Consider the following 72,089-nt stretch of genomic DNA (forward strand, 5'->3'; position numbering starts at 1 on the left):
AGTAACACTTGTTTTTATTATTTTTTTTCGAAAACAATAATAATATTAATATTATTATGTTTTCTCGTGTGAACATTAACAATTAAAATATGTTTATTAATTAAATCTAAATAGCAAGTAAAAAAGAGTTTCTACAAGACAAAAAGCTGAATTATCTTTAAGGCTCAAAACATTCACTTTATTATTAATTACCTTAGTTTGATTTTATATTCATGCCTCTTTTTCTCTCTCTCTTCTTCTAATTTTTGAAATAAATTATAATATACAAAAATAAGAAAGAGAAAAGTAAAAAAAAAAAGCAAATCCAAAGAATAATTAAGGTAAAGCCAAAGAAAGATCTTGTTTGTTGTGTAAAAAAGTGGAAATTGTGATTGACCAAATCTAATAGGCAAGCGAAGCACTAAGTACAACAATGGAAGATTTTCTTTATATCATACTCAGAATCAAATGAAACAAACCACATATAATATGATCACTTGTAGTGTATATATGTATATTATATGGATTACAAGCTTTCAATACTTTCAGGATTAAATATACAATAAATTATCATATTGTAAAAAGAAAAAAAAAGAACTATATATGCAATTTTCTTTGGTGAAACTACTCAGTATATAGTAGACAATGAATTCATGTTGAAAATTTTGAGCTATATAATACAATATAGCATACATTATATATATGCAAGGAATAATACATGATTAATAATCTATATATACAGATGAATGCATTTATTCCTTCCCTTAATTATTATGAAATTAGCTATAAATATTCTTCTCTACAAGCTAAGAAAATGATGATCAAGGAACTTTTTTTTGTTCCAAAAAAAAAAAAAAAAAAAAAGAAAGAAGAAAATTTGCTCTATATGCATGCTTATTTATTCCTATATATATATATATCACATAAACAAAAATCAACTAAAAATAAAATAAAATACAATTTATATATATATATATAATAGTTTACCAACCATTAGTATAACATCTTCTGTTCTGTGGTGAGATCTATCATCAATAAAAGAAGAAGAAGAAAGTAGTGAATATATATAACTAATGTGATGATATATATCATGGGGAGTTGGTGGAGCTTTGTAATCCAATGTCATAGTGTTGCTTGGAAGGAGAAGAAGGTGGTATTGACACTCCTTTAGGCTTTGAAACAAGGAAATAATCTTCATGATGATGATGATGATGATCATGAGCTGTTGATGATGATGAAGACTTTGGAATCATTCCTTTGAAAAATTCAGATGATTGTCTTCCACAATTGACTTGCCCAATAAGAATAATAATCAATGTTAGTACTACTATTACTACTACACCTATTTGATCTCTTTTCACCATTTCAATATGGACACAATTAGAAAAAAAGAAGAAGATGAAGATCAATATATAATATTGTGATAAAACTTATAGTAGAAGTAATTTGGTAATGTAAGGATTTATATATAAAAGAAAGAAAGAGAGATATTGTAATTAATGAGAGGGGTGATGTGATTTTGTTTTTGGATTTGAGTAGTTTGGGTGTTGAGGACTATATGTAGTGTAACATTAAATAATGTCATATGTCATACATATATATAGATAAAAATTAATTAATAGTTACCATATTTAAGAGAGAATGTACGTAGTGGAGGAGGGGCCTTTGTTTGAATGGGTCATGGCTTGGGTAAGAAGATAAAAAAAAAAAAAACATCAGGAAAAAATTTTGGAGAGTGAAAAGAGGTAATTAAAGAAGAGAAGAGAGTGGTGTTAGTTTCAATTTGGTTAGGTGAAGTTGTGGGGCTAAGTGAAAATAAATGGCCGACTAATAAACCCAACTGAAAAGTCTGAAACTGTTTTCTTTCTATTCTGATGATTCTAACTCTAATATCTCTCTTCAATGTTTGATCATAACACAAAATACAATTTTATACGTCATGTACAACTCTCTCTCTCTCTCTCTCTCTCCTAGGGTTTTCGACACTAGCTTTCTTTTTGTATGGTCTTTGTCTTACCATTGTTTGTATGATGTCATCACATGTGATCCATTTTGTGTCCTAAATTAAAGGAGAGATATAGATCTCTCTCTTTCACAATTCATTGAAACATATGGTCATGACCCAAAATATGCTTTATTTTATTATTCAAACATTAAATGATATATATATATGTATATCTTAGTGAAAATTATGCCAAGCTTAGTGGTGGAGGGGTGAGAAAAAAGAAGAGGACATGGATTAGAATCCAATATTCTTAAGTTATATGTAATATTATTATGCTATACTACAAAAAATAGTAAAATTACATATTTTATAAATTTATATATATTTGAACAAAAAATATTTGTAAATAGAAAGCGCTTAGACCTCAAGATCATACTAGGAATATTATAATATGGAAATCTTCACAATACTATATCTAATATCTATATTATGAGCAAGAATTTAGTTAGCCACATTACGAATTTTTATATAATTTGTGTAAAAATATGACAGTTTTTACGGAGTAAAATGTTAAAAATTATGATGAAAAGAATATAAGGTAACTAATTACTTTAAGTAACTGGTTATCCTTATTTAGTTACTATAACAATAACTAATTATCCTAAATTATTTTTCCTATATTTTTTAATTTTTTAATTATTTTTTCTATAAAATAATTATTTTAAAAAACAACCACAATTTTGTAAACTTTGCTCGAAAAACACCCCTATAACTTAATTAGTAAGGAATGTTTTTGTTAAGGTATAATAAAACTCTATGCACTATAAATTTTTTATTATTTAATTGAAATATTATTTTATCTATAAATAAATTATCCTATGTAATTTAAGTAGTGATCATCCTAATATTATTGTTTTTTGTCAGTTTCACCATAGTGATTTGAAAAAAATTAAAGGGTACCAAAACATGAAGAAGGATAGCTCTCTTTCAAACAATAAAACTTTTTTGTTTATGATATGGGCTCAAAAATGTGCTCTAGTTAAATTAGATAATAAAACTTTAAAGTTTATAATTATAAAAACATTCATTTTCTTTTTGTCATCGCACCAAAAAAATATTTATAAATTAAAATAAATTAGTAACAAAATTTTAAGAAAGACATGAAAAATTACATACCTAATAAAGTAATTTTTAGAAAATAAATTATAATTAAAACTTTGTTAGAAAATAGATCTAAAATACATATGATCTTAAATTATATTCTATGAATTAATAGGATGGAAAACATACATGATTTTATGATATTGTATATGAGATAAGATGACTGGTATATGGTCTTCTACAAACTAATCTTCTCTCTATGGGTTCTCACTCAATTGATGGGAATAGAGGAAAAGAGTGGTTGAGATTAGTCCTGGAGACCAAACCCTTATGTTCTTTATATAGCAAACTAATTAGAGCCCCATAAACTCTAATTAGGTTTACTATTGGGTATTATGCATTACAAAACTCATACCAAATAAGATGTCTATTGGGCTCATTAAATTAGATTACTATTATTTAGCCCAATTTAAAATGTTAGCTCAAATAAATTGTCTTAATTTGTAAGACCCCATGCATATTAAATTATTAAAAATAACCCAACAAACTTATATCTTATGGAAATTTAGATCTTTGAATAACTAAGTAAATGAAGTGAAGACATATGTATAAGATAAATATATAAAATTTAATAAACACACTAAATGATAATATTAAATTAAAATATGAATTTTTATTTCAAATGTTAAAATAAAATTTCAAATTATAAAATTAATGAAAAAATAAAACTTATCTTTAATATCATTTCTCTCGAGGTGAAGATGTCACAATTACCTCACACCACTTTTATAGGAAGAATCTAAAAAATAGCTTAAACCACGTACAAACCACCATATATGGTACCAAACAAGCCACCCAGCACCAAAAATATTAATTAATTCTAAAATTAATTAATGAATATTTTAAAATATACTAAAATTATTAAAAAATTTAAAAACTAATGAATATAAGGTACATATATTTTAAAAATTAATAAATGCACCAGAATTATTAAGATTTTTAGCATATTAGACCCATAATATATGCACGACTTAACAAATTAGTTCACTAAGTTAATGTATGTGATTTTTTGTCAAATTTTTTATAGAATTTTTTTTCGGGTAAATATCATTTTATACCATGTATTTTGTAAAAGTTATCGATTAGACTATTTGTTTTGTTAAATAACAATCAGACCCTATATTTTTCAAAATGGTAAATAATATTATAATCTAAGTTTTTGTCAAAATAAAACTTAATAATAACCTGACTGGAATGTGTCTTGATCACCATAGTTGTTACAATTTTTTCATCTGTTCATGCTTAAGAAATTGGCTTCAGGTTGATTATCTCAAAATTAAAAATGACAAAAGTTGAGCTCAGAATTTTATTTTGTACCATTCTGAAAAATACACGGTCCAATTTATCGTTTAACAAAATATAAAAAGTGTGATTAGTACTTTTCACAAAACACGTAGTTTAAAATAGTATTAACTTCTTTTAGCATAACAAAAATAGTAGCAATATCAGAACACAAATATGTTAAATACGTTGCTTCAATTAATTAACATCAAAACCACTCTATTGTGATACGACTAGTTGATTCTACTTTCTTTCCTATACTACTCTATTGTGATAAGAATACTGTTGTTTTCTTTTTAAAAAATAATGAGCTAGTAGTGCTTCCAAACATATAGAAATAAAGTATCTCACAGTTAGAGACTTGGTCAAGAAAGGAGACATTATGATAGAATATTGTAAGACCAAGTCGATATTTGTAGATCCTCTAACCAAATGATTAAGTGTTATGTTATTTAATAAAATATTATTGATACATGCATTTTGTAAATTTTTGTTCCTTCGGGTTAATGGGAGTTCTTGTTCTATCATTTGAGATTATATTTATATGTAATTTTCTTATTGATGTTATGAACTACTTGGTTTGTTTTGTGGGCCAATAATTTTTTTAATTATTGGATGTTTATGCTTTCAATTATATTTTCTTATATTCTCAAGAATGATGAAATTAAAAGCATGTAGTTCATATCTTGTTGTGATTATTTTCTTTTAAGTTTATTTACTTAATGACAATGATGTTTTGTTGGCTTAATTTTCTAAGCATATTTAATGACACTATTTTTTTTTTTTTTTGATAAACCAACTGAATTTCATTACTCCAAAAAAAACCTTTTACAAACTTTACAAACTAGAGAGACTTCATAAATAGTCTCAAACTATACTCTATACAATGATCAACTAATGGAAATTCTCTCTTTTTACAAAGCCTCAAACCATTCTATCTTTGACTATTCCTCTTACTCTATATACAAGTTGATCCACTAAATGCTCCTTTGCCAACCACACCTTTTCATTCCTTGCTGTCCAAATGGAGTATACAAGGCAAGCTAAGGTTGCCGATAGTACCTTCTTCTTGAATCTACCTGCTTTTGCTTTTTCAATCCATCGCAAGAGATTTTGCAATGAGTTTGTACAAACATTCCATTGCAGCCACTTCTTTACCTGGTTCAAGCAATCTCGAGTAAAGTCACACTCAAAAAATAGATGCTGAACTGATTCTTCCTGTAAGCCACACAGAACACAAGTGGGGCTATCTACAATGTGAAACCGTTATAATCTCTCTCTGGTTTTTAACATGTCAAGAGCAGCAATCCACATAATAAATGAGTGCTTAGGCACATTATATCGGCACCATACTACTTTGCACCATCTCACCTTTTCCTGAGGAGTCTGTAGCAGCTTATACCCTTTAGCAATTTGGTATTTCTTTGCCATGAACTGTGCTGGATCGATGACTTGCATCACTTTGTTTTTTACCCCAGCTGCTTTGAGAGTTTGTGTTGTATTGCCACCAATCATCTTCTTGTATATATACATGATTTACCCATTTTAGCCATAGACTATCTTTCTTGGTAGCTATAGCCCAAACATCACGATATCAGTAAAATTGAGGATACTGGTAAGGATATTATGTCATTTTAAATTGATCACATGTTGAACTTAATTCCTTATAACCACACTACTAGACTTATTAACCATGTCGATTTAATACTCTAGTATTTGTAATTATGAACGACTTTTGTTGATTTAAAAACAATATGATTGTCACAGTTCAGCATCAAATGTTAAATTCGATTGGTATGTTGAGATACTATCAAAAAACTATTATTTTTTAAAGTGACCACAAATATTTTCCTATTGTTCAACTCTTAATTCGTTTTTAAATAAAATTATTTTAATATAATATATATAATTAAATTAATGTAGTCCAAGTGAGAGAATGTTAGATTTTAACTTTTTATTTGGGCTTACATTAACTTTTATTAATTTTATTAAAATTTGGGTTGATTGGATAGTTATTTGTTGTGTTAGCCCATATTGCTAGTGATCAATAGTTGGTGGGCTTAGCATTTGTGTGTGTAAAGTCTAGTTGAAACAAGAGTGTGAGCTTTTCTAGTTAACTAAAGCCTTTGATGAGCAAGCTAGGGTTTGTAGGTAAGTCTCCTCCTTAACTCTATAAACATATACTGTCTCATCACAATTTTATACTTTTGATTATTAGATAAATAAAACTGATCTGATTTAGAGACCTAAGAAAGAAGACTTAGGTTATAGTATTGCACTATCAAATTGAGATAATTGTTATAGATCAACTAGGTACGCATACTGAATTATTATATATTATTATTGTGTTATAAATTATATAAAATTTGTATTTAGGGATTATTATTAATTTTTCTAACAATTTAATTAAACTCAAATCTTTTAGAGATTCTTAGATAACAGTCTAGTTAGGTATTCCATACTAATAAGAAAGGGTAATGGGGACAATCGGTTGATTGCTTATGCTTTATTAGCCTTAAATTAAAGTTTCTATAAGAATTTTTCTCTGATTATTGCAAACGACTTGATATACTTATGTACTATAATTAATTGTGCTATATTAAAATTATCTTCCTATGATTAATCTATTCATGCATATTTTCTTTACCTTGTAAAAAAAGTTTATTGTTAATTATCTTCATCATATACAAAAAAAAATGTCATTGTCATCTAATTTCCATCCCTAGCTAGGAAAGGCTAACTAGAGGAGTTAGTAGTTGAAGTAAATGCAAATAGGACCACACACATAGACACTTATAAATCTATAGTGGGTCTCACAACTTATATCCTTAAGATTGTTTTATTACTATTATTGTTATTATTTTGAAGAGAATTAAAGGTAGAAGATCAGACAAATTAATTATAAAAGGTGATATATTAATATATGGACAGATTAATGATATTTATACTATTTATATAATTTGAAACATTAATAATTGAGTTTCTTTCTTCATTCAAGTAAGATGATTTAATTCTTGTGTTGTGGGATGGAATAGGGACAAAATGAAGCAACAATAAAATTTATTGTAGCCCGAAAGAATAGAAACTAGTACTATTTTGTTGTTGTTGTTGACCTCTGCGTATATATGAGAAATTATATTGTGCACTACACCCCTTACAAATTGTTTGATGTATAGATGCACATTTTAGTATTTTTATCGTATGTTCGACTCTGTAAATTATAATTATTTAAAATATTTTGTAAATTTTTGAGACATTTTAATAATTCAACGTGTTTAAAATAAGATTTAAACTGTTTGTTACACATGTAATTATTATTTTATACGCGTGTAAAGTAATTAGTTTGAATCTTACTTTTTATCCTGTAAGTTATTTTAAATTTTTTAAAAATTTTAAAAATATCTTAAATAATTACAATATATACTTACTTTTAAAAAATATTAAGACTACAACTATTCAAATATTAAAAATAGTAGAATTTCCAGAACAAGAAATTAAAGAGTATTAGAGCAGCTAGCTCCAAAAAGACTGCATATATGTTAAATGTCGACATCTACAACAGTGAGTTTTTCCAACAGTTTATAACTGTCTTTTATACTATTTCCTAACGGTTCCTAAAATCGTTAGCTATGTGGGTGTCATAAAAATGTGGAACTTTAAAAGACGGTTTTATAGACGACGTCGTGCATGTGCTGTTCAAGGAAGCTGCATTTCTTGCAACATTTTGTAGTTCTATTTACAGTGCACGACATAGGTATTTTTATAATTTAATTGATATTTATATATATATTATTGTATTTGTAAAATCAAGAATTATTTTTTGGAAAATTTTACAATGTACATTTTTAAAAGTGATGTACGAATTTACTCATATTTGTTTCGGCACCCGACAGACTTTTTTAGTTTATTTTTTTTATATATATATATATAGTATTGTATATTATAGTTATTTAAGACCTCTTGTAAAATTTTGAAAAATTTAATACGCTGAAAATAATGCACTTCTTTAAAAGTAGTGCACTGATGTACTTCTACATGTTTCGGTATCCGGGAGACTTGTTTACTCTTTTTTTTATAGTCGTGTACATTATAGTTATTTAATACATTCTGCAAAATTTTGAAAAATTTAATACGCTGAAAATAAAATTCAAACTTTATACTGCGTGACTCTTATATTTAGATGGATATATTGTTAATTAATATGATATTATTTTTTTTTATTTTATTAAAAAATTAATATAATAATAAAGAATATTTCTTTTAGTATAATTTTTAGTATTGTGGTTGGAGTAGAAATACTTTTTGACGTTAAATTTGATGATAGTGTAACACTAAATTTAGTGTTTCCTTGAAGATGCTATTGCTTACACACATACTAGTTAGATCAACACTTTTGATTTTCAATATATAATCTCCCACTTTTGCAATGGAGTTCGAAATGATTTAAATGTTGGTAGTTTTTATATAAAACCCATAATATTCATATATAATATATATGTTAGATGTTTCACCAAATATAATTAAGATTAACATGTCAATTAAATTATATTTATATATAGTTAATTAATGCAAAAGAAACAAGGATGTGATGTGAACATTTAGACATGTGGATAGCCTATTTTTTTTGGAGACAACTTTATAGCATAGTACGTCATATACCTTACATGCATTTATGATATTGATTATATATGTCCTCTTTACTTTATTGACTATTTTTCCACCAAAAACAACAAAGGTGCTTCAATTCTTTGACTATTTAAATTAATTATCTCAATATTATAATTAATATGCCATTTTTCGAATGTGTTTCCTACCAAATTCTACATCCACTTATTATATATCTTTATATTTTATTTTATACTACAATATATATAACAATTAATATGTAGTTATATATAATCGACCCAGCCAGACTGCTATATAAGATGAAATAGTTATTAATGTTAATTAATATAAATACTTTTCCTTTATAAATTTCAGTGAGTTGTCTACTTCTTTTTCAGAATTATTCTTTCTTCCTTTTTCTTTTTGATAATTATCTGTATTTATATGTACATATTAATTATATATACAGTACCATCACGCACCTAAAAAGAAGATATAAAATCAAGTATGGCTACTGCTCAAGATCTGCACATTTTATTATATTACCTTAACTATAATAATAATTATATATATAAGTCCTATAGCTAGAGGACCTTATAATTGTTTTTGCATGCATGAAACGGGAAAGAAGATTTTCAGTAGTACTTTAACTAATAAATGACAACCATAAATATATATATATATATGAGATAATATTAATAATATTATTATTATTATTATAATTTGTTCATCAACAATTAAAATTCATGATATATATGCTACCCCATACCTCTTTAATGTTTGAAAACGACCCTTGTATTGTGTTATAGCTCTTAAATCTTTTCTTTCTAAGGTAGTGAATTAATGTACATGTTACTTTGCCATGTTGTGGTAGACATGTATTAATTGCCAAAAACATATGTTGGTGAGAATGAATAGTGTTAGTATTGTCTTACTTATAACCACTTGAGGCTAGTTCAAGTGGCCATAGGAGAGTGTGTGTGTTGAAAAGTTTTGGGTTCGAATCTTAAATTATGCATTGTAATATATAAACGTTTATTTCAAAAAAAAAAAAGTATTGTCTTACTTATTTGTCGGACCATTCCTATTTCTTTTTCTTTGAGAAGAAATTCTAAAACACCTCCCTAAATAGCACAAGAGCTCTAAGGAAAGAGAAATAAGGGGCAACATCAAATTATTAATTAATAAATAACCTTAGACATAATAATGTTTTAAATATGTACAACGAAAAAAAATGTGAGACTTAATATTAAATTATAACAGTAACAATATATATAACATATTATATTAGTATTGTGCACCACCGATACCCTTTTTAACATTTTTTTATTTGTCTAGCTAGAATAATATATACAAAAGAATAGTATTAGTGGTGCTATTAATGATATATTATATCTCTATTCTCTACTAGTTAGTAAATAGGTCGCGCTTCGTGTACAATTATTTAAAGAAAATTTAAATTATATATATAAATATTAATTGAAAAATGAAATTATATCAAATAATTATAAATATGCATAATTTTTTAATAAATATTTCTTAAAAAATAATAAATCTATATAGAGAACTTTAAAGATTTTTAAAAAAATTATCATCTTATATAAAAACGAAAGCACGCAAAGAAATATCTTCAAAATAATTGTCATCATTGTAACTCGCTTGTAGTCACTACTACATTTAAAGTTGATGTCATCACCGTATCTTATTTGTAGTCATTATTATATCAATTTCGATAGATTTTCTCTGTACATAAAATAAATCAAACAATGATCAGTAAGTACTTACTTTTATACCTATGTGTATTATTCTGTTGTAAATTAATTAAGCGAACTATTAGTTAGAATAAAATTAATTAATTAATTAATTAATTAATGATTTTTAATTAAATAAAGTAGAATAAAAGATGAAAATAAGAAGAGAATTTAGAGTAGAATAAAAAAATTAAAAATGTGAGAAAATTAAAGGGAGAATAAATAATATATAATATATAGATAGATGGATAGATAGATTGGTGCAATTAAATATTGAGTGTTATGTATTTTCATTTAATAATAATAATAGAATATTTCTGACCATCATAAAGTGTTATTTTATAATAATATTAAATATTACTAATACCTAATAATAATGATCTAACTCAAAGTATAATGACAATCCTCATATTTCAGAAATTCATTAAAAAAAAAAGAAGAAGAAATTAGGTTGTGAATTTGAGGCAATCGGCTATATATAGGGTAAATACCATTTTGAACCATGCGTTGCAAAAGTTACTAATTGGACTCTCTGTTTTGTTAAATGAAAAAATAGACCCTACATTTTTCAAGATGGTACAAATAGGATCCTGAATTGATTTTTTGTCAAAATAAAATTTAATAATAATACGATCTAAAAGTGTTATGACAAAAATATTTATATTTTCTATATATGTTCATGTTAGGAATTGTCTTCAAGTTGATTATATTAAAAAAAAAAATTGTGTAAAATTAAGCTCATGGTCCTATTTTTACTATTTTGAAAAATATAGGGTCCATTATGTCATTTAACAAACCGGAGAATCTAATCGGTAACTTTTGAAAAAACACAGAGTCTAAAATAGTATTTACCCATATATATGTAGCCTAAATCAACTGTTACATTAAAAATGTATGTGGGTCAACCGGCTAGGGTTCTACTTATATTTTAGAAGGTTCATTCTAAATATAAAGTCCACTTTGATTTATGTAAAAATATAGCTCGTGCCAAATTAATTTATATTTAAGGGTAAAGTTTAAATATTCGTGCCGAATTTTTACAGACTGAAATATAAGTACCAAAATATAAGTATGATTAATATAGACCCAAATTTGATATTTTTAGTCTACTATCTAATATTTTTGAAGCATCCTTGATTCATGTTCGTCGGTAAGTTTCTCATGAATTAGTTGTGCACGCAATTAAAGTGGATGATGAGCTAGTTTGGAGGAAGGATTTTCCTTCTTTTCTTTTTGATGTACTCAACGCTGATTTTTTTCAATAAAATTTTATTCATTGTTCAAAAAAAATATATGATATTTTATACATCTAATTTTTTTGTATAATACATCTAATTTTTCATATTTAATTAATAAAAAAATTGTATTTAAATAAAAAAAAACCCCTTAAATAAGAAATAAATGATATAATCTTTTAAGGTGAACTCACAATTGTCAAATATTCAACTCATCACGTAAATTGAAAAATACTTTTTTTATTTACCAAATAATTAAATTTATTTTTAATTTATTTTCAATTGAAACGTACCTCTTTTTATCTTTACTGTACCTAAAATACCCTGACATAAGGGAGTTACATGGAGAGTATTTTAAAGTGACAAGGACGAAATTGGTACAACTTTAATAAAAAAGGTAAAAATAATAAATTTTAAAAAAGAAATTATAAAAAGAGTATAGAGTCTAATTTCCTTCATCACAATAGTCACTCTTATTATCCTCTCTTTCCGTCAAAATATTTCAATGGGCTAGGCTAGAATTATGGAGGTAGTGGGCCAAGATAAAATTCTGTTTGCAGGCCTTGGTTAAATTGAGTGAACCTGACCTTGAATGACCAAGTATCATATCTTGCTATGAAAGAAATTGAAAAATAATAATATAGTTGTTTATTATTATTATTGTTGTTATTATTATTATTATTCTTTTAGTGACAACGATGTAATGGCTTAACAAAAAATTTAGGGTTGGTAGTAATTTGTATGACTAGTACTTTTAGCTACAGACTTTTTAGTCACAATAAAAGAATGATAATTTATAATTAGTCACAACTTTTTCACTTTTAGTTACAAATTTTGTTGTGACTAAAACTAAGATTTTTTAGAATGATTTCTTTTAATTAGATAGCATTATTATAGATATGCAAATTTTCCTAATAATACTCATTCATAGGTAGTACCCATTAAGAACACTCATAAACTGCAGTAATGAGGAAGTGGAATAAATCACGAAAAACCTCCATAGCCACCACAGTTCATGAAAACTCGATAGCCACCATCAATATGTTTCCCCTGCCTGAAATCCCTCAATCTAAATGCAGATCTACTCATATCTGTTCACCCCAACATCTTACACCTCCCCTTTTTCATTGCCTAAATCACAAAAACATCCATAGCCACCACAGTTCGAGTTCTGCAGTAGGTGCTCAATCTCTAGTTCGCCGTTAGCTCCATCCGAGACCTCACAAGATCTGGTCTCCAAAACTCAGTCCACCAATCTCTATTATTTTTTTATTTTGTTATTTGTTTGGCTTTTGTAATATAGATATGGAGAGAATAATAAGGTGGATATTATCTTTTAGATTTGAGAATCAGCAGAGAGAGAATCAGGTGGATCTAATAAGTGCGACAGTAGTGGTGTGATAGCAATGGTAGTGGGTGGTGGTGGCGACAGTGGTGGCTGGAGTTGGGGATTTAGGGCTTGGCTGGGCTAGACTATCGAAGAAGAAGAAGAAAATGATAAAATAAATTTTTTTTTAAAACTTTTGGGAAAGTAAATATGGCAAAACAAATGATATTTGGGAATTAATTTTTGATTTTTATAAAAAAAAAAATTGATTTTTTTTTAATTTTTTTCTAATGATTTCATATTTTTAAAAAATAATTTCTCATTCTTAAAAAATAAAAAATAATTTATTTATTTATTTTAAATTATTTTTTAATTTTTATATAGAGTTTTTTAAATAATTATACTACATGTACCAATATAAACATGTCACGTGTACATAAATGTATACATAAGAGTAATATGGCATTTTAAATTTACTATCATATGAATAATTTGAAGTATTTTACCACTAAAATTTAAGCTTCAAGAATTAAGTGCAAGTAAAATAACAATTGAAAGAGTTTAGTCGTAAAAAAACTCTTAGAAACATTAATTAATTATTAAACTGTAAGGTGTCATGTTAGTTAAGTTTGTTACAAAGTTAGTTAGTTGTTAGAGTTAGTTGGTTAGGTTCATCTTCTCCCTCGATGTGGTATATAAGCTCATCTCTGTATTCTGTTTTCTTCAATAATGAAAGATTCAATTCATTTCTTCATTCGTTTTTCTCTCTCTCAAAACTAAAATGGTATCAGAGCCAACCGATTGTTGAGCTCGTGCTTCTGCTCCTTCTCTTTCGTTTTGATCCTCTGTTCTTCTATGGCTCGAGGAACAGGAACTCATACTTGAAATAGTAGCAACAATAGCTGCTGATCAATCTAATCGATTTGTAGCTCTCGATGAAAATAATAGGTTTCCTACCATTGATCCACGAAGTCCTTATTATCTGTCTAGTGGTGACAGTGCTTCTTCATCACTAGTTCCAAAGATTCTTACTGGAGCAGACAATTACAGTTCATGGAAGCGATCGATGATGGTAGCTTTATTGGCGAGGAACAAGATCAAGTTCATTAATGGAAAGCTTCCAAAACCTGATGAAGATGATGAGGATTATGATTCGTGGATCAGATGTAATAGCTTGGTCATATCCTGGATCTTGAACTCTGTTTCACCCACCATAGCTGACAACATCATGTACATGGAAGATGCTTCGCGAATCTGGTTTGAGTTATAGGAAAGGTTTCATTAGAAAAATACCCCTAGAATTTTTAAAGTTAAAAGATGTATACAGACTCTAACTCAGGGATGAAATGACGTGACATCCTACTATACTCGACTCAAAGGGTTATGGGATCATTTACAAGAGTACAGACCCCAATTAGTGTGTACTTGTGGAAGAATGAAGGTCATTCAAGAGTATCGGGTTGAGGATAAGGTTCTTGAGTTCTTAATGGGACCCAATGAATCCTATCTTAATGCTAGATCTCAAATATTGCCCAAAGATCCCCTTCCTAATGTCAATAAAGTTTTTGCTTGTATAATCCAGGAAGAAAAACAAAGAGGAATTATCATTCCTCAAGTTGAAAGTAATCAACCTTCGAATGACAACCCCAACAATTTTGCTAGAAGTACACATGCCAATCATGGCAATAACAGATCTGACAATCAATTTGATAACAAACCTGTTTGTTCTCATTGTGGTGTTCCTGGTCACACTCATTGTGGTATATGGCAGATTCTCTAGGGAAAATCCTAATCAACCTGTTAATCAACAAGGTCGATCCAATGCCAACTTCACAGCAGGGGCTGAAACTAAGGAAGGATCCAATGAGGAACATGACCTTGCTGCACAATGTCAAAGGTTAATGGCTATGCTAGCATAGAAAATGCAAGAAACATCTTCACAAAACCAGCAATCTGATCAACCTGTTATTTCAAATGTGTCTGGTAAGGCCTTTCTTATTCCTCAATCTAGTTGGATTATCGATACTGGTGCCACACATCATGTGTGCTCCAATCTTTCCCTATTTTGTTCTGTTCAAAAACATAATAAAATCACATCAGTAAAATTGCCAAATGGAAGTAATACAAAGGTTTCTTTTGTTGGAAATGTTAGGATTCATGACATTTTACTTACAAGTGTTCTGTATGTTCCTAATTTCCAACATAACCTTATTTCTGTATGTGCTTTATCTGATTCAGCCAACTATTCTTTTCTCTTCCTTCCTCACAAATGCGTTGTTTAGGATATCACCAAGAATCAAGTGATTGGGATGGGTGATAGAATTGACAATCTTTACTATATGTCTGAACAAAAATTTTCTCTAGCTTGTTCTATTACTAATTCTAAAATCAATGATGAAAATTTGTGCCATTATAGACTTGGTCATGCCTCTTGTGTAAGGAATCATTTATTAAATAAAAAATTACAGTTTCAATACTCCTATTGTTCTGACTTTCATTGTTCTATGTGGCACTTTGCTAAACAAAGAAAATTGCCTATTGTCAGCAATCATAATCTGTCAAAAAATTGCTTTGATCTTATACATGTTGACATTTGGGGACCTTACAATATCCAAATTATTGAAGCCTTTAGGTATTTCATAACTATTGTTGATGATTGTTCTAGATATACATGGATACATCTCATTAAGAACAAATCAGATGCTCAGTTAGTTATACCAGCTTTCATACAATTAATAAAAACTCAGTATAATGCTCAAATTAGGGGTGTTAGGTCTGATAATGCAAAAGAGCTACAATTCCCTAACTTATTTTCATCCCTAGGTATAGTGCATTATCATTCATGTGTGCAAATGCCACAATAGAATTCTGTTGTGAAAAGGAAGCATCAACATTTGTTGAATATTGCTAGGGCCATTCTTTTTCAGTCACACATTTTCTTACCTTATTAGGGAGAATGCATCAACACTGCAGCATTTATAATCAATAGAACTCCCACACCAATTCTCAAACATAAATCCCCATTTGTAATTTTACCTTCTAAGGTTCCTAGTTATGATCAGTTAAAAGCCTTTGGATGTTTAGGATATGCTTCTACTCTAAGTGCAGGAAGATTAAAATTTTCATCTAGAGCTACCCCTTGTGTGTTTTTAGGGTATCCAGCTGGTATGAAAGCTTACAAGCTGCTTGATCTTAACACTAACAAAGTGTTTTGCTCTAGAGATGTTCTCTTTCATGAACATATCTTTTCTTTTGTTGTGAATAGTCCTATGTTTTTTGAATTGTCTAAGTTTTTTCCTGTTGATGCTTCAAAAACTGTTCATGAAAGTTACTCTCCATTACAGTCCTAACCTCCCATTTCCACTTACAATGAAAACTCTTCTCCATTACAGTCCGAACCTCCCATTTCCACTTCAATGAAAACTCTTCTCCATTACAGTCCAAACCTCCCATTTCTACTCACAACCTTGATGTCATTGATATTCCTAAGTCCTCTACATCTTATAGACCTTTAAGACATACTAAGAAACCATCTTACCTTCAAGATTACCACTGTTTTCTCTCTACTAACAGTGTTTAATCTCATGTCCCCAAGTGCTCAACTACTCATTCTATTTCTGACATTATTGATTATAGTAGGTTGTCACCAAAATTTCGAGCTACTGTGCTAGCAATCTCCAGTCATTTTGAGCTAGAATTTTTTCATCAAGCAAGAGGCATCCCTATTTGGGATAATGCTATGGACAAAGAAATTGCAGCCCTTGAATCTAATGGTACTTGGATCATTGTTAGTCTCCATGCTGGTCACCATGCTATAGGATGTAAATGGGTGTATAAGATTAAATATAATGCAAATGGATCCATTGAAAGGTTCAAGGAAAGACTTGTTGCCAAAGGGTTCAGTCAACAAGAGGGTGTTGATTACAATGAGACATTTGCTCCTGTGACCAAGCTTGTTATCGTCAAACTCATCCTTGCCATGGTTGCTTTTCAAGGGTAGTTTCTTCACCAACTGGATGTTAATAATGCTTTTGTCCATGGAGATTTGCATGAGGAGGTATTTATGACTATACCTCGAGGGCATAGTCCTAAGGGGGAGATGCCTCCTAATGTTGTTTGTAAGCTGCAAAAATCAATTTATGGCCTGAAGCAAGCTTCTAGGCAGTGGTTTGAGAAGTTTTCAACAACATTGATTGCAGAAGGCTTTCAACACTCAGCATCTTACCATTCGTTGTTTATTCAACACAAAGGATCCATCATTATTGTTCTTCTTATTTATGTGGATGATGTGATCATAGCAAGTAATTACATGACAGTTGTTCAAGAATTGAACGTCATTTTGAATGATAGGTTCAAGCTGAAAGACCTTGGTGATCTAAAATATTTTCTTGGCCTTGAAGTTGCTAGAACTGATGCTGGTATTTTCTTCTCAAAGACATTATGCCCTTCAACTTTTAGAAGATTTAGGTCACCTAAGTTGTAAAGTTGCTAACACTCCCATGAAAGTGAACCTAAAACTCAGTCAAGATGGTGAAGATGCTCTTGCAGATCCAAAATTATCTAGAAGAACTATTGGCAAGCTGCAATATCTTACTATAACTAGGCCTATTTTAGCTTACACTGTGAATAAGCTAAGCCAGTTTCTGGTTAGTCCTAGAGTTACACACATGAGTGTTGTTGTAAGAGCACTTCAATATGTCAAGGGCACACCTGGACAAGATCTTTTTTATGCAGCCTAATCAGACATTCAACTCCAAGCATACACAGATACAGATTGGGCAGCCTGTGTTGATACAAGGAGGTCTACCATTGGATTTTGTGTGTTCCTTGGAAATTCATTGATATCATGGCAGAGTAATAAACAGAGTACTGTCTCAAGATCCTCAGCTGAGGCTGAGTACAGAGCTATGTCCAATACGACTTGTAAACTGGTTTGGCTTCTATCTCTTTTGAAGGAATGAACATTGAGCATCCAAGGCTTGTATTGCTTTACTGTGACAAAAGGTTGCTCAACAAATAGCTGTCAACCTAGTCTTTCATGAAAGGACTAAGCACATAGAGATAGATTGCCATCTTGTTAAGGAGAAAGTCCAAGAAGGAGTCATAAAAATAGTGCACACCTCCAGCAAAGAACAGATTGTTGATATTTGCACCAAAGCTCTCTTGCCTAGCCAATTTCAATCTTTAATAGATAAAATGGGACTTTGTAACATATACTCTCCACCTTAAAGGGGAGTATAATCTTGTAAGGTGTCATGTTAGTTAAGTTTGTTACAAAGTTAGTTAGTTGATTAGGTTCATCTTCTCCCTCGAGCTGGTATATAATGGAAGATTCAATTCATTTTTTCATTCGTTTTTCTCTCTCTCAAAACTAAAATTAATAAAATTTATTTTATGATTCAAACTAGAGAACTAAGCCGCGCTTCGCGCGGTATTGCACAATATTTGTTATTTTTTTTAGTATTAATTCAGTGATACAATATAAAATATGACATTGTGATGTTAGAATTATTACAAAAAAGTAACATGATAGAATGATAGGATTTAAAAAATAAAATTTGGTATTTACAAAATATGTAAACAAAAATGTAGTTATTTGTGACAAATAAAGAAGATGATTGAAATAACATAGAATACATGTATTTAAAATTAAACAAAAAAAAAAAAAAGAGAGAACAACTCAACTTATCCACACATGTGTTATATATCTCCTTTAATTAGTATGAGGAAATGCTTTTAGAAGCAAACATCGTGATGACTCAAATTATTCAAACCTTGCTACTCTTTAACCCTCCTATCACTCTCTGACAAATTATATTACACAAAGACTTTAACCATCAAAATAAAAGACATATTAAGAATGGAAGAAAAAGTAACCAAGAAAAAAAAATTCAAGAGGTGGTAAACATTATTTTGTGTTCAAAGAACCACGATGTATCATAAAAAGAAAGTTCACCAATTTCAATTTTGGGGATAAAAAAAATACTTTGTTATCATAAAATTAAAAAGAAAATATATCATACTATCATATTAAAAAAAATGAAATTAATTGTAATTCATGAAAGCTCTTGAACTTCACTAACTATGATTTTTTTTTTTAATTTTATTCTGCTCTTTATAGAGATCACAATCAATAACTTCCACTGTAGATTAAGGAGAAATCAAATAAATATATTTATATATATATTAATAATTCTAAATAATTTTCTTTTCCACCGATATATATAAATATATTTATACATATATATTTATATTGTGAAAATAATTTCATTGCTAACAAATTTTACATAATGAGTAATATACTTGGTCTCATAAAATCTTCTTGTATAGCCACAAATATACAAGAATAAGTTGCTTTCGTACTGACTTTGCTGAATGTTATATTTCTTCTATGAAATTATTGCTTTGTGAAGTGAAATTTTTGTAAGATATAAATAAGAATTTTTTTTTCAAAAAAGTTATATATATTTTAATTATAAAGATTATAGTCCACTAATTAAACTCACTCTAATAAGTCACAAATTAGTTTAAGTCCACTAAAAGAATGAAAGAAGAAAGCATTTATTCATTTCTCTAAGGTTTTCAAATATGCAAACTGTAGATTTATGTATAAGATCTCTGAGAACTATGAAAAGAAAAATAAAATTGCAGTACCTATCACCAATCACCAATAGATTATTTGTTAGAAATTAGAATTTTATTTTTTTTCCAAAGCTTAATCTATAGATTATCATATAAATAATTTTAATCCTACAGCTATTAATTAGCTTTGCTCTAAAAAGCCACAAATTAGTTTTGCTCATAAAACATTATTCCTAAACTAAAAAAAAAAAAGAAAAAGAAAGTATTGACTCATTTCCTTTTCTTTGAATGTGTAGTTCTTTTAAATATGTAAACTAATAGATTAATTTGTCTAAAAAAAATAAATCTGATAACCAAATTATGAGAAGAAAAATAAAACTGCAGTACCATAACCAGGGGCGGACCCACATTGTAGCGAGGGGGGGCAGTCGCCCCCCCTGAAAAAAAAATCGAGAAAAAATGTATATGTATTTTAATTAGTTACAACATATATTTGTATTAAAAGATGATATTTATAGACATAATAGTAACCTTGGTGTAATGGTTAAGGTAGTTGGTAAATAGGTTAGAGGGTAAAGGTCCAAATCCCACTAACTACACTTTATATTTTCTTTTTAAATTTATTTACGTCCCCCCCTCACTTTAAATTCTGGGTCCGCCACTGACCATAACACCTGCTAAATTCAAAGAAATTTTTAGATACTTATATCATTTTGAATGTTAGCAGTTCTTAGAAAGCTTATTACCACCAAGGAATATATTGAAACACGTGCTGCCTAACAAAAAAATAAATTCAGAACTATAAAGATCTGTCTATTATTTACGATCCAACTAAAAAACAAAACAATGACAGATTAAGTACATTCATGGAGACTTATTTTTATTTAATTGAAATCACATTTAATAATTAAATTAACACAAAAGCCAGAAAAAGAAAGGTAGAGAGATTAATAAAATTTAAATCATAATTTATAATCCAATTAAGAGAAAACCTAAAAAAAAAAGAAATAGATAATTGTATGCAACAGAAAAATATACACTCATAGAAGAAACGCCTCTCATATAGATAGATTGAGTAGAATATCTCGCATTTAGAAATAGTCCCTTTTTTTTTCAATTCTAAAGTTAATTTTTTGGATAAACGTGCATAAAATAAAAATCTAAAATAAAAAAAAATAAAAAAAAGATGATCAGACCAGGTGATGATTCCAATGCCTACATCGCGATTCACCAAGTATAAAGAGATGAAGGTAAAGCAACAAAGAGTTTAGTCAGAGAACTTGAGAAAATGGTGAGGGAATGGTTTTGTAAAATAAATGGGTAAATGGCGGCAAAACCCCAAATACTTTCGTTTTGGTTTCATTAAACCCCCACAACCCAAATTTCTGCGGGTAAACCCCCAAAACCAGGAAATTGTTAGCAATTTAACACTTCCGTCCAAATTTAGTTGTTAACTGCCAAGTTGGATTGTCCACGTGGACAAAATAAACACTTGGCACAATTTTCTTTCTTCTTCTCGTTTGTATCACGCTCTTTCTCTCTCTCTCTCTCTCTCTCTCTCTCTCTCTCTCTCTCTCTCTCTCTCTCTCTCTCTAATACGCAGAGGCAAGCCACATCTGCCCAGACCACCGCCCACACCACAGCCACCCTTCCTCCGCCCAGACCACCGCCCAGACCACCCTTCACCGCCCAGACCACCACAACCGAACTGCCCACCACCACCAAAACCCCACATCTCAGATCCAAACACATCAAAGAGACCTAAACACCTACCCAAATTCAGATCCCGATTCCATAAAAACAAATAAACACAAATTAGATCTACAAGAAAAAAAAAACTTGAGATTAAAGAGAAAGAAAATCGCAAGGGTGAGAGAGAGAGCTCACTGAAAATCGCAAGGAGTCTGTCGATGTGGGGCTCGTGAGATCTGAGATCTCGAACTCCAGCAGTAGTGGCGTTCCTCAGTCGCCTGCTGCTTCCATCTCCGGCAGTGGTGGCGTTCGTCTTAGAGCCTTGGTGATGAAGATGAAGAGGAGGGTGAAGATGATGAGGTTGAGAAGTTTATTAGGTTGAGAAGTTGATCTAGACTGAGAGAGAAAGAGAGAGGAGATCGAGAGAGAGTGATAGAGCGAGAGTGATAGAGAGAGAGTGATAGAGAATCGTTTCAGAAGAGAAAGAAAAGAAAAAAAGAAAGAAAAAGAAAAAAGGAAAAAAAAAGAAAAAAAAAGAAAATTATTTATTTTTTTATTTATATTTATTTTTTAATTTTAAATTAATTTTTTATTTTTTTTAAATAATTATTTACGTGGACCAATAAAATTGTGCCACGTGTTTATTGTGTCCACGTGGACAATCTAACCTGGCAGTTAACAGCTAAATTTGGACGGAAGTGTTAAATTGCTAACAGTTTTCTAGTTTTGGGGGTTTGCCCGCAGAAATTTGGGTTGTGGGGGTTTAATGAAACTAAAACGAAAGTATTGGGAGTTTTGCCGTCATTTACCCAAAATAAATAGGCAATAGAAATCTTGATAAAATGGTATGGTATGGGAAAGGTTTTATTAAAGAAAATGCCAATTAAATGTAATTTAAAATTTGAAGTTACCAAAACTGTAAAGGCAAAGGTTTTGTAAGAAGAGAAATCAAAATTTAAAGCTAATTAAATGAGAAGAATAAAATCAAAAATTCATATAAGTTAAAAAATTAAGAAAAAGAAGATTAGGAAAAAAACTCATATAAGCTGCTACATAAGAATCCTTTATGCATTCCTTTATTATATATATTATATATATTGATGATTATCTAAAATAACAACATATTCAAAATGTCAATTAGATATCCAACTCAATCTCAAAACACCAACTGAACTAGCAATAAAAATGTCTAATAAATCTCATAACACCAATTTATCAGAAATGTTAAGTCTTGAAGTTGAGCTTATAAGTCAAGCTTTTTTTGGAATGTCTAAAAAAAAACACTACAAAACAAAGAATATAGAATACATTATAACATTAATATGGAATCTGCAAAAAAATTGTCAGTGTCTCAATATAATATCATTAGTTAAACACAAATGACCTATATATATTAGTTGGATGGATTAGTATATAGGATAACAGATGATACAAAATACCAGGTCTTGATTGATTTATAACTTAGGATTTTGAAAGTAGATTTTATACAAATTTCAGTCATCTTATTCTTACCTGAGACAAAATACCATACGATTTGGATTCATAGCTGAGAAGAATTGAGAATCAAAAGTGACAAATTTATAAACATTAAAACAGAGTAAGCAGAAAAGTGATTGATAATACTTACAATCTCAGTCTAAACATCATTCCTCTATATTATGGAAAGTGCACTAATTCACTTACAATAATATTAGTACTTTTTGAATAGTAGTATTTTGATTTTTAACATTTCTCTATTTGTATTTTATTGGGAATAATTACATAAGGCACAATTTTTTTGTAAAATATTTACATTTTTACGTTTAAAGAATATTTCTTTTACATTTTTACGGCTTTTCAAAAAATAACACGAAAAACAACATAAAATTAACAAAAAAACTAGAGATTTTTACACCTCATGTCAAAATTGACACCTTTTTTACATTTTTATCCTTACACGGTTTTTTAAACTTTTTTAACTTTTACATTTTTCAATTTTACTTTTCAAAAAGTTTAATAATTACAATTTTACCTTTTCCCTTCTTCCTTACACACGTACACGCACGCCACCTCATAAATCCTTTCTTTTTTTTTTTTTTTGAATTTTTCATTTACCTGATTCTTCCACTCTTCAAACCGAGCTTCCCACGATCACCATTATCAAGCCCTAACCAATTTCTTCTTCCCACGATCACCTTCTCCAAGCCCTCACCCACGTTTTCCTCAACCTACATTGTCATCCTCCTCTATATTTTCTCTATATAAATGGCAACCACTAGAAGTGGTTCGAAATCACCATCTCCGGCGAAGAAAGTTTCTAAAAAATCGAAGAAGGCTCCAACTGTTACTTCCAAAGTCGAACCTAAGATGGGGTTAAAAAAAATTGCTAAAAATTTAGTGGCTGATGTTCCAGAGACATCGGGCACTAAGAAAAGAGCCCCTCCTGTTAAAGTAGATGCTCCTAAGACTAAGAGAGCAAAAATTTCCAAGTCTGCACGCGATGTAAGTTTCTCTTTGTTGTTTTTAAATTTTTCTTTAGTTTTTTTCTGGTTGTTTTATTTCTGGTGTTACATTTGATGATTTAAAGTTTTCCCCATTTTTTGTTCTAGGTTTCCTCAGATTCTGATTTTGAGGATGAAGTGCATGGTGAGGACCAAAAGCCCAAAGTTGAATCAAAGGTAATTTAAATTTGCTTGGTTTCATTTTATTGTGTTAATTTTTACATGAGCTTTTTAGGTCACTGGTTTAGGTGTTTATTAGGATGTTTTTATGTTTTTTTGGTGTTCTTTATGTATTTCTGTCATGTATTGTGGTTGATGTTGTTTTGTTGTTTTTATTCAGTTGTTGTTTGGTTGTTGAAAAATTGCCCAGTTCAATTCGTATTTTGTTACAGTTTTGAATTGCTTTTCCCCATTGGTTGGTTATATGTTTATTGTGAATTTGTTTTCGGTTGTTTTACACACTATTGGTATTGAGAAGCATTTTACTAATTTCAATTGCAACAAGATCTTTCAGTGTTGTTTATTCTTTAGTTTTGTATATGTTTATTGTTAGTTTTTTCTCGGTTGTTTGTCACACTACTATTATCGACTACCATTTTCGAAATTTCATAACAACGAGCTTGTACAGTGTTGTTAATATTTTAGTTGTTTTTTTTTAAGTTGTGACAGTGTTGTTACTGTATTTTTTTGAAAGTTGTTTATCTCTTACATTTATCATACTGTAAGGGTTTCATAAACGTTGTTTTTAGGTTTTTTATTGGCTGTAATTTGGTTACTACATTTTTATATATTCATTGTTATTGTATCTAAGATTTGTTGCTTTTGTATTTCTTTTTCGTTGCAGGTCCATGCTAGGACCTCAGTGAAGGTTGAAGGATTTGACCTACCAAAGAAAAATCCCCCTAAGGTGTCCTTTTTTTTAAAAAAAAATATTATTTTTATTATTTGTTTTCTGTTTTTTTTTTAGTTTTTTTTGTTTTTGTCCTGATTTATTTTGTTTATATTGATACAGGAATGGGATTATATTTATGACCAGAAGAATCTATTCATTGCTAAAGCCTTTTCCACTGCTACTTTCCAGGTGATAGAGAACATTAAGTCTTGTCTTTCAGATGTACAGCTTGAAATGTTTTCAAAAACCTGTTTTGGTCATTTCCTTAACCTTCCCGATTTTAAAGTTCAACCCCAAGTGTTTCATGGGTTGTTGCTCCGGGAGGTTCAGCAACCTAATGATGCTGAGTTGTGGGTAATGATACGCGGTGTTAGGCTTAGGTTTAGCATTGAGGAATTTGCATTGATTACTGGGTTAGACTGTGAAGGTGACTGTAGTGTGTTAGATTTTAAGCAAGAGGTTAATAGTCTTTGTGAAAGATATTGGCTAACTTCGTCCTCTATCACTAAGGAATCTGTTAGGGAATGTTTTACCACCAAGAGGTGGGGTGATTCTGATGAGGATGCTGTGAAGTTGGCAGTTTTGTATTTCGTGGAGTGGTTCTTGCTTAGTGGCACTAAGCATAAAAATGTACCCAAGTCTATTTTAGATGTTGTAGATAGTGGGAGGTACAATGAATTTGCTTGGGGCCGGAGTTCTTTTGAATTGACTATTTCCTCATTGAAGGGTAAGCTTGATAGTTGGGTTGAGGGGGTTAGGAAGGCAAGGATTTCGGGAAAGAGGCCGAGTGTTTTTTACACTTTGATTGGTTGTCCTCATGTTCTTCAAGTTTGGTTCTACGAGTGTTGTAAGTACATGAAAGGTAAGTACTGTCAAAAGGAAAGCTCTCGTATTCCAAGGATCACTCAGTGGACATGCAATAGTCAACCTACTTTCAAAGTTTTGAAGACTACTATCTTTGATGTTTCCAAAGATAATGTATATCTGTTTGTTGTAATTTGGTTTTTCAGTAGTTGTTTTTGTGTTGTTTTTCATTATTATTAATATTCATAATTGAAATTTTAATTTTGGTGTTTTTTGATCAGCTGCAACTTTCAAATATGAGGCCCACGGCTGGTGAGTTCAAAGCTTTGAAACTGAGCAGTTTCAAGTTCGACACCGACTACAACTCTTACAAGAGTCTTCCTCTTCCCGAAGAGCCAACTGTTGCTCAGAGTGACATTTCTGTCAAGCTTGATGCCTTTTCTGAGAAATTTCATGGGTTGGAGGTCAAGATCGATTCGTTGCATACTTCCCAACAGAAGATTTCATCTGATTTGGTTGAGTTGAAAGAGTTTGTGTCTGCACAGTTTGTTTCTTTTGGTGCTCAGATGGCTTCAATGCAGACACAGTTTTCTACTGTTTTTGCCGATTCCTATGCCAAGGTATTTTAGTTTTTCAATAGTTGTTTTTCGGTTTTTTTTTAAGTTGTTTTATACTAATTTAATTAGTAATTTCAATATAGGAAAAAGGCAGTGACTCTTCCAATGATGATGATGGAGGTGGTGATGAAGCAGATTTTGATTTAAATGAATCTGAAGAAACTGATGAAAATGAAGAAGAGAATGTTATGGGTGATGAGGAAGGGGAGGGTAGTGAAGGTGAAGAGAAGGATGGTCAAGCCGATGAAGATTCTGACTCAAAAGAAAAAAATGATAATGGCAGTGATGATGATGCCACTGATAGTGAGGAGAAGGTAGATAAGTAGACAATGTAACTAGGTTTTAGTTACTTTGTGTGGTTTATTTTGTTGTAAGTCCGTTTTAGGTAGTGCTCTTGTAATTCTATGTTATTGTTATGTCTCTTGTTATGTTTTATTTTTCAGAAATTTGCAACTATTTTCAGACTATTTATTTGTATTTATTATGTTATTTATATGGCTGTGTTTGTAGATTATGTTGTTCGCAATTTATTGTTGGTCTTCTTATTTTACTTGTTGTTGTTAAGTTGTTATAAAGTTTTTTTTTAGTTGTTGAAGTCTTTCACAAAAAATAACTTCACTTTTTTCCATTTTCTTTTTCCTTTATTTTCTGTATCAAGAATTTCGTTGATTTCAATGACGGCCCTACTCAAATAGATGTTGAGGCTACTGTTCAGTCCGGGGTAAAAGCAGTTGAGCTTATGGTAATGTTGCTTTTGTGTTGTTTTTTGGTTGTGTAAAGGTTGTTATTTTTTAACCATGCTCTAATTCCTTTTTAATACCATATATAAACAGATGTCTTCAGATGGAATTGGTGGTGATCCTTGTAAACAGATTTCAGTTTCTGAAAATGTTGAGGTTACGGATCGCCGTCTTGTTTGTTTTGAGGTATATTTTTTTTTTTTTTGGTTGTTTTTTAGTTTCTTCATACTTTTTGTGTTTAACACTGTCTATTTTCTTTCATTTTTGTGGAAAAAATATATTAGATGGGTGCAACAGGTCTCAATGTTGATTCTAACATTGAACTTGAAGATGACCCAATTCCCGTTGAAGAAACTCCTCTTGTTGACAAGAGGAAATCTAAGAAACCCATAGCGCTGACGTCTCCGTTTATGGAGTATGACTCTTCCATTTCTAGTTCTAAAGATGGTTCTGGTTATGGAGTTGTTAAGTATGTGGCTGGGTTGTGTCCTCTCGATGATAAGATTGGTGAAGATGTACAACATAAAGACGAGATTGATTTTGACTTGTGGCTTGGTGAAGGACGCCGATCGAAGAAAGATCCGTAAGTGTTTATTTTCAGCATTTTTGTTGTGTTTTTGTATTTTTTGTTTTTTACTTTACTATTTATGCTTCATTTTTTTTTTAAATGTTAGGCATGATAAGGAGAAGGTTTACTTGAAGGGTAAGGATAAGATTGTTCCCCCTTTTCGTTTTGGCGTGGAAGATGTTGCAACCAAGATGTGGTTCCACAAGCTTGCATATCCTGGCCAATGTTTGACTAATTCTGTAAGTTAAATTATTTTTTCTTTTGATTTTTTTCAAAAATTTCAGTCTATAGTTTTATTCAGGTTGTTTGTTGGTTGTTTTTTAGTTGTTGAAATATAATTCATTTTCTGATTTTCGAACATTTCTCATTTTTTATTGTTCAAACATTCGGACATCATTTTTTACTATCTACGTAAAAAAGGAAAGTATGCAAAGGAGCCAAAGGTTAAGTTCACAACCACCGATTGCTTATTCTTCAAAACCATTCATGCTCTGTATGAAAAATTTATTGCACAGGAAAAAAATCTTTCTTTGATAACTGCCCAGCATGCCATTGCTGATTATATAAGAGGTAGAAAAATGTTATGTGGTTCCCCTTGGCATTTGTGCGATCATGTTTTCTTTATCATCCATATGGAGACTGAATCACATTGGATTCTTGGTTGATTGAATATTGAGGAAAGGCGTGTGTACATGTACAACTCCTTGTCGACTGCTATGAAAGATAGTGTTGCTATCAAAGCTTGTCAGCCATTTGCGGTGTTGTTGCCCCACTTTTTTGCTTTGTTTGATGAGTTCAAAAAGGAAAACAAACCGGTTTGTTTAGACCCTTTCGAAGTTGTTAAGGTTGATGGTTTGCCTCAACAAACCTCGAAGTAAGTTGTTTTTATTTTTTATTTTCAAATGTTTTTAAAATTTGTAATGTTATTTTCCTTTTTTAAGTTTTTCTGCTGTTGTTTTTTGGTTGTTTTGCAGTGACTGTGGTTGTTTCGTTGCATCGTTCGCCGAATACTTTATTGATATGAAACCGATTCCTCCCATATTTGATGTTGAGAAACACCGTGATATGCTTGCTGTGTTGTTCTATAAGTATGCTCGCATGAAAGAAGTGGAATTTATTGATAGTGAAGATGAGGCTCCTCCAAAGGGTCCAAAGAAGAATTTGTCTTAGTTATCTATTGGTTGTTGTTGGAAATACTACTTTTTTTTATGTAGCTTTTGTTTTTTCTATTACCAGATTATGTTCATAATCATAGACAAGTTGTTGTTTCTATCATGTTTTTTTCTTAATTGGAATTGGTTTTTAATTTGTTCATATTTTTGGATTTTTAATCTTTATATTTACTCTTAGTCATGACAGCATACTATTAACAACCTTATTACAACCATCTGACAAACAACTAAATTGCATTTGTAATCACTTTATGTAGTTTATTTTTCCTTCTTATTAATTTCAACCTTCTTTCACTCATTTAATTATTTAACTATAATATTTGATGTTCTTTTGTATATTAATGATAATAATACCAATTCCCTATTATCAATATCTCTCCACATAAAAAATCACAATTAAAAAATGTATGTAACAACCAATCGTAATATGCAGTATGTGTTTTCTAAATGTTTTAATATAGTTGTTTTTTGGTTGATGTGTAGTTGTTTCCACTTCTATGCTGTAATTCTTCTGCAGGTCTTTTTGTTATGTCCCTTTTGTCCACACTTGCCACACTTGGTTTGTTTCTTTGTTTCCCAAGCTGCTGCCATTCTTCTTTTCCTCGGCCTTCCAGACTTGATTCTCTCCTTTGGAGGCAACACTATGATTTCTTCAAAAAAATCTGGAAGTTCCCATTCTCTTACGTTTCCAACTGGGTATACTGTTTCTTCATATGTTTGCAGCCATGCTTTTGATGTGTAGTATTGTGCACAGTAGTTGTATGTGTTTATGTTCAAGTCCTTCATGACGGCGACTGCATGGTTACATGGCATTTCATCTTTTTGAAATCTATTGCATGTGCACGTCTTCTCCTTCAAGTTTACTATTCTTGTTCTGTCTTCATCTATCACCTCAAACAGGTTCTGGTTTGCTGGTTTCACCTGCATGTTTTAAACCAACTTTAAAACAACCAAAAAACTATGCAAACACAACTGTTTTTATTTTACTTTATGCGAACGATAATCTGAACTTACTGTTAGTCGCAATGACTGTACATAGTTCCTTATGAGTTTTTTCTCAGATGATGGTGTCAGCCTTGTTGTGCATTTTTGTGCCTCCTTTCTATTATTGTATGTCCACTCTTGCATTTGTGCCCTCAAGCACTCCATTAATGTTGTCACTGGTGTTTCCCTTGCTGCTAAATTTGCTGAGTTCAGTGCCTCAGCTATGTTTGATGTCATGGTAGAGTACCTACAATTTGGACAGTTTCTGTCATAGTTCTACTTTTGAAAAAAAACTCAAACGCAACGCAAAAACAACGCAAATACAACGATATAAATAGGTGAACATATCATTAATTTTATCCTTCTTATTAGTTTTCACCTGTTGTTTTCTGAATGATACCTTGACCATTTTTCATGGCCAATTTTCTCCAGGTACGGTCTTATGCGCTTATCCAAGTTGTCTAGCTCCCTCATATGGAATTCAAACTCCATTTCTGTGTAAGCTTTTGCAGCTGCAAAGAATGGCACTCTGAAATGCTTTGCATTTTTCTTGAATTTTGTTTTGAGGTTCGACAAGAGGTGGAAGATGCAGTAGCCATGTGTTATTTCAGGGAACACTTTCCTAGTTGCTTTGATGATGCTTTCATGTCTGTCTGATATTAGGCATTGACATTCTCGAACCCCGAATGCTTCTTTTATTTTTTTTAAGAACCACTCCCACGATTTATCGTTCTCAGAATCAACTATGCAGTATGCTAGTGGAAAAATTTTAGATTCTGCATCTTGTGTGTTGGCAGTGAGCAACGTGCCTCCATACGCGGCCTTTAGGAATGTACCGTCTACCACGATGATTGGTTTGCAGTTTGGCCAACCTTTTATAGCAGCATTCAATGCAACAAATGCATATTTGAAACTGTCATCATCATCTTTCTCTATGTCTATTAATGTTCCTGAATTTTAATCAAACAGGATTTTGTCAAACAACATGTACTCAACGAAATAACAACTCAAAAACAACTGTTTTTTCACAAATATTTTCAAAGTAAAATTTTTAAATTTTTTTTTACCTGGATTTGTTTTCTGTAGCATGTACAGGTATCTTGGCAAGAGATTGTACGACTCTTTAGCATTTCCATGTAGCTGGGTTTGTGCTCGCTCTTTACTACGCCATGCTTTCATGTAATTCATCTTTATTCCGTATTTGTCTTTCATTTCTGTCTTTATGTCTGCAGGGCTGCACTTTGTTTTCAGGTTCAAGAATTTTGGTTTTACAAAATCTGCTATCAACTTTGATGTAGCTTGTCGTTGATCTCCAAATCTTATTGTAACTGCACATGTGTGTTCTTCTTCGTAGCTCCTTATTATGAATGTTTCTGTGTTTCCATTTTTTGTAGCCTTTAAACTCCATTTGCAGTTTGTGTCCAAACACACTATGTTGTATTCTTTTGTGCAAGATTTCACTACTTTGTATTGAAATGTCTTCTTGATTGCAAAGTAGCATAGTGTACTTATCAATGTTTCTTTGTCCTTGTAAATTTGCCCCTTCTCTATTGTTTCATGTCGTTTGTCATTGATGATCATCATTTCTGTGTTGTCCACTTCCTCTTCTTCTTCCTGGTTGTTTTCTAGTTGCTGTACCATTTCTGCAGCCACAAGCTTTGCATAGTCGGTGAAGTCGAAATCTTCATCTACTGCTGTAGTTTTTTCTCTGTTGTTGTCTGGTTGTTGTATGGTTGATTCTGATGACACTGTTACTGTTTCTAGGAAAAATGCATCAACTTCACCAGATCCCATCGTCTGCGCAGATAGTTGTTGCTTGGAAGTTGTTGCCGTGTTGTTTCCAGGTTGCTGCAAGTCTTCCTGTGCTGCGTTGTTCTCATACGATTCCATGATCATATTGTTCCACACCATTGTTTGGTTAGGTGGTGCCGTGTTACTGGTTTTGTTCACACACAATGGGTACCTTGTGAAATCAACCTCCTTCGTTAATAGCTTTATGTAGAACAACAGACTTTTGTCATCCTTGATTTGTAGTGGTTGGCCTCCTTCCTTCAGTTGATATTTCAGTTGTAGTTGTGTTGATTCATGGTTGCATTGGAGTTCTTCCATCATTATTCTCATTAGTTCCTCAAAAGTGCACTTGGTCGAAATTAATTCTCCACTTGATTCATAATCAACATAGTTTTTGTTGTCATCCCAATGCCCATTGCTCTGCACCAATATTTGTAATGGTTCTGTTTCCTGAAATAATGTAAATTATTTACTTGGTTCAGTTTTTGTAGTTGCAAACAACTATTTTAATCTGTCAAAACAACCAATAAACAACTCTTTCCAGCAATAACTTATGCATCTAACACTTTCAGCTGGCCGACTATTTATATAGCTTAAATCAACTATCAAACAACTATTTCAAAACTGATCACTAATTAATAACAGTAGATTCATATTTTCCAGTTTGTAGATCCCAAACAACTATTATTCCACTGTAAAACAACTTGTAAACAACAGTTTCAGAATAAAACACTGTAGCAATTATTTATATGCGTTAATGTTTATTTTCATGCAAACCGTTGTTGTTTTTTTCTCAGCTTCATCAATATTTCAATTTAATCCGGTTTTCATCAATTAATATCAAATTACTATTCATTTACACTAAAAGATGTTTTCACGTTCCTGAAAAAATTTGTTTACCTTCAATTCTCCTTCTGATTCAATCATGGGTGAGTTTCTTTGATTTCCAGCTCCCCTTCTACTCGGTTCTTCTCCTCTGATCGCGATTTCTTTGTTCAATGATTGTTGTTTTTGAGTTTTTTTGTACATCAATGGAGGTTTCCTAGTTTTTTTTTTTCCTTTTCGTTTTTGATTTTGGATTTTCGGCATTCAGCTTGTTTCCTAGGAGTTCTACATTTTTTTAGATTTTGATTTTGCTGGTTTTGGAAGAAAGATGGTTGAGATTGGGTTGTTGGGGTTGGATCGCTGGGTCACGAAGAAGGCTGCGGCTGAGTCACGAAGAAGATGGTGTTCCGTTTTGCTTGGCCGGCATCTTTGTAATTAACAACTTTATAGTTTCTATTTTTGTTTATTTCCTTTTTTAGGGTCATAAATGTAAATTTATTACATTTTAAGTTTATAATAGAAAAAATCTCAAAAAACTACATGAAAGTAACATGAAAATAACATTAAAATAACAACAAAAAATAATATATAGATAACAAAAATCAACAACAAATTAACAATATTACAACATAAAAGACCGTATTTTCTGTAAATAAAATAAAAAAAAAATCGTAAAAATATTTAAAATTCCGTAAAACCGTATTTTATAATTTTTTTGTTGTTTTTATGTTTTTATGAAACTAGTGGGAAAAATGAGTTCAATTCGAACTTCAATGGCAGAGAATTGAGGCTCTTGAACGTGGGTGGTGCAACTTCCCTTTTGGGCTTGCTAAAAGACGCAGGCCCATTTGTTGGATTGGATAATTAGACCTGTTGGTTGGTTGTGTGAACACAGACTTGGGCCTAAACTTAATTGAAAGAACTGAAAGGAACAGTCTTCTCATCCAAGCCCAATCCAAATGTATTTTGCACATATTTTTTTTTTTTTTTTGAATGAACCTGGAGAGAGTGAAAATAGATTGACTAAACCAAATTAGCTGCCACATGGTGGTTAGTTACTCCCCTAACAAACATGGCCCTAATTGAAACTTTGGAAAAAATTTAAATTATTAAGGTGGCGTAATAACACAATGGAATGAAGTATGCTGTTTGGTGACTCTTGTTTAGTTGAATGGCTTTAAACTCAGCTTCAAGGATTGTAATGGCTCCCCCAGAAATAAATATACCCACTCTTCACTCTTGTGATAATAAGTTGGTTTGAAAATTTATTTTAGGCCATAACATAAGAATTCTACAAATAAACCATCTTCTATAATCAACTCTCCAAACATTTTCAACTCAATATAATATGGAACTAATCACTAAATATGTTCTAATGATAATGTAAAGGAAAATTTACACAAACAACTTAAAATTACACTCTTTTTTTTAATGGATATTTGGTTTCTTTACATTTTTACTGATGTTTTTTTTAATTTAAGTTTTTTTACTTACATTTTATTTTTTGAAAAATAATATTATTTTTACATTGTAGAAATATAATATAATGTAGTAACAATATGAAAATAATATTTTTTAAAGAACAACGGTAAAACAATAGTCAAAATAAAAAATAATCCATAAAAATACAAAAATTCGTATTTTTCTATTTTTTTTATTATTTTTGAATATTTATAGTAAAACCACTTTTTACACCCTTTGTCCATGATAAACATAACCAAGTAGTCTCTTATCTGGGAATTTGGAGCATTGTCTGCCCTTTACGTGTGCTCTGTGGCAGTTAGTAGTTATTTTTTCTTTTTAACCATATTTGTAAGTTTGATTTCCCTTTCTTTGAATTTACCTGTTCCCGCCCCAGTTTATTTCAAATTCCCTTGGTCTTGTTCATCTTTTTCTGGGTTTTTTTATCACTTTCTTCTTTCTACTTTACCACCTATTCACTATGGATACTTTTCTCCATGATGTTTCTACTGCTCTTACCGAAAGAGAAAGGTCTATGGTTTCTATCGACAATGTTTCTGCCCCACCACTGGGCATTACTAATACTCGTCTTCTCTGCCGTGTCTACTCCAAAAGGGGTTTCAATCCTAATCAACTCAAAAATTTCTTACATAAGCATTGGTTGGGACGTTTTGAGGTCATCATTTCAGATTATGACTCTGAATCCTATATGGTCACTTTCGGTTGTGAAGGGGATTTAAAAAGGGTATTATCAAAAGAACCTTGGCATTTCCATAATCAACATTTAATACTGTGTCCTCCGACTGTTCTCCTTTCTGATTCACTATCCTCTTACACTACTACTCCATTTTGGGTTCAAGTCTATAGATTGCCTTTTCTCAGTAAATCAGAGGCTCTTGCAAAAATCATTGGCAATCTCATTGGAGAATTTCTAGAGGTTCACAATGATTCTCTTAATGAGGGGTGGGGTCCTTTTTTAAGGATTCGGGTAGGCTTGGATGTTTCAAAACCGCTTTTAAGGGGTCAAATGGTCTCACTTCCATGGATGCGTGATGAACTTTGGATAGACTACCGTTATGAACGGCTACCAGATTTTTGTTACGAATGCGGTATAATTGGCCATGTTTTTGATAATTGCAAGATGTATATGGAGAAAATTGATGAAGGTATAGAACCTGGACTTGAATATGGGCCATGGATGGCAGGTTCTCCTTTACCACGATCAAGTTATGATCGCTATCGACAAGATTTCTCTAAATTAGGACCTTGGCCTTTTATCACTAGGCTAGCACGGAAGACTATTACTCCTATTATTTCACATCCACCCCAGCCGCCAGTTCTCCCTCCTACTGTTACGAGCCGTGAGAAGTGTTCTAATCATGTGGTTTCTACACCAGACAATCCAGGAAATTCTCACCAACAGTTGGCCGTTCACACCAGTAACAAGGATTTCATAAACCACTCTCAGATTAAAACTTTTTCTGCATCATCTTCAAGTGGTGCGAAAGAAATTGCCTCTGTCCCTCCTGTACCAGTTTCCTCAAGTATACAGCAGAATGCAACAAATGCCTCCAACAAAGTTGTTAAGGAGCCATGTCTACAATGTGACCATATGGGATTGGCTGATATCAAAGGAAAGAGAATAGTTGATGATGTTCTAGTACCTATGCCTTGTATTTTTAAGCCAACTCCTTTCAGAGGACAAGTTACTTCTTCTTCTTCAACGATCTCCATTAAGGAAGTTAATGAATACCCTCCTGGATATCTTCCCAAGAAGGCAATAGCATTACCTGTGGCAACCCCTCCAGCGTATCTACATCATCTACATTCTGCTAATCACTTGCCTATTCCATCACAACCAGCAACCAATGTAAAACCACCCACGGCTAGTTCTCTAGCAAAAATTTTGACTGCAATGGGTGAAGGAATTTCTACTGAGAATTCTTCCATTCATTCTAAGTCTCCTTGTACTTTTACCAAGCGTCAAATGATCAATCAAGGAGGTAATGTTCGGCAAGTGCTGAAAAGATGTCGTACCAAAGACACTTCATTGGCTGATATTACAAATTCACCTCAACATCAACTCCCAGAGCCCATTTCTGAACTGGCTGCCATTTCTTTAGTGGAGGAGGAAAGTGATGTTTCTTTGGCGAAGGCTGTGTCCCAGCCTCGCCAATCGCCATGAATTTGATTAGCTGGAATGCTCGGGGCTTGGGCAGTCCCCGTGCATTTCGTCAACTTCGTTTGCTCATTTCTAAGCATTTACCTGATGTACTTTTTATTATGGAATCTAAACTTAGTATAGGTGCTATTTCTAAATTTCGTACCACTTTTAATTTTTCTAATGGGATAGAAGTTCCTAGAGTGGGACTTAGTGGGGGTTTATTGTTGCTTTGGAAAGCTGATGTAAATGTAAATGTACTTAATTTTGGTATAAACTTTGTTGACTGCTACATTACGACTTCTGATGGTCTTTTATTTCATTTCTCGGGTTTTTATGGAGCTCCTGCTACTTCTCAACGACATTTAACTTGGCAACTATTAAAGCGGCTTAAAGATACTGCTCCATTGATGCCTTGGATTGTAATTGGTGATTTTAATGAAATTCTTAATCATGATGATAAGCTAGGAGGACCAGTCCGATGTGACAAACAAATAGAATGCTTTCGCAATACAGTCGACTATTGTGGTCTCCATGATCTCCCCTACAATGGTGCAAGATATACTTGGCATAACAACTGTGTGAATGGTACAAATGTGAAGGAGAGACTTGATTATGCTTTCATTAATAATGCATGGCCTTCTTTATTTGGAGCCTCTGATGTTGCACATTTGTCTTTCTTCAAATCTGACCACCGTGCACTGCTTGTTCCTTTAACTCACATTGCACCAACAGTCTCTCAAAGGTTCAAGTCTCGGTTTCATTTCGAAGCATTATGGCTGAAAGAAGACGAAGCTACAGATATTATCTTCAAGAATTGGGTAGCAGCTACTGCTGATCCTCTTCTGCAGATTACAAATAATCTCTCTGCTGTTTCTTTCCACCTACAGACCTGGCATAGGCAGAAGTATGGTGAATTACCTCGGCAGATTAATAGCACACAACACAAGGTTTCTGCCTTACAAAACTCTCATGCCACCACTTTTGAACACTTTGAAGAACTGAAGCACTGTGAGAACATCCTTGATGAGTTACTAGCACAAGAAGAAGATTATTGGAGGCAACGTTCTCGTATGAATTGGTTGAAATCGGGTGACTCAAACACAAAGTTTTTTCATCAAAAAGCTAATAGCCGTAAGAAGAACAACACTATTAAAAAGCTAACTGATGCTACTGGTGTGGAGCACACTTCACAAACTGCTATTGCTCAGGTGGTTAAAGATTATTTTCATGACATCTATACTACTGATGTTGTGGATAATGCGGCCCTTCAATTTATTCAATCTAAGGTGCCAAGAACAATTACAGAGGCTGATAATATTGAGATTACACGGCCTTTTACTGCTACTGAAGTCTATGATGCCTTAAAATCAATGAATTCAGATGGTAGTCCTGGTGTCGATGGCATGTCCGTTATGTTTTACACCAATTATTGGCACATAGTTGGCGATCTTGTTACTTGTTCTGTTTTACAAGTCCTTAACGAGAGAAGAGATCCTACCATTTTCAATCAAACATTGATAACTCTTATCCCCAAAGTCAAAAAGCCGTCAAATATGACTCAGCTACGGCCTATCAGTCTTTGTAATGTCCTCTATAAACTTGTTTCCAAATCCATTGTTTTAAGGCTGAAACCGTTTCTACCTCAAGTTATTTCCGAGTCACAAAGTGCTTTTCTCTCATCAAGATTGATCACTGATAATGTCTTGGTAGCCTTTGAATTGATCCATTCGCTTAAGCACTTGAAAAGAGGTAAAGAAGGTTACTCTGCCATCAAACTCGACATGAGTAAGGCATTCGATAGAATTGAATGGCACTTTGTTACTGCAATGCTTACTGCTATGGGATTTCATAGTATCATGGTGGATCTGATATACCGGTGCATGTCTACCGTCTCCTATTCATTTCTCATTAATGGATCGACTCATGGGGAAGTGTTGCCAACTCGAGCAATACGACAAGGAGACCCTTTGTCTCCTTATTTGTTTATAATATGTGCAGAAGGTCTTTCTCGATTGTTTCAATTCGAAGAAACAGCTGGTAATTTATCTGGTTTACGTGTGGCTCGTGGGTCTCCTGCCATTTCCCACTTATTCTTCGCAGATGACAGCCTAGTTCTGTGCAAAGCCAACAGCCGTTCTGCTGAAGCCATTAAAAGATCATTGAACACTTACTGTAATGCTTCAGGACAGCGTCTAAATGCAGCCAAGTCAGTCCTCTCCTTCTCATCGAATACTTCACAGCATGTTCAATTAATTTTCCAACAAATTATGGATATGCCTATCCAGCCATGTCATGAAAGATACTTGGGTTTGCCATCTTATTCTGGAAGGGATAAGAAGTTACTGTTTGCCGACATTAAAGACAAACTTTGGAAATTTCTTTCTTCATGGCAAGAACAACTTTTCTCAATTGGTGGTAAAGAAGTGTTATTGAAAGCGGTTGCCCAAGCAATCCCAACTTATGCCATGAGTTGCTTCAGGCTATCTAAATCGCTTATTGATCAAATTGAAGTAATGATGAATAAGTTTTGGTGGGGGTCTAACTCTTCGGGTACAGGAATCAATTGGAAAACATGGCATGCTCTTTGTCAATCTAAAGTCGAAGGTGGCATGGGTTTTAAGAGTTTCGTGCATTTTAACCAAGCACTACTCGCTAAACAAGCATGGCGGATTTTTTCAGATCCTACTTCTCTTCTTCACCGTGTTCTCAAGCCACGATACTTCAAAAATTCTCACTTCCTGGATGCTGGAACTGGTCTATACCCTTCTCTTACTTGGAGAGGCATTGTGTGGGGTAAGGAGCTCTTAATTGAAGGTCTTAGGTGGAAAGTTGGGAATGGTCAAACCATTGTATGTGCTACTGACCCGTGGATACCTGGTATCACTTATTTAAAACCTTTGCTATTCAAAGGCAGAGATCTAAATATGAAGGTATCAGATTTAATTCTAGACAATGGCAGATGGAATTTTACTCTTCTGCAATCTCTCTTTCTTGCTTCTGATGTTGAGAAAATAATGAGTATTCCTCTCTCTTTTTTTCACCAAACTGATCAACTTCTTTGGCACCATGAAAGCACTGGATGTTACACTGTTAAGACAGGTTATAAGTTAGCCTTAACATTGGAAGAACAGCAGCCTAATACCAGCAATACTGCTGCCATGTCCTGGTGGAAAAAATTCTGGGCTCTTTCAATTCCATCTAAGGTTTGAATTTTTCTTTGGAGGGCAATCCAAGATTGTTTGCCAGTCCTAGATATTCTGCATTCGAGACATATAAGTGACACCAATGTCTGCCCATTATGCCACAGAGAAAAGGAGACTATATTGCATGCTCTCTTCCATTGTAAGCGTCCAAAGAAATTTTGGCGTTTATCCACCTTTGCTGTTGGGGATTTACTTCACTCACATGTTTCATTAAGAGGTATTTTTCTCCATGTATCCACAATTTGGTCTAATTTGGAGTTGGAACAATTTGCTTGCATTTTATGGAGTCTCTGGACAGAACGGAACAATGAGCGTCATGGCTCAAAAACTCAACCGATTGAATTGTTGCTTTTTAAAGCAATGACTTATCTAGATGAATTCCATACTGCCAGAGGTGTAAACAACTCACACGAGCAGCCCATATCGCAGCAGCAGCCCTCTGATGCATCGCATGACAGCAGGTCTTCAACAACGATACCAAAATGGTTGAATCCGCCCTCTGGAAGACTGAAACTTAATACAGATGCAGCGGTTAGCAAAGCTACTCAAATTACTGGTTTTGGTGCTATTTTAAGAAACAGTAGTGGTGATTGTATTGCTGCTATGTCTAGGCCTTTCCCTGGCTGTTTTAAACCAGAAATTATGGAAGCTTTAGCCTTGCTTCATAGCCTTAAATGGCTCAAAGACCTTCAGCTACAAGTAGATTTCATTGAGACAGACTCACTCTTATTGGTTCATGGTTTGAAGTCTACTCAAGCTACAATTTCAGATTTCCATTGCTTGTTGGCTGATATTCAACTTTTAGTGTCCAATTTCCCTGGAGTTCAAATTTCACATGTAAAGAGAGGAGCTAATACGGCGGCTCATACTCTTGCTAAATTTGCTCTTACGGTGGATACTGATTGCTTATGGTTGGAGGAACTTCCGCCTCCTCTAATGTCTATTGTATTATAACTCTTTGTTTTAATATAGTAGCCTCTTCTCAAAAAAAAAAAAAAAGTAGTCTCTTATCTTATTTATTAAGAGAAATGTAAGTAAATTACCTATTTCTAACTTTATAGATAGTTAATGTCCCTTTTTTAAAATTATAAAGCAAATGTCATTTTTTTACTTTTAAATACCTAAAATACCTTTCATTATATAAAATGTATTATATGTTTTATTTCTTTAATATAAATTATGAAAAACAATAGATCAAAACATCTCTATTGTATTTTTGTCAACTATTTTTTTTTATTATATAAAAGGTATTATATATTTTATTCTTTTAGATTTTGCTGTTGTTGTTGCCGTCTAATATGTTATTTAAGTATATAATTAGTTTTTTTTTATTAATATATCGTATGATATACAAACAATATACCTTAAACCAATATACATATATCACAAACTTAAAATAATATACTATTAAATGAATTGTTTTCCACAATATACAGTAGCATACAAAAACTTATACCACAATCATAAGCAGATATACCATAGTCAAAAATTAATATACCACCAGCATAGTGAAAAAAAAAATTATACAAAAAAACTTAATTTAATATTCCACAAGTTTTTTTTTTCTTGTTCTTTCCTTCATGAAATATCAATGAACATAAAATCAATATACCTCAGTCAAATATACCTCATACTTAAATTAATATTTTATAGTTTTTTTTTTTCTTTCTATTCTTCACGATATACATATCACATACAAACGATATACCTTAGACCAATATAAATATACCATAAACTTAAACTAATATACTATTAAATGATTTTTTCTCTACGATATACAATAGCATATAAAAACTATATTCTGCAATCATAAGCATAAATACTATAGTGAAAAATTAATATACCACCAGTATAGTAGAAAATATATATATACACCAAAAACTTAATTTAATATTCCACATGTTTTTTTTTCTTTTTCTTTCCTTCATGATATACTAATGAACATAAAGACAATATTTCCTAGTGAAATATATCTATACCTTAAACTTAAACTAATATTCCACATTTTTTAATTTTCGTCTTTCGTTCATTATATATCATAGCACATTAAAATAATATACTACAATCTTAAACTAATATACTACTTTTCAGTTATTTCAAAAAATATATATATATATATATCTATATATATACTACCTTTCAGTTTTTTTAATATATTATTACACATAAAAATGATATACTATTGTGCAAAATAACTATACCAAACACTTAATTATTTAAGGTTATAATTGTAATTTTATCATCAAATTTTTAACTGAATGGACATTTTGTTAATTTTTTTAAAAAATAGACATTTATTAACTTAATTGTTGCATCTTGGCCCTTATTAATATATATCATTAGATCTAAAATTTGTGTTAAATTTGACACAAAAAAATAAGTTTGTGTTATATTTGGCCCCCTAATTACAATTGTGCTCTAATGTACAAAATATAAAATAAGGAAAAAAAATAATTAATTATATTGATGATTATTTTATATTTTATTGAGAATATACAAAAATTATTGTTTTTTATTCTTTTATTATTTAAATAATGGTAATATGATAAATAGAGTTTGTTAAAAGTCAATAAATCATAATAATTAGTAGCATTATAGTAAATAAAAAAGTAGTATTTATTGTCAGCTAAATTTGGTACAATGCTATATCTTGTGCTAAATTTAGTACACTTTTTAGAGTACTATTGAAGTATAATTTTTCTAAGTGTGCTAAAATCTAGTAATACACTACTTTTTTAATACTCCATTGGGGATTCTCTAACGAGCCGTTTCCAACCAAGATAAAGGCAAAGAAAAAATGGCATTTTACAATTTTGTATACATTATTTTAATTAATTACAAAATATGTGCAAAAAAAACTTATTACTATCTTTTCATACATTTTTATGTATAATTAAGAACTTTTTTTCAATTTTTTTTATAATATATATATGGTAATAATTATTTATTATTATATATATATATGGTAATATTGACTATGTTTATTTTTATGTTTACAATTATAATAAACATACCAGTAATATAAAACATTTTATATATGTGTTTATTTTATTTTCTATTAATTAAACATACTAATTTAATAAACAAAATAATAATATTCACATAGGTTTATTATATCACTCTATGTGTATTATGTTTATTTTTTAGTAATTTTTTAGAAAATAAATAATATATATATATAAAAAAATATGTTTATCTTTATCTTTTTCTTTGTTTATCGTGTCATGTTTATTTTTTCTAATTAAATAATTTTTGGAGTTTATAAAGTTATGTTTGTTTATTTATTTTTTGATGTAAAAATTATCCTTCAATAGAAAATCCGTTCACTAACTCATTAGAAAATAATCAATATATAAAAACAATAGAAAGAAAATATACTTATTTTAGCATAGTATAAATTGTTTATGTTTATTTTTATGTTTACAATTATAATAAACATACTAATAATATAAAATACTTTATATATATGTTTATTTTGTTTTCTATTTATTAAACATACTAATTTAATAAACAAAATAATAATATTCACATATGTTTATTATATCATTCTATGTGTCATGTTTATTTTTAGTAATTTTAAGTATTGATTTATATTTATACACATTAATGTTTATAATTTTGATATTGTATTTTATTAAAAAATCTTATTAAATTATAATAATTCATACTGTTGCCCCTAATTTTTCTCAATATACGTGGACTAACCGAATAAGGACACGTGGATCAAGCAATGTACAATCCAAAATATTTGCTAAGTCTTTATGCTGAAAGGTAGCTTCCAGGATGTAGCTCCCGGAGAAGGCATATGGAACCCCATATGCTCCCGAAAGCTCGAAGTAACGTTAAGGCATCTCCGTGACGTGTCAGGTTTCTCCTGAGCAATCAAGTCGCATTTAATGCCGCATGGGAGGAAGCGTGTTGGGACTGCTACACGCAATAAAGGCTGATGGCACAACCTCCAACCAGCAGCTACAAAGTAATGATCATTTAAGTCTAGCGACAGCTACACTGTGAAGAGTCACATCAGTCAAAAGACAATAAGGACATTCCACATCAAAACCCTACAGCACCTAGGGATTTGACCATGCATTACCCATGGTATATTCATTGGGAATGCCCAACTTTATGGATACTTACAGATACATTTGTAAGGATAATTCTGGGGATCACCCCACCAAAAACACTATAAATACCCCCTTAAAGCTCATTAAATGAGATCGAGAATCTTGGGCTGCATATGAGCAAGTAGAGTAAATACTCACCAAGAACATTCTCTGTATTTATAAGAGTGAAACACTCCCCAAATACATTCTCTGTATTAAAGACATCCATAAATAACAAAGACTTGTGGACTAAGGCTCATTAACGCCCCAACCACGTAAAAATCCTTCTCTAATTTTCTTACAGCTCTCTAACTTTATAATATTTTATTAGTTGTCGAAAACCTCGGTCAACATTTTGGTGCTTTCATTGAGAGCTGAAGAAAGTTACTGTAAACGAACACTTGACTTCACAAACATGGTGGAGACTAGAAGTACTCGTCAGCCTCGCCCTCTAGAAGATGCTCAAGACCCAAATGAGGAAGATGTAGCCTCAAGAGCAGCTGAGGGTTTCGAGGAAGAAGAAGGAATTCCAGATGATGACTACGAGGGAAACCTCGATGAGTATGCCTACGACGAAGGTAGTTACTCGGAGTTGGTGCTTCTCTGACAAAAAGCTATCGATCACGAAGCCGAGATCGAAGCTCAGAAAGCACAAAACCAGAAAATGCAAGAAGTAATGCTGGCCATGCAAAAAGCCATGGAGGCGGCTGGCATTCACGTGCACCCCAAGGCAATGACTGCTGGACTGGGCAAGGAACCAGAGACGTCCTCGTCTAGTTCCCAACAGCAGAAGTCTAGGGAGCCTAGCCCTATAAGGTACCCTGCTGAAGGGAACCAAACAAAAAACCCTACCTCTACCCCAGGGCGAAAGAAAAAGGCGCAGGATCCGCGAAAGGTCCGCTCAGATTTCCCTAAAGGGAAAGGTCCGCAGAGGGGCAAGCTCCAAAAAGGGAGCTTTGGCCCTCAGGATCGAGAGGACCGAAAAAGCGTTTCCGTGCACCAAGAGCCCGGGGGTAGAGGAAGAAGAGGACAGAGGTGTCCTCCCGTTGATCTGAGAAATCAAATCAATGGGAACCAAGGTGATCTCCGGAATCACCTTGACCAAAAAAGATACGGACCCGCGGTCTCCACGGGTACGTTAAATGAAGGAATTATGGTGGAACTCGCCATACTTCGAAAAGACATTGCCTGAGTCTCCCGAAGACAGAAAGGGGACGACTCCGACTCAGACAGCGAGGATCGGGAACCATGTGCTAAGCACATCTTGGAGGCGGAACTCCCTAAGAACTTTAAGATGCCCGAAATGGCAGCTTATACCGGGAACTCCGATCCTAGCGACCACTTATCACGGTTCAACCGTGTCATGACGATCATGAGAGTCAGCAATGATGCCAAATGTTTGTGCTTCCCACTTACTCTAAGTGGGTCCGCGAAGGAATGGTTCAAGAAGCTGAACCAGGATCCGTGGGCTGTTGGAACAAGCTACAGTCCAACTTCCGGAGGCAGTTTGTCGCCGCAAGAAAGGTCAACCTGGAGGTCAGTGCCTTCACTAATATCAAGCAACTGCCCACCGAGACCTTGAAGAACTATATAAAGAGGTTCCGAGAGGAAGCCTCGAAAACCAGGAAAGTTGACGACGGACAACAGCTTGCGCTTCTCCAAGCAGACATCCGTACGGGGACTCCTTTCTGGAATGAGCTACAGCAAGAAGGAGCTGCTAGCCTTCAGGATTTCCAGAAGAGAGTCCAAAAATATATCAACCTCGAAGAAGCCCAAATAGTGGCTTATGGAGGATACTATCCCATCGGGATAGCAGGGTACATGCCCGGAGTATCGCCCTCGGGTACTGCCCCGACCGCAACTCCACAAACAAGTGGCATACAATTCTGTGCTACCCCCGGATATAGTCAGGGCCAGGCCTTGGCACCAGCATCATCCTATTTCGGCAACCCGTCCGGAACGAATGGACAAACTCCTTCGCACTCTGCTCTAGCTGCTAGCCTGGCAGGCCCTTCCCAGGGCTCCAGGGGTAAAAGGTCCTCCAAAGGCAGCACCCGGACGGGAGAGAAGCGCCAGAAAAGGGGGTACACTCCCCAGTACACTCAATACACGGAGCTGTCGGACTCCCAAGAGCGTGTGTACTTTGCTACTAAGAAAAATACACACTACCGGAGACCACAACCGTTGTACAAGGATAGCTCCCGGAGAGATCCGAGCAAAAGATGCGAGTACCACAACGACATTGGTCATAGCACCAATGAATGCAAGAATCTCAAGGACGAGATTGAAAACCTAATCTGGTTGGGCCACCTCTATGAGTGGATCAAAAATAGGTTGCCTCACCTTAATCCAGGCCAGGCGACTGTGGGTGTGCCTCAGGAAACACCGGGGAGTACAGCAGGAGCGTTAGCTCCAACTGCTCCCGCGGGCGACGCCCAGCACATCCCTGGTCTGTCGCCCAGACCTAACGGGAGGGTAGCCATGATCTCCAGAGGTTCCCATATCGGAGGAACTACTCGCAAGGAGCTCAAATGATACGCTGGGGCCATGAAACAGAGTGAGGTTCGGGAGGTTACTCAACTCCCAGCTCAAAGGCCCCAGCTGATGGACCAACCCATCACGTTCACGGAAGAAGACGCCAAGACAGTGTGCTTCCCTCATCATGACCCATTGGTCATAGAGACCCCCATCGCAAATAAAGTGGTGGCCAGAGTCTTAATTGACAATGGAAGTTTCGTGAACCTACTCTTCAAGGAGGCCTTCACCGCAATAGGCTTGACGGACCGAGACCTCTCGCCCAGTGGGTCCCAACTCACAGGGTTTAATGGGACGACACTTATCCCAATGGGAAAAGTAAGGCTCCCAGTCACCTTGTGCCCGGACACCCCCCAGAGCACATTTAAATATTGCACTTTCGTGGTGGTGGACTGTCCGACCGCTTCAACGCGATCCTCGGCCGACCGACCTTGGTAGATTTTGGCGCAGTCACATCGATTCGGCACCTGTGCCTGAAGTTCCCTACCCAGGAAGCCGGGATCGGGACGGTGAGGGGAAACCAGGGGGAAACAAGACAATGTTACAATATCGCAACCCACCTGCCCGTACTAATGCTCCGGGAATCAGTTGAGCCAGAAGTGGCTGAAGAAGATGAGTTAGACCCCCGTGTGGGGTCTGAAAGAATTGTGGAACCGATGGAGGATGTCGAGGAATTATCAGTGTGCGACCTCGACTCCACCAAAGTACTCCGGCTGGGGAAGAACCTAGATCCGGAAGAAAAAGATAAAATAATAAAAACACTGAACGGCGCCATCGACATCTTTGCATGGCGCCAAGAAGACATGACTGGCATAATCCCTCATGTCATCACCCACGTACTCAACGTCAATCCGGACATGCCCCCCGTCCAGCAAAAGCGACGCCCGCTCGACTCGGTGAAAGCCGAAGCTCTGGAGAAAGAAATGGACAAACTTTTGACTAACGACATGATCCGCGACGTATACTATCCGGAGTGGCTAGCCAATCCGGTCCTGGTGCCCAAGCCGAAAGGAACTTGGCGAGTTTGTATAGATTTCACTGATCTAAATAAAGCTTGCCCGAAGGACTGCTTCCCGCTGCCTAGGATCGACCAGATGGTAGACGCCACTTCTGGATTCAAACTATTATCCTTCATGGACGCCTATGCTGGGTACAATCAAATAAAGATGCATACGGCAGACCAGGAGTGCGCTAGCTTCAGGACCGATAAGGGGGTATACTGTTACCTAGTCATGCCCTTCGGACTGAAAAACGCCGGAGCAACCTACCAGAGAATGGTCAACCGGATGTTCAAAGGCCTCCTGGGACAAAATATGGAGGTTTATGTAGACGACATGCTCGTCAAGTCCAAAGCATGCAACAGCCATGCAAGCGACTTAGAGGAATGCTTCGAAGTGGTCCGGAGATACGGCATGAAGCTCAACCCAAAGAAATGCACCTTTGGCGTCAAGTCAGGAAAGTTTCTGGGCTTCATCGTCAGTCAAAGGGGGATTGAGGCAAATCCGGAAAAAATCCAGGCTCTCCTGAGCATGCCATCCCCCAGAAAGCATAAAGATGTGCAGAGCCTGACCGGAAAGGTAGCTGCCCTAAGCCGCTTCATCTCACGATCCACGGACAAGTGCATACCCTTCTTCAACATATTGAAGAAGTGTCAAAAGTTTGAATGGTCGGACGAGTGCGAGGAGGCATTCAAAAAACTAAAAGAGCACATGGCCAAGCGTCCTATCCTATCAAAACCCGTTCTCGGAGAAGACCTATTTCTATATTTGGCTGTCTCCGAAAACGCGGTCAGCGCTACCCTAGTCCGGGAAGAAGAGAAAACTCAGCATCCTGTGTACTATGTCAGTAAGCACATGATAGGAGCCGAAGCGAGGTACCCAATCATTGAAAAGCTTGTTTTTTGCCTCTTGATGGCATCAAGGAAATTGAGGCCATACTTCCAAGCACATCCGATCAAGATACTGACCAACCACCCGCTCCGTCAAGTCCTCCAAAAACCTGAAGCATCCGGAAGGCTCCTCAAGTAGGCAATGGAGCTAAGTCAATTTGACTTGCACTACATGCCCCGAATTTCTATAAAAGGCCAAGCCTTGGCGGACTTCATTACTGAATGCAACGAAGCCGAGGCAACCGCGAATATGCCGGTACCGCCAATCCCCACATGGAGAGTATTTGTGGAAATAGCCTCCAATGAAAATGGTTCCGGAGCCGAAGTGGCGATGATATCACCAACCGGACTGCGGCTCCAGGCGGCCCTAGCAGGGCTGAAATTAGCAAAAGCTGTAGGAGCCAAAAGAGTGGAAGTCTATAGTGATTCCCAACTGGTCGTAAACCAGATATCAGGAGAATACCAAACACGCGGCGAGCGAATGGCCGCGTACGTAACAATAGTCCGGGAGCTACTCCACGAGTTCAGGAACTACAAAATAGAAAGAATCCCCCGGGAAAAGAATGCTCACGCGGACTGTTTGGCTAAGTTAGCCTCAGATAGCGAAATCGAAGAGTTGGGGGTAGTACCAGTGGAACGCTTGGCAGAGCCAAGCATCAAAATAAAAGAGACCACAATAACGGTTGGGCAAGAACCCAGCTGGATGGTCCCCATCATAAAATACATAACAAAAGGTGAGTTGCCCCAAGAAAGGGCACTGTCTCGGAAGATTCAGTATCAGGCTCATCGTTATGTAATGATGGATCAAATTCTCTACCGAAGAGGACTCAGCATGCCTTATTTAAGGTGTGTATCGGACCCTGAAGCTAGACAAATCATGCTAGAGGTCCACGAAGGGTTCTATGGAGATCATACGGGAGGACCCAGTCTCTCAAAGAAAATATTGAGACAGGGGTACTTCTGGCCAACAATGAAAAAAGATTGTATAGACTAGGTCCAAAAGTGTGATTCGTGTCAAAGGTTCGCGAACATACCGAGAGCTCCTCCAAATGAAATCACCCTGATGACTAGTCCCTGGCCCTTTGCGGTATGGGGAATATATCTTATTGGGTCCCTGCCAACAGGAAAAGGAGGAGTAAAGTATGAAATAGTAGCAGTAGACTACTTCACCAAATGGACGGAGGCTGAGCCCATAAAGACCATAACTGCTAAAAAAGCACTAGACTTTGTTATCAAAAGCATAGTGTGTCGATATGGCTTGCCTCACAAAATAGTCTCTGACAATGGAAAGCAATTCAATTGCGAGGAATTTATTGACTTCTGCAACCAACACGGAGTAGTGAAAAGCTTCTCCGCGGTGGCCAGACCTCAAACAAACGGTCAAGCGGAAGCAGCCAACAAAATCCTAAAGGTCACCTTAAAGAAAAAGCTGCTGGCCTGCAAAAACAACTGGCCTGAAGAGTTGCCAAGAGTGTTATGGGCCTACCGGACGACCCCCAGGACCACGACCGGTCACTCGCCTTTTTCAATGGCGTACGGTTGTGAAGCGATGGTCCTGGTAGAAACGTTATTCCCGTCCCACAGGAGAACGACTTACGATCCAGCCACGAATCAGGCTTTGCTTCACGAAGCCTTGGATCAAGTTGAAGAACTCCGGGACGAGTCTCAAATACGGATGGTAGCTTATCAAAAGAAGGTGACCAAGTATTTTAACTCTAAAGTTAAAAACAGAAAATTTGCTATTGGGGATATGGTCTTAAGAAGAGTCTTCCCAGCCACCCAAGAACCCAGAGTGGGGGTACTTGGGCCAAATTGGGAAGGACCATATGAAATCGAGGACGAAATCGGCTCAGGCACTTACAAGCTAAAAAGAATGGATGGAACCATTGTGCCAAGGGCCTGGAACGCCGATCACCTCAGAAAATATTACCAATGGCCAAGAATGTAACTTAGACTTTGTTTAAAGAGTTTGTACCGTCTAAATGTATACATCCTCCACATGTTGAATAAAACTGAGTGCCTTAAAAACAAAGTTTCTATGCCACTCAGGGGGGTACTAGGGTATACCGCACGGACAGACAGAAAACAAACTAAGTAAAATATCCTGACCCAAAGGGCAGGTCAAAAAGAGTATGCACAAAAATAAAAAAGCATAAGTATAAACATCCTGATCCAAAGGACAGGTCCAAAAAGAGAAATATGTGCATCAAAAAAACAAGATCATGTATAAATATCCTAGCCCTAAAGGGCAGGTCAAAATATATACAAATGGTCCGGGGACAGGCCTTAGAAATTGTCTCCCCTTTAAATAAAAATAGCTATATAAATATTGTCTTAAAATAGCTGTATATAAACAAATATATATAAAGAAAAAAAAGGAGAAGTGGGTGAAATCCTGGTTGTACTGGGTTAGTCTTGGAACGGCCTAATTGATGCGCGGAGGGAGACGAGGTCCGATGCGTGCCTCCACCATGGCATCAAGCTTTTTCTTCTTCTCCCGTAATTTGGCGATCATCTCCTCAGATTTGGGGTAGAAGGTAAGCTTGATGTTCTGGTCGTTGGTAGACCAAGCCATGAAGACGCCATCGTCAAAACGCTTGGTGCACCGGCTGTAGGAAACGGGAGAAAGAAGCTCAGCTCTTTTTGCCTTCTTTAAGGCTTGTTCCTTGGAGTCCCTGAGCTCCTTCAGCTCCGCGGCCAGTGTGGCCCTGGATTCTAAGTTTTCCTGGTGAGTTTCCTCTAAGGACCTCACCTTGGCAGCCATCTCATCCAAGGCTTCCCTGGCCTCCCGAAGCTCCCGCCTGGCCTTTGCAGTGGCCTCGCCTTCCGCCCTCAGCTCCTCCTGGTGCCTGGCCTCCAGCCTGTCTCTCCGCAGGGCCTCCTCCCGGATCATTGCCTCCGCCTGGGCTTCCCTCCGCTTAGCCTCTTCCTCATTAGCTTTGGCAGCGGCCTCCCGGCGCTCAGCAGCCTCTTGATAAAGCCGCCTCTCAGCAGTAAGATCCTGAAGAATCTTCCTGACTTCGTCCATGTCCCCAAAATCAGACAGGACGAAGCCATGATTGATTACGTTCTTGGAGAGACGGCCGGCCTCAGCAGCAAGCTAAAAAATAATGCAAGTATAAGAAAGAATCTCCAAAAAAGAAAACAATAAGGGGAAAAGCAAATTACAAAACACTTACCACAGTGAGGGAGTGGCTGAGATCCTGGACTTGGTAGATGGAGTTCAAGGATGCACAAGCAGCGAACCGCTTAGGTGCACACCGGGTAAGCTGAGACGCAAACTCGTTAGTCATCTCCGTAGCAAAGGGAGCTAAGGTGGGTCCAAGGAAGCGACCGAACCAGTCCGACAGGGGGTCCAAATTTAGGTCCCACGGATTCTGGTATTCCGGGTTGTTGATGGTGTTTTGCATCTCAACCCGCAAGACCCTCCTAAGGGCTTCCACCTCAGCATACCCCCGGGAGTATTCGTCCATGGCGTAGTTGTGTTTAGCTATCCAGAGCTCCTGTCTCGCCTCATCTCCAGGAACCGGAGTCAGCACAATATTGGGAGGGGCAGTATGTTCATCCATGGGAGAGACCCCACCATCGAGACCATGGGCCGGAGTATCAGCTCTCCGAGGCCGCTTGGGCTCCTCCTGGGCAATCATTTTGCCTTTGTGTTTGCGAATCAGAGCAATTTCTTGCTCTTCTTCACCTTCTTCAGCTTCCTCAGGAAGAGCACGGAGCCCTCCTGCACCTTCTTCAACTTCCTCAGAAAAGCCCCATTGCTTTTCTTGACCTTCTCCCGGCTGCACCTCCTCGTCATCCACTAAGTCAATAGTGTTTGGAGGAGCACTGGAAGAAATCTTTAGAGGGGGGCCATCGGGGAAGAAGTAAAGGGAGGAGGAGCCTCAGGAGTGTGAACCCCGGCAAGTTCGGCCAAAATGGCGTCCATAGGAGCACCTGCTACAACAAAAAAAAGCAAGTGTTAAAACACCCGTGGGAAACCACCAACACAAGATATGACAAGCAAGCTAGTCCTACCCTGACTCTCTAATTTGGCCCTAGCAAAGTGCCGAATTTTGATGCTAGCAGCATCATCTCCGAGGTAGCTGTCCGAAGGCCGGAACCAGCTGGAGGTAATATAAGCTGAAGGGCCTAAGGGAACGGGCTCTGCAGGACCAGAACCCATCCGGGACCGACCTAGGAAATCTCCTAAGTTGGAAAAATAAAACTCCTTCAAATGGTCTCCCCATCGGGTCGAGGGCATCCTAAACCTATAAAGACTCTCGTCGAACCCTACGGGTCTAAGACTGGCGTACTCGCCAACAGAAGGGACACAATGAACTGCTAAAGGAGACTTACCACCGGAGTCGGAAGTGCTGGCACCAGGAGCCCCACTGTTCGGCTCCTGAGCCGAAGGCTGTGGCCTGGGAGCTCTTCTCTCCGCTGAGCCCCCAATGTGAAGGGACTTCCCGGCAATCGCCTGGCTCCTTCTCTCAACCGGGCTCCCCACGCGAAGTGACCTCCCGGAAGCTGCCTGGGCCTTAGAGTATGCCTTCTCCTGAGCCTTCCGGTAGAGATACTCCTGGTACTTCTTCTCTGCAGTGGCGATGATCTCATCCTGAAAGGTCTTCTCTGCGACCGGCGCCCTCACGTTGGGACAGATAACCCGGGAAAGGTTAGAGTCCTCCACAGATTGGTGCGGAAGGATGAGTTTTGCCTTCCTGCAGTTCTCCGTAGTGACCAGGCCCCCGACGTCAAGATCAGCCTGGTCATAAGAGGCAAAGGCCTGGGCTCTACGAAGAAAGACCTGAGTAGGTGCCGTCCGTTCGTAAGGGGGAATCCTGACCCACTCAGTGAGGAGCTCTGGATGGTCCACTGCCCGGAATCCGGAGGATAAGAAAAAACGATGGCGATACTCCTTAACATGAGTTTGCCTATTATACGGGACCACCCCTTCATTAGCAGGGTGGGCCTGGAACCCGTAAAAACCGTCCTTAAGTTTATCCCCCTTCTTGGGGACGGAAACAAGTTCGTAAAAATACAATATTTCCGCCGGGCGGGGAGAGCCCCATCCCCGGGCAGAATAAAAAATAAATAAGCCTGAAAGCAGGCGGTATGCTTGGGGAATAAGTTGGTATGGCACAAGGCCGACAAAAACTAAGAAATTAACAAAATAATCTTGAAGAAGAAGCATGGCCCCAGCCATCAAATGCGTCTGGCTCCAGGCCCCAAAGCCGTCGTAGTTATGATTGGGCGTCTCCGCGTCGCGAGGTGGCCAATGGTAGGTCCCTGATGTGGAAGACTTGATTCCAGCTACCTCCACGATGTTCTCTAACTGATGGGGACAGGTTAGAGTAGAGTGAAGCTCGGCCGCCTCCCATCCGGTCGCCCGAGACTTGTACCCCTCCTGGGAAACAGGACCCAGGGAGACCTCCTCGAGGGTAGCCAGGCACTTACCGCTCTTCTTCGATGATTTTCAGCCAGAAGCAGACATTTTTTCGATTCTGTAAAAAGAGTTAAGATTCCAGCAGTTAGGCCCCATACCAAACCCTAAACCAAGAAAAAGGGAATGGGGGTCCCCTAACCGCTGGAAAGAGGCCCCCTCCAGACACCTGTCATATAGGAAACCCTAGGAAGATTCCCTGGACAAGAGTCGGGTGCAATAAATTCACAGAAGACGGCATTGCACACTAAAGAAGAAGAAAAGGCAGGAAATAGAAAGAAAATAGTCTATCCTATACCCTAAGCAACCATTATACGAAGAACGTATGGTCTTCTACAAAAAATAACAACAAATGCGTGACAACAGTAATCCTATCACTAGAGCAGTAAACTCAAACCGATTATATGAAGGATTTAAACAGTTGCATTCCCAGAAACTTCGAATGCAAACCCAGAAAAGAACAAACATATAAGTAACAGCATGCCATTTAATAATAAAGCAAAGAGTGCAAAGAACTTACACTGAAGTGTTGAGATTGGGGGTCCTGCTGTGAATCGAATGAAGACAAGAAGGACTAACAGCAACAAACGAAGGAGAACTGGAGAAAACTGCAAAGTGCTTAAAGGTGCTTTTCTGGGTCTAAGAATTTTTTCTCTCTGGGAAATTTGAGCAAAGTTGGCAAGAAATGGGAAGTAACCGAAATGAAGGAAAGGTGGTGGCTTTTATAGGCAAAGCTACATGAGGAACAGGCGTCATCACCTACCAATCAAACGGTGGGGGAAGCGCACAATTTGAATTCTCAAAGATCAACGGACCAGATTGATTTGCAATTAAGGCGGTGGAAACGTTTGAGTATCCGTCTGACACCATTAATGCGCCGTATCAATCAATGGGCGTGAAACGAATCGACCTCTGCAAAAAGTGAATCGCTGCATTAAAGGCCATCATTAAATACACCCTCACGCGCTCAAAGCTCGTGTCAGGAAACTGAGGAGTCAACCGGAAGCACTTGAGCAAGCCTTGTCTTATTTTTTCAAATAAGCAAGGCTTGGGGGGTAAATGTTGCCCCTGATTTTTCCCAATATACGTGGACCAACCGAATAAGGACACGTGGATCAAGCAATGTACAATCCAAAATATTTGCTAAGTCTTTATGCTGAAAGGTAGCTTCCAGGATGTAGCTCCCGGAGAAGGCATATGGAACCCCATATGCTCCCGGAGGCTCGAAGTAACGTTAAGGCATCTCCGTGACGTGTCAGGTTTCTCCTGAGCAATCAAGTCGCATTTAATGCCGCATGGGAGGAAGCGTGTTGGGACTGCTACACGCAATAAAGTCTGACGGCACAACCTCCAACCAGCAGCTACAAAGTAACGATCATTTAAGTCTAGCGACAGCTACACTGTGAAGAGTCACATCAGTCAAAAGACAATAAGGACATTCCACATAAAAACACTACAACACCTAGGGATTTGACCATGCATTACCCATGGTATATTCATTGGGAATGCCCAACTTTATGGATACTTACAGATACATTTGTAAGGATAATTCTGGGGATCACCCCACCAAAAATACTATAAATCCCCCCTCAAAGCTCATTAAATGGGATCGAGAATCTTGGGCTGCATATGAGCAAGTAGAGTAAATACTCACCAAGAACATTCTCTGTATTTATAAGAGTGAAACACTCCCCAAATACATTCTCTGTATTAAAGACATCCATAAATAACAAAGACTCGTGGACTAAGGCTCATTAACGCCCCAACCACGTAAAAATCCTTCTCTAATTTTCTTACAGCTCTCTAACTTTATAATATTTTATTAGTTGCCGAAAACCTCGGTCAACACATACTAAAATAGATAATAAACATTTATTTTTTAATAAAAAAATATTTAACTTGTTTATTTTTAAAAAACTATTTAATTAATTTTACGAAATTGTTTATTTTGAGTTTTAATAAACATATTTTTTTATTTAATGATTAAAATGTATGGTTTCATGTAATAAGTTTTTAAAATATATAAGTTTTCAAAATAATTTTTTTTTGCACATTTTTTGTAATTATATTGTTTTTGTTGTACATTTATGAAAAAGCCCAAGAAAAAAAGTTTCTAAGTATCAATAGTAAAAGGGGAGTTATATTTACACCCCACAAAATTCTAACTACACCCCAAAATTATAATTACATATTTAACCTTTAATAAAATGACTAAAATAGATATTTTTAATTTCTTTATTTTATTTTTTATAAGTACACCCCACCACTCAAATTTTGACAAAATTATATATATAGGCAGCCGATTTTGTGCCCATATGTGCAAAACACGGATTGCATTCCGTGTACGGCAGGTAGGTCCCACGTTAGAATAGTATTTTTTTAAATTATTTAATTAAGTTGGCAACCGGTTATTCTAGGTTTGTTAACCCGTTGTACAGTTGTTTTTTTAATTAAAAAATAGAAAGGTACAAATAAATTACTGTTCACGTTAGTTGAAGTAAAAAAAAGTACAAAAGGTTTACTGTTCGTGGCAGTTAATTGTACAAATATAATGTAGGCAGTGGGTCCATGTTGTCGGAGTGGGGTTATTTTGGTATTTTACATCATGTATGTAATTTTGGAATTGTAGTTGAGTACAAAATATCACGTACCGAGTACATTAATTATTTATGCATGCTGTTTAGTAAAATTAGTGTACAAAATATCACGTGCCGAGACAAAATATCAAGTACAGAGTACGTTCATTTTTGTTTCGGAGTACATTGTTAAGAATAATTTGTTATAAATTATGAAATTATGTGTTGGTATATATTGAGTTTTAAGTTGGCGTATTATTTTTATTTTTATTATTGTGTATAAAAAAAAATTAATTACTATGGAAATTTTGACCTTATAAGATTAAATTTTCTTGGGTAAAATAATATTTTTGTTCATTAATTATAATTTTGAGATTTGTTGAGATAAATACCTTAAACACGGCAAACATAACATGAAGTATATAAATCTAGAATTTTTGAAGTAATAATTAGAGTCATAAACCTTAAAACATCAATGGTTAAAAGTAGCCAGTTATATATATGAATGACCATAGTATGATTCTTGTGTGGAGGAAGGCGGTTCCAGGAAATACGCGTTGGAGTGTTCATTGAATGAGTCAGTTGTTGGTTGATTGTGTGCAGACTGTTACTCCTGAGATCCAGTATTCTGTTGACGATTTGGGCACCGTCGATAATCATGGCCTGATGAGCGACAAATGCGACAATGTCTTGAGTTTCTTGGGATCTGCTCCCCGTTCGGTCCTTCCCTTGTATTTCTCGTACCCTTTGTTCTCACAACTTCAGGGTCTTTAATAATGTTGGGGTTGTTACGATATCTTCCAGGTTGTGGCGTCTCTCCTTCTGGATTGGAACTCATCTCAAATTCTTCCTTGAACATTAGAGTTAGCCGTTCAATCTCTTCCTTTGCACACGTGTACGAATCCTCTGTTTTTGCTGCATAGAAAGTGAAGTTATAAGTTAATGAACTGAGAGATCCAAACCTAGCCATCTCATAAATGTGCTGTTGTTCTTGTGCCGGGGGGTTAAAATGTAGGTGGAGATTTGTCTTCGCGGATTTACTCCATCGCTTCATGAGAAGAGTATTAGGTATTCTTCTCATGTTTAATCTTTTCATTGTAGCCCATAAATGTCTACAAGGGTACCCCTGACTTTCATATAGCATGCAGCTACAGTGTAGTGCTCGTTGGCCTTCACAGTAATGAACTCGGTATTGGACTTCCGGATGCTGAAACTTTCCAATGGTGTATATCTGCCACTCTCCTTCTTGCTCCTGACTTATGACAAAATAATTATTCTCTAAATCAAGCTGCTCAGCAACCTTGTGGTACATAGTTCTTGTGTAGAATTCAGCACATTGGTTGTAGTACGTGGTCAAGCATGTAGGATTAGGTGGGTGAGGTCGAGTGCATCTGCTTTTGAAGTCATTTGCAGTCTCGTTGTGTCTGAGCTTTGAGACTGTCATATCTATGGTTGTTACAAATTCACGCAAGCAATAATTCTTCTCTAAAAAATTTTTTAGGGCTGAGTTGATTGATTCGCAATGTTGTGTGGTTCTCATTCCTGCAACGAATGAACCCCTTAAATAAGTTTCTGCCCACTGTTTTCTTGTGTCGAATGTTGTTTGGCACCATTCATTATCTGTTAGTTGTTGGGTTTCGACGACGTCTAACCATCTTGCTTCAAAATCCTCCTCCTCGTAGTAGTTGTACATTAGATCTTTAAATCTTTTCAAGAAGATCGGATCTTTAACCTTTTTGGAAGCATTTGTATTGAGATGCCAAGCACATAGACGGTGTGTAACATCAGGCATGTGTTCCATGATGGCCTGTTTCATGGCCACATCTTGGTCAGTAACTACAACATTTGGCTTCTTATCTCCATGGCATTCGAGAAATTTTTGAAGTAGCCAACAATAGGATGGAAGCTTCTCGTGGAGGAGGAGAGCGAACCCGAAGATGCATGTGTTGAAATGGTGGTTTACGCCAATGAGAACAGTGAGAGGCTTATTGTACTCATTTGTCATGTAGGTGGTATCAAACCCTAGTACATCCCCAAAAGCCACATAGTCGACACGTGAGTTTCCATCTGCCCAAAATAAGTTAGCCAATCGATTCTCCTCGTCCACCTGATATACAACGAAGAAATTTAGATCCCTCTCTGCGAGACAATATAGAAATCCCAACGCTCCTTCCGAGTCCGAGTCCGTCTCTGCCTTTTCTTCTTGCTTGGCACCAGCAACCCTGTTGTAGACATCTCGAAGTTGACATGGCATTCTCTCGTAACCTCCACTTTGCAAAGCAACATGAGACATTATGTTGGCAGTTTTAATTCCAACGGAGTTCATCGACCTAACTTGGGCAAGCAAGCCATCGGACACTACTCGGTATGATCTCAAAAATTGTACCTCACTTGATGAAGCGAGTTCGTGATTGTGTATTGTGCTGAACTCTTTGCATTTCCAAGTGTTAGACGGTTGTGTGAGTAAAATACGTAATGCTGCCTGACATCCGGTTCTAGTGACATCATGAGGTCTCTTTTTTCTTTGTCTTTTCGTTATTGTGATTCTTTTGTAACCCTCGGAACAACAAACCCACCTGCGCATTACAATGACTCCGTGAGAACGTCGTACATCATCTTTTCTTGTGTCGAAAACCATCCGTTTCGCGTACATTTCGTAGAATGCTTCCCATTTTCCCAGTTTGTCGAGACTCTTGCCTAGGACGTCACATATTTGAATCTCATTCACTGGTTTTGTGATGTTTAGCTCTGCTGTTATGCTTTCCCATTCGTAGGTTTATTCCTCATTCATGTTCTCTGCTTGAGACTCGGCCTCCATATTGTATCTGTTTGAATTAACAGTTTAAATGATAAAGTTACTAGTTAAGGAATGGTTGTCGAGAAAGATAAAAAAAAGGACTTACTGATAAGTAACTAATTGTTCCTTCGACGTTAATGTACTGGAGTACAGTTACAGTGTTCGATTGTTATTGATATCCAAGAATTAGAGATGAAGAGTAAGGGAAAGATAGTGGCGAGTCGAGTGAAATTAGATTTTATGAGATTGAATGCCTCAGATTGTAGAGTAATATGGGTTGGTGATAACATTTAAGTGTGTTGGGCTGATATTAATGGGCCTTTGAAAAATTGGAAACTCTATTCCACTGTCTTCGTACTTTTGAACAGTGAAATAGTACAATTACATTTACTTTTGAATAAATTAATTGGAAAATAAGGTTATTGTATGAGTTTTGGGTTTAGAAATTTTGTTGAGTTGTATGGGTTGGTGGTAACATTTAAAATTGTTGGGCTTATATGAATGGGCCTTCACCAACCTTTTTTAATGAAGTAAACCACTTCGTACGTCAGGGAATAAGTAATAGTACATTTTTTTATTTGTGGAAAATAAAGATTGAAAAGTAAGGATCTTTTTTTTTTTTTGGTTGAAGTGATGACATTTTTTAGTAGAATGGGTAGTTTCTCCCATTTATATATGTTGGGCTAATATTAATGGGCGCTTCACCTACATCTTCTTATGAATTAAACCATCGTGGTACGTTAGAACAGTACCGTAGGACATTAGGTTTTTTGGAAAAACGGGATTGATGAATAATGTTGACATTTGACCATACTACGTACGCCTACACGTGTATTTAATTGTGTAATTCAGAGATTTAACCACCCCTGTTTTGACACATCAGATGTGCCCAATGGAGTACATCCCAATGGAGTACAGCTAACTAAAAACATACTATAGGGTTATTCTCCACGACTTATATAACACACTTGAGACGTTTTCCAATCCAGCATCAAGTTTATAGATAAATTAACTTGTAATTTAGTTATTAGCATTACATATATCAAGTATGAGTTCAGGTCCACACTGGGTTATTTTCAATGGACCAAATGAAGGTATCTATAGTAGGTACGAGGATGCTGTAAGCAAAAACACTACTTCTGATGCGTCCATAAAAATGATTCGTTATGAATCTTTCATAGAAGCTTTCATAAAAATATACATATATTTTAAATTTTATTTGTTATACAATTTGTGTGAGAATAAATATTCATTTATTTCTACTAATAGTGAATAGAGACTATTGCTTAGAATAGTATTGATAGATTTCTAAACATAGTTGAAATTATAGTAAGTAAATTATGGTGTTTTTACGAATTAGGATAATTACTCAATTAAAGCCCAATATGAAAGTCTATTAGAGTTTTATAGATTATTTAGTGGGTTCAATCTATTGTATGAAGTGCATTAAATAACATTATAATGGAATTAATGTCACAAAAATTCGTAGGTTTTGATAAATTCGCAGGATTAAAAACTGTTTTACTAAAATGATCATATCTAGAGTTTTAGAGCTCCGATTGAGGTGATTCCAGTGGCGTTGGAAAGATAATTCAAAGGTCTATAAATTTTGTAGAAATAGTTATATCATAATTCGGAATTTTTCTAGGAGAAAACTGAGCCTAAAGTTACGAAATAAAGGGCTTACTTTTAAAATTTAAAAATTTAGATATTTGTTGATTTAATAATATTTTAGCATTTTATTATATATTATTATTTTTAGTTAACCTAAACCTATCAGAATGCGATATCTCATAATCTTTTTATCAAACCCTAAACTATCATAGTTTTATTTTTTCTCTCCAAACCAATTAGTCAAAGCCTCATTCTTCTTCATGTTTGCTCCTCTCAAACCTTCCACAATTCTTCTTATTTTCTACCTTCATTCTTAAAGTTTTGGATTTATAATCAAGGCTTGCGGGCTTGAGACATCGAATAGAAATATGTGAAGAGGTATGAAATATTTTCTTGCTCAATAATGCTAAATGTTATCTAGGGTTCGGATCTATTATATTTTTTTCGTTTTCAGAAAAACAAGTTTCAGTAAAGTGATGATATCTCTCTTGATATTGATCCGTTTTTAGAGATTTTTTATATCGTTGGAAAGCTTATTTGATTTCCCATAAGTTTTATGAAGAAACTTTTTGTTAATTCGAAGTCATACTATGTCAAAAAATTAGTTTTATTCAATATCATGTGATTCGTTTCTTGAATCTTGTTCTTGCAAAACTGTTTTGGTAAAATTGTAATATCTCTTTGAATATAATTCCAATTTCAAAGATTTTGGTATCATTGGAAAGGTAATTTAATTTTCTAAAACTTTTATGAAGATGTTATCTTCTAGTTCTGAACCATTCAATGTCAAAAGTTTATATTTTTGCTAAGTTGTGTAATTCGTTACTCCATATTTCTTCTCAGAAATAGTTTCATTAAAACAATCATAACTCCCTCAGTTTTAATCCATTTTTAATGATCTTTATATCATTGGAAAGATAATGAAATTTTCTATAATTTTTATGAAGACAACTTTCACTGAATTAGTATATTTGTTGGTCAAAAATAGTGATCTTTCTGCTGTACTGTAAGAGTACGAATTTTAATGTTAGGGCCTTGAACCATGTGTTGTTATAGGTAGTAGTGACGAGATAACAAGTCTTAAGCAGTGGGATTTGAGGATCTTGTCCTCAAAAAGAAATTTATTGAGGTGCTTGGAGTAGCAAGAAGGTGTTCTTAACAACTGAGGTAAGAAGAGTGGACATTTGTGCACAGGGTGTATGTTGAAACATACAACTGTATTATGGGTTTGTATTTACATGTTTTATGGTAGATTGTTGTTTTATGCTAATGTTATTAGTGTGTGATAGTGATAAGGCTTTTGACTGTTTGTGTGATGATAGCACCTATAGGATAGGTTTTCTGCTGCTGGTGTGAGCATAGCACTGCAGGATATATTTTTGGCTGCTTGTATGGATTTACTTGCAGGTTATCCTTTCATGGGTGAGTACAACTTGTGAAAAGGAATTGCCCTATTGGATGCCGAGTGTGAGAATAACACAAGGCAGGGTAAGTTACACTTCATGTCTGATCAACATGAGTGGGAGTAGATTATCGTATGTGAGGACAATGTGCGATAAGATACTATGTGTTATGTGTGTGAGTATAGCATGCGTTAAGATTACACTGTGATATGATGTTGTATTGTATGTAAGAATAATATGTGATATGACATGTTGTTATATGTATGCAAGTATGGTATGAATTGATTTGATGTTGTGATATTGTTATACTTATGACTATGTTATCTGGTTGGGGGGGTTATGTCCTACATAGCTCTTCTTACTGGGCGTTAGCTCACGGGTACTCTGTGTGCAGGTAAAAGGAAAAACTATACAGTGAGGGTGGCGAGCTCGAGGCATGGATTACATGTTAGGGGATTGTCACGATGTATTTAAGAATATTTCTTTAAAGATTATGGCTCGATTACTTTTGTAAAAATTAATGTTTAAAAATTTGTAAATGAATCAAGTGTTTTTGTTTTAAAATAATGAGATCTCATGCTTTAATTGTTTTCAATAAATTAGTTTATCATTTTTATTATAAATGGTTTTAAACGGACTAGCGAGTGTGACGTCTCGGGAAATCGGGGCGTTACAATATGGTATCAGAGCAATACGGTCCTAAAGGATGTGGTTGACCCTAACATGTAAAGTTCATTGCCACGAGACGAGCTCGACTCACTGTACTGTAAGTTTTTTTTTTTCAATATGTTCATGTTAGTTTTACATATTTTATGTTGCGTTACATCTTCAGTGTAACTAGAAGTTTTCTTTGTGTTTAGAAGAATATGTCTTAAAATTTTATGGGTAGGATTCGATCTATGAGATATTTTTGGAAAAAAAAAAATTCAAGGTATTGCTATATTACGTAATTTAAGTTTGATTTTTGATAAGTTGTACTTATTTTCATAAATAAGGAGCATAAGAAGAGTGTTTTTCAAAAGGAATTGTGTTATAAGCATATTGGAATAGAGTATGTTAGGAAAAAAAAAAAAGAATTTAGTTGTTATATTAGTATTTCTAACGAGAGTGTATGTTTCAGGTTTAATAAATTAGACATATATAACTATTGGTACGTTCTTAAGTTTTTTTTTTAAGTGTTAATGGATAGATAATTTTAAGCTCTACTCTTTTATTAGAAATAATTAAGTTGAATTTTGGTTAAGGGTGAAATCTAATCATTAAGGTTATAATAGAAGAATAGATTGTGACAGTCAGTAGCGCCGTGATTCGTAAGGAAATTAGATAGTTTTGTTTGTGTTTATTTGCATAAATTTAAACTCTTTATGTATTGGAATATAGTTTATGCTTTGTTATTATGAATATGTATGTGGTACTGAGAATGTGTGGTATGGACACAATATGAGTTTATGAATTGATATATTGATTAGGGTTGTTTTGACTTGTATATGTTGTATGTTGCATTCATATATTGTGTGTTGTATGCTGCAAGTTGTATGCTAACGTCTCAGGTAAAGTGAGGGACCATGGTTGGGTATGATACGGGGTAAGGCCGTTGAATGTAGAGATACCCTACCCTGCATTTTTCTGAGTCGTGTTTGAAATTATTATGGTGGGGTATGATACGGGATAAGGCCGTTGAATGTAGAGATACCCTACCCTACATTTTTCTGATTCGTGTATGACATTGTTATAGTGGGGTATGATACAGTGATGTTACTGTTGAATATAGAGATACCCTATCTTATAACAATGGTAGGGCTACATAGGCCCAGGTTATTATATGGGCAGATTAGGCCCAGGATATTGTAAGGCCAGGCTAGGCCCAGGTTATGTAAGGAATGACTATGACATGCCAATGTTATGGTAAAGACATGATATGATTGAAATAATTTTTATATGTTATTGCTATGATTGTGCTATGAGTATGATGTTAGGGTTGTGATCCCTACATATATGTAATGGTTTCGTTTAGTACAAATAAATGGTATATGATTAAGCGAGTAAAGAAAAATATATATGAGAATCGGTTTAAGCGATTTTCGTTCTCGAGTTATTCTTAGAAAGAGTGATTTTGATAGAAAATTTTATTCATATTTCATTAGTTGGATGGATTAGTAAATGTTTCTTTTATAGTGATATGCATGTAGCTCATTCCTGAGAGTATGTTAACTTGTATGCTTCTAAGCCTATATATTGGCTAGCTCGCATGTGTAAGAAGACCTTTAACGATCTTTAGCTTACATGTAGTTCATGTAATTTATAGAAGACATGTGGTCTGTTTGAATGACATCGGTTTGTTGATGATATATTGGATCGTTATGTGTAGGGCAACATTCTTAATAATTATGCTACGTAACTATAATAACGGAATTGTAGCTTTATGGAGGAAATTAAGTTAAAAAAAAAAATTAGCATTCAATGAAAGAATGGGAACAATTAAAAAGAAGTTTGCATAAGTTCTTCTACCCTACTCCTTGTTGTTTGTTATTTTTGTATTGTATAATGTGTTCTCAGGTGGCATATAAGGATGTTCATAAGAGAAGAGTTTTTTTTTTTATATAAAATTGCGAGCATGTTATTGCAAAATTTATGTATTTAAAGCACGTATATGTAAGTATTGTGATGGAGTATGTTTGTTATTTAAGTAATATATAAAGGAATAACAATACTTAAATTAGGCTGTATATGTTATATGTGTTGTAGTTTGACCAATAAGATAAAAGTTAAGTACATATTTGTTGGGTCCATAAGGTAGATAAGGAGGTCATGTAGTAAGTGGTGACAAACATGAAGTCCCTCGTGTATTTGGTAGTTAAATTTCGAGGACGAAATTTCTTTAAGGAGGGTAGAATGTAATACCCGGTAAAAATATACATATATTTTAAATTTTATTTGTTATACAATTTGTGTGAGAATAAATATTCATTTATTTCTACTAATAGTGAATAGAGACTATTGCTTAGAATAGTATTGATAGATTTCTAAACATAGTTGAAATTATAGTAAGTAAATTATGGTGTTTTTACGAATTAGGATAATTACTCAATTAAAGCCCAATATGAAAGTCTATTAGAGTTTTATAGATTATTTAGTGGGTTCAATCTATTGTATGAAGTGCATTAAATAACATTATAATGGAATTAATGTCACAAAAATTCGTAGGTTTTGATAAATTCGCAGGATTAAAAACTGTTTTACTAAAATGATCATATCTAGAGTTTTAGAGCTCCGATTGAGGTGATTCCAGTGGCGTTGGAAAGATAATTCAAAGGTCTATAAATTTTGTAGAAATAGTTATATCATAATTCGGAATTTTTCTAGGAGAAAACTGAGCCTAAAGTTACGAAATAAAGGGCTTACTTTTAAAATTTAAAAATTTAGATATTTGTTGATTTAATAATATTTTAGCATTTTATTATATATTATTATTTTTAGTTAACCTAAACCTATCAGAATGCGATATCTCATAATCTTTTTATCAAACCCTAAACTATCATAGTTTTATTTTTTCTCTCCAAACCAATTAGTCAAAGCCTCATTCTTCTTCATGTTTGCTCCTCTCAAACCTTCCACAATTCTTCTTATTTTCTACCTTCATTCTTAAAGTTTTGGATTTATAATCAAGGCTTGCGGGCTTGAGACATCGAATAGAAATATGTGAAGAGGTATGAAATATTTTCTTGCTCAATAATGCTAAATGTTATCTAGGGTTCGGATCTATTATATTTTTTTCGTTTTCAGAAAAACAAGTTTCAGTAAAGTGATGATATCTCTCTTGATATTGATCCGTTTTTAGAGATTTTTTATATCGTTGGAAAGCTTATTTGATTTCCCATAAGTTTTATGAAGAAACTTTTTGTTAATTCGAAGTCATACTATGTCAAAAAATTAGTTTTATTCAATATCATGTGATTCGTTTCTTGAATCTTGTTCTTGCAAAACTGTTTTGGTAAAATTGTAATATCTCTTTGAATATAATTCCAATTTCAAAGATTTTGGTATCATTGGAAAGGTAATTTAATTTTCTAAAACTTTTATGAAGATGTTATCTTCTAGTTCTGAACCATTCAATGTCAAAAGTTTATATTTTTGCTAAGTTGTGTAATTCGTTACTCCATATTTCTTCTCAGAAATAGTTTCATTAAAACAATCATAACTCCCTCAGTTTTAATCCATTTTTAATGATCTTTATATCATTGGAAAGATAATGAAATTTTCTATAATTTTTATGAAGACAACTTTCACTGAATTAGTATATTTGTTGGTCAAAAATAGTGATCTTTCTGCTGTACTGTAAGAGTACGAATTTTAATGTTAGGGCCTTGAACCATGTGTTGTTATAGGTAGTAGTGACGAGATAACAAGTCTTAAGCAGTGGGATTTGAGGATCTTGTCCTCAAAAAGAAATTTATTGAGGTGCTTGGAGTAGCAAGAAGGTGTTCTTAACAACTGAGGTAAGAAGAGTGGACATTTGTGCACAGGGTGTATGTTGAAACATACAACTGTATTATGGGTTTGTATTTACATGTTTTATGGTAGATTGTTGTTTTATGCTAATGTTATTAGTGTGTGATAGTGATAAGGCTTTTGACTGTTTGTGTGATGATAGCACCTATAGGATAGGTTTTCTGCTGCTGGTGTGAGCATAGCACTGCAGGATATATTTTTGGCTGCTTGTATGGATTTACTTGCAGGTTATCCTTTCATGGGTGAGTACAACTTGTGAAAAGGAATTGCCCTATTGGATGCCGAGTGTGAGAATAACACAAGGCAGGGTAAGTTACACTTCATGTCTGATCAACATGAGTGGGAGTAGATTATCGTATGTGAGGACAATGTGCGATAAGATACTATGTGTTATGTGTGTGAGTATAGCATGCGTTAAGATTACACTGTGATATGATGTTGTATTGTATGTAAGAATAATATGTGATATGACATGTTGTTATATGTATGCAAGTATGGTATGAATTGATTTGATGTTGTGATATTGTTATACTTATGACTATGTTATCTGGTTGGGGGGGTTATGTCCTACATAGCTCTTCTTACTGGGCGTTAGCTCACGGGTACTCTGTGTGCAGGTAAAAGGAAAAACTATACAGTGAGGGTGGCGAGCTCGAGGCATGGATTACATGTTAGGGGATTGTCACGATGTATTTAAGAATATTTCTTTAAAGATTATGGCTCGATTACTTTTGTAAAAATTAATGTTTAAAAATTTGTAAATGAATCAAGTGTTTTTGTTTTAAAATAATGAGATCTCATGCTTTAATTGTTTTCAATAAATTAGTTTATCATTTTTATTATAAATGGTTTTAAATGGACTAGCGAGTGTGACGTCTCGGGAAATCGGGGCGTTACATTTCAATGGACCAAATGAAGGTATCTATAGTAGGTACGAGGATGCTGTAAGCAAAAACACTACTTCTGATGCGTCCATAAAAATGATTCGTTATGAATCTTTCATAGAAGCTTTCTTTGCTTTATGTCTACATGGAGAGACGGGACAATGCTTCACTGGGCAGCAAGTTAGAGAACTTTGCTGTGTTAATGAGTTTCCCTGCATGTGGGATTCTGATGATGATAATGATGAAGAGGCTATCCTTAATTCTGTTTGCTCACTGTTTCATGAGGGTGAATGCTCTGATGCAAATAAATCACCCGAACAGGACAATGTGAAAGATTCGACTGACAAAGGTGAGGACCGAAATGGAGATGATATAGAAGTTGGGGACAAAGGAGGAGTGGATACTTCTCCCAAAAACAGTAAATGATGCACTGTGTTAGTGTCCAAGTGATGTTATTTTATATTTTGAAGCTATAGTGTACTATGAGTATTTGTTATGAAATCTGTACTTTGGTTTATTTTGGAGTATTAATGTCACTTTCCTCATTAATTAATTGTGGAATTAAAAGTGAAGTGAATCATTGTGAAATCACAACTGCAAACAGAAAGAAAATAGACTTAAAATAATATAGTAGAGTTACATACAACTACATATATAATGGAGGTAAGTGCTTCAATCTCATTAAATGGCCCAACAAAAAGTTGATTCAACGGCCATATGAGATGAGTTGTAACAAAAGTACACTATATATATAAAATACCACGATTGAAACTGAACGGATGTTCAATCAAGTTCTATAACTTGAGGGAACTTCCGTTGAGACAGAGGGCTATTGTCTCTGAACGGGGACTTTGGTCGTGAAGGACTTTCTCTTGGAGTAGTGTTTGGTGATTCTTGTTTTACATGAAGTGGGTAGTGGGGTATGGACACCTCGGTGTAGTCGAGAATGTCATCCATGATACCCTCTAATTTTTCTCTTGAAGTGTTGGCTTCTTGCTTGGCGTTGGCTGAATGGTAGAGGTGTTCCGCCAGTTTGTATGACTCCTGCTTGGCCTCCGTGGCTCTTAAATGTGCCTTCCTTATAAGTTTTCCGTGTTCGTGGAGAACAGTCTCGAGCCTTGCACAGTTAGGACATCCTAAAATGGAGGTTGAACGGAGTCTTGGACTCCGTGACGGTGTACCTACGGGTCTTGTGGAAGAAAAAGGATGCAGTGGGGATTTTTGAGGATTTGTTTCAAAAGGGTTGAAGTTTTGGTAAGGGTCCATTTGATTTAGGTAATAGTAAAACAGGGTTTGAAAAAAATGCTTTGTTTGGATAACCTAACCTTTACTTATATAGTGGTTTGGTGGGTTGATGTACACGTGATTGGGTTCATGTAATAATAATGGATTTTTTTTCCCAATTTAACCATTTAATAGTTAATAAATTTTGACAATGGTAATATCCATTTACGACAATCTGAGAAATCCCAATTTACCCATTTATTAGTTAACCAATTTTAATACAAGGAGAAGGTCAATCAAATCCCACAAACAAAATCTAAGCAATATCGGGAAAGTACTATGTGATGTGACATTTTTATATTAAAAACAAATATACCTACGGTTTTATGATTTAAATAATAATTTCCAGAATTAAAGTAAAAATAAAATGCTTTCAAGTATTTAGTACACATGGAAGACATAATGAATGAAGTCAATTGATTTATTACGGCCGTATAAAAATGTCACATCACCATCTTGAAATAATAAGTAGATGGTTTAAATGGTGAAATTAAAAATGTGATATGACATCCACTCATTTCAGTAGTCAATAATTTATTAAAATTTGACATCATAATCGTTGTTGGTACCACTATCATAGTTAATTAACTTAGTTTTGTTAATTTTGTTGGGTAATACTATCATAGGGACTACTATCGTATTAAATCTGACCTAATTGATTTGTCCAAATTTTAATAAGAAAAATTTCATATTAGTATATTAGAGGCCAACAAATATTAAATCTCCTTAAGTAATATAGGTAGGTTTCGTGTTTGCATATAGTATCTTAATTAACTCAAATCAGGGAATCCCATGAGATCTGCATGTACTGAGTTTGATTTGACGTTACACTGTGAAATCGCTGACGTACGTTATTTAAAGTATAGGAAATACTCCATTTAACGTTAGTGAGTACACTGTGGGACGTACACAGAAAATTAAATATTGATAAGACAACAATTGGTTTTTTTAGTGAGTATGTACAAATTAAAATTAGAGGAAATCTTTTATATTTGCTAATTAATTTGTAGGAACCACATTACAATTTTTCACATCTTGATTACAATAAAGTATTCAAAATTACAATTTTTCAATAATAAAAGTGAACAACCAACTACCATTACCATGAAGATGTTATGAATCCGTGTTGGTCAAATTAATATTAAATATTTACATTTAAAACCTTATTTGACTAGACTATACAACCTATCAATGAAGATGGCTTTGTGAATGCATTGGAAAAAGGCATTTGGAAAAACCCAACCAAATGGTGATGTGAGTTCAAATTTCAAATGAAATATTTAAAAATAATAATTAATAATTTCGAAGGTATTACTAATTACTTGATAGTTATATGTAATTATTTTACTAATATTTTACCATCAATCCGTACAAGGTCACATCAGTAGGGTGTACGATCTACTTTGAAAACCCTAGCTCATCCACTTATTTTATTATGGAATTATTTTTTAAAATCTGACATTGCAAGTGTTGTTCATAACTTATTGGAAATAGTGAAACTCAATGGCACATATTCGGTCAACATAGTTCTATTCCAAATAAAATTTAAGTTTACAGTTACAAAGACATACACAATAGAACACAATTTGTACATAACATAGTTGTATCCCAAAATAAATTTAATTAGGATGTTTTATTTTACACTGAAAATATAGATTGTATTGAGATTACTATAATATCGGTACTGTTATTACATGATGCTTTATCTGACCCAAGACTTTAGTTTTCCGCCCCGCGTCTCGATTTTGTTCCAGTGTTTGGCGCACCGACAGTTGTGTCAAATATGATAACACTCATCTCTCGATGGCCTTGTGGACTGCGGGAGGTTGGGTGAGGTTCGGTTGGATGGCATATTTGGCGGCGTCTCAAGTAGTTCCGTCCAGCCTAATCCACCCATCCGAACCCTTCATCAACATTACCTGAATATACATGTAGTACGTACATAAAATTTCTAAGAATCAATTTGTAATAATATACTATTGAAATAAATAGACATAAAGAGTTGAGTTATTACCCAGATTTGTTATGAGATGATTGATTGAATTGCTGAAATTTCCTTGATGCATCTACAACACAAGGTAGTAGTGCATACCAATCCTTCTGTTTACACATCTTCACTTCGGTGCAACAACAATACATAATTTATTTTTTTTATATATATTATCCCTACACATACGTCTACAGGAAGGGAGTGACTTCTCTAGGAAAGAGAACAATACTAAATTGAGGTGTGAAGGAGTAAGGACAGGTAGAGGGGTATATATAGTACTTGTGGATGTGATTGTGTTGTGTAGTCTTTTCAAAAATTAAAAAATAATAATTAATACAAACTGGTACGGCTAAAGATGGGGTGATATAACACCAATATAAATCTGATTTTGTCAATGCATTGAAAACCGTAAGTTCAACATACCCAACCAACTAATAAATTTTCCTTGAAAGACGTAATTTGAACCAACCTATTGACCGGTTTTGTTATGGTTTGGTTGAGTTTGGTTAGAAAAATCAAATATTTACATAAGTGAAATGTTGTCCCATCCCTAAAATTGTCACATGTAGCAACAAATATGCCCATATTATGTCCAAATAAACATGTGTGGCCAAATGAATAAGCAATTACATTATGATATTTACTAATAATCAAAACTCAATTTGTGAGTACAACGAACCAGCTCAGTTAATAATGGGTACATGTAAGAAATTAGTACAATTTGTGAGAAAAAAATTGTTATTAGTTTGTACTGGAATACTAATTTTCAATAATCAGTTGACATGTGTAGGATGTACTACCTTCTTTAAAAACATAAAAAATACATATTTAAATATACAAACCTTTGAAAGAAAATAATGTTTTAATTTAAATATACATTTTGACTGGGTTAATATCAATGAAACTTAAATTACCTTTGTTTAATTTTCGTCTTTTGTTAATAAAAACTCCTACAATACATATGATGTGACATATATATATATACGTAAAACTCAGCCAAGTACGTTTTTATAATAAAATAATAATTTGAACACTTAAAGTAAACAACAAATCCTTCCAAACCCTAAAAAACGATTTTAAATAAACGAGGAGGACCTTTTTCGTATTTTAAAATAATAAACATTTTAGTAATATTTTCCCATCAATCCATATATGGTCCAATCAGTAGGTTGTACTATCTACTTGAATAACCTAAAAACGTACAATTACGTAGAAATATGTTATTACTATAATTAAATTATTCTGCTAATTCTGTTCTTAATAAAATTACAGAATTTATTAAAAAGAAAATCAAGTAATATAGTAGTATTTATTTTTTTGATCTAAGTCAAATATTGTATGTATATTGTTTAGTACAGTTTTCTTCAAAAAAAAAAAATGATTTTAATAATTAATTAATATCTCATTGATTGGGACAAGATACCGTAAAATACGGTTGTTTAATTTTTGGTATAGTTTATTAGTGGATATAATATAAACCAGTTAACCATGTACATCCTCAGATTTGAGTTTGAGCGTCAAATAAAAGATAAATTATGGAACCAATTAATTATCATTATTATTTTAGTACGTAAATTAATTAATTATCATTATTATTTGATACTGTAAATATACATTGTATTGAGATGAATTTGTACATATACTATAACATCGGGACTCTTATTACATGAGGAAGCAATTTGACCTAAGACTGTAAAAAATGTTGACATTTGCCTCCCGCATATCATTTTGTTCGAGGGTCTGGCTCACAGTTGTGTCAAATATGATAACACTCATTCCATGGTGGCCTTGTCGATTCAGGAGGCTGAGGTTCGGTAGG

The 72,089-nt window shown here is 34.4% G+C and overlaps 5 protein-coding genes across 5 annotated transcripts; 3 read left to right on the forward strand and 2 right to left on the reverse strand.

The window, feature by feature from the left end:
* The first annotated feature begins 23,436 nt into the window (after positions 1-23,436).
* Positions 23,437-25,974, forward strand: LOC133031799 (uncharacterized). Its single transcript, XM_061105478.1, has 4 exons — positions 23,437-24,039; positions 24,147-24,215; positions 24,883-24,945; positions 25,051-25,974. Exons 1-4 carry the CDS (start codon positions 23,803-23,805, stop codon positions 25,972-25,974), a joined length of 1,293 nt encoding a protein of 430 aa, XP_060961461.1. The 5' UTR covers positions 23,437-23,802.
* A 56-nt stretch (positions 25,975-26,030) lies between these two features.
* LOC133031800 (uncharacterized) lies at positions 26,031-26,860 on the forward strand. Its single transcript, XM_061105479.1, has 2 exons — positions 26,031-26,354; positions 26,435-26,860. Exons 1-2 carry the CDS (start codon positions 26,031-26,033, stop codon positions 26,675-26,677), a joined length of 567 nt encoding a protein of 188 aa, XP_060961462.1. The 3' UTR covers positions 26,678-26,860.
* A 1,193-nt stretch (positions 26,861-28,053) lies between these two features.
* On the forward strand, positions 28,054-28,973 carry LOC133031801 (uncharacterized). The gene is made up of 2 exons (XM_061105481.1): positions 28,054-28,533; positions 28,634-28,973. Exons 1-2 carry the CDS (start codon positions 28,352-28,354, stop codon positions 28,827-28,829), a joined length of 378 nt encoding a protein of 125 aa, XP_060961464.1. The 5' UTR covers positions 28,054-28,351; the 3' UTR covers positions 28,830-28,973.
* Positions 28,949-32,212, reverse strand: LOC115719878 (uncharacterized). Its single transcript, XM_061105480.1, has 4 exons — positions 30,883-32,212; positions 30,195-30,765; positions 29,846-30,062; positions 28,949-29,752 (listed from the first exon to the last, which is right to left on the reverse strand). The coding sequence occupies exons 1-4, from the start codon at positions 31,934-31,936 to the stop codon at positions 29,327-29,329; spliced, it is 2,268 nt and encodes a 755-aa protein (XP_060961463.1). The 5' UTR covers positions 31,937-32,212; the 3' UTR covers positions 28,949-29,326.
* A 24,184-nt stretch (positions 32,213-56,396) lies between these two features.
* On the reverse strand, positions 56,397-58,442 carry LOC115720310 (protein FAR1-RELATED SEQUENCE 5-like). Its single transcript, XM_030649463.2, has one exon. It carries the CDS (start codon positions 58,440-58,442, stop codon positions 56,397-56,399), a length of 2,046 nt encoding a protein of 681 aa, XP_030505323.2.
* Positions 58,443-72,089: the final 13,647 nt, after the last annotated feature.

This window comes from Cannabis sativa, chromosome X (genome assembly GCF_029168945.1).
Source record: "Cannabis sativa cultivar Pink pepper isolate KNU-18-1 chromosome X, ASM2916894v1, whole genome shotgun sequence".
Classification (NCBI taxonomy): Eukaryota; Viridiplantae; Streptophyta; class Magnoliopsida; order Rosales; family Cannabaceae; genus Cannabis; species Cannabis sativa.

Excerpts from the sequence above, each read along its gene's own strand:
- LOC133031799 (XM_061105478.1), top strand. The coding sequence starts at position 23,803 with ATGGCAACCACTAGAAGTGGTTCGAAATCACCATCTCCGGCGAAGAAA. Across the intron at positions 24,216-24,882 it reads AGCCCAAAGTTGAATCAAAG|GTCCATGCTAGGACCTCAGT; the intron begins GTAATTTAAATT and ends TTTTCGTTGCAG. Across the intron at positions 24,946-25,050 it reads CAAAGAAAAATCCCCCTAAG|GAATGGGATTATATTTATGA; the intron begins GTGTCCTTTTTT and ends ATATTGATACAG.
- LOC133031800 (XM_061105479.1), top strand. The coding sequence starts at position 26,031 with ATGAGGCCCACGGCTGGTGAGTTCAAAGCTTTGAAACTGAGCAGTTTC. Across the intron at positions 26,355-26,434 it reads TTGCCGATTCCTATGCCAAG|GAAAAAGGCAGTGACTCTTC; the intron begins GTATTTTAGTTT and ends ATTTCAATATAG.
- LOC133031801 (XM_061105481.1), top strand. The coding sequence starts at position 28,352 with ATGTACAACTCCTTGTCGACTGCTATGAAAGATAGTGTTGCTATCAAA. Across the intron at positions 28,534-28,633 it reads TTGCCTCAACAAACCTCGAA|TGACTGTGGTTGTTTCGTTG; the intron begins GTAAGTTGTTTT and ends GTTGTTTTGCAG.
- LOC115719878 (XM_061105480.1), bottom strand. The coding sequence starts at position 31,936 with ATGAGAATAATGATGGAAGAACTCCAATGCAACCATGAATCAACACAA. Across the intron at positions 30,063-30,194 it reads TATCATTCAGAAAACAACAG|GTACTCTACCATGACATCAA; the intron begins GTGAAAACTAAT and ends TCCAAATTGTAG. Across the intron at positions 29,753-29,845 it reads TACAGTCATTGCGACTAACA|GTGAAACCAGCAAACCAGAA; the intron begins GTAAGTTCAGAT and ends TAAAACATGCAG.
- LOC115720310 (XM_030649463.2), bottom strand. The coding sequence starts at position 58,442 with ATGTACGCGAAACGGATGGTTTTCGACACAAGAAAAGATGATGTACGA.